Genomic DNA, 72,089 nt, shown 5'->3' on the forward strand with positions numbered 1-72,089 from the left:
TTTCAAGTATGAGAGCCTTCTTGAGGATTTCTTGTAATGGAGGGCTTTTAGTTACAAATTCCCTTAACTTTTGTTTGTCTGGAAAAGATTTAATTTCTCCCTCATATCTGAAGGAAATTCTTGCTGGATAGAGTATTCTTGGCTGAAGGTTTTTATCCTTTAAAGCTTTGAATATATCACTCCATTCTCTCCTAGCTTGTACGGTTTCTGTAGAGAAATCCGCTGACAGTCTGATAGGGGCTCCTTTATAGGTTATTCTCTTTTTTTTCCTTACTTCCTTGAGTATTCTTCCCTTATCATTCCTATTTACCAACTTTACTATTATGTGCCTTGCAGTGAGTCTTATTACATTGACAAATCTAAGAGATCTAAAACCCTCCTCTACACACATTTCTCCGTTGACCCCTAGATTTGGGAAGTTCTCTTCACTAATTTCGTTAAGCACACTTTCTGCTCCATTTTCCTTTTCCATATTCTCGGGAATTCCTATGATCCTTATGTTCTTACTCATCACTGAATCCATTATCTCTCGGAGATTTTCCTCATTTTTTTAAATTCTTAGTTCTCTTTCTTCCTCTGTCTGGCGCCATTCAGCCTGTCTGTCCTCGATTATGCTGATTTGCTCCTCTAGGTTGTCTACACGGGCATTCAGGGAATCTGTATTCTGTTTTATCTGGTCCATTGTGTTTTTCATCTCAAGTAATTCTGTTTGATTCTTCTTTATGATTTCAATCTCTTTTGTGAAGTAACTCCAGAACTCGGCTTGTTTCTCTATCTTTCTCTCTACCTCATTGAGTTTTTTGATTATAACTGCTCTGAATTCGTTATCACTTACTTTACCTAATTCCAAGTCCTCAGGACTTAATTCTGTGTTTTTATTGTTTTCCTTCTGGTCTGGGGCTTTTATAAATTGCTGGATGGTAGAGGAGCGGTTTTTTCTCATGGTGGTAGAATTCAGTTGCAGTTACAGCCTGTCGCCACTAGATGGGGGTCGAGAGCGGCGTGTTAGCTCTCCGCCTTCGGGGCAAGATGGCTGCGCCCACTGGCTTTGTTAGGGGGGAGGGGCTGTTACTCACAGGCGCTGGTCTGGGTTCAGATCAGTTCTGTTCTCTGGTCTCCCGAGGCCCTTGATTTATGGGGTCCCCGCAGACGGAAGCTTTCCCCCCGTCAGCGGGTCTCCACTGACTCAGCGGCAGGAGTCCTGGATGATCCCCCGGTCGCGCGGCCCCTCCCCCGCTCCTTCCCGACCCACGCCGGAGCGATCGCAGACTCTAGGAGAGGGAGCGATGTTCTCTCCCACCATTCCAGCGCCTCCGAGGGTGTAAGCAAGGTTATGATCTCCGCCTTCTTGGTATTGTAGGTCTCTAACGAGCTGGCATTATGTTTATTCTCTGAAATTCAGTTCTTCCAATCTTTTGTTGTATTTTGGAGGGGAGAGAATCCCACGTCAGCTCACCCCGCCATTTTGCTCTGCCCACTTCCTGGCAACTTAATTTTGATCAGCCATTTTGCACAAGGAAACAGAGATAAAAAGAAAACTCGATTGGGTTCAGGGCCTCCTTAGTCTCTGTGCTCACTTTGATCTTAAATGCAAAATGACACCCTGTGTATTTTAGTCCTGGTTGGTCTGGTTGAAATTCTGGACCTAGTTTGAGTGTCACTTACTTTTTTTTTTGACTTTAAATGCCTGGTAGTGAAATGGAATTTATGCTATTGCTATATGTTTTGTCCTGTGCAGGAGGTTTTCATCCACATCATTCATTTAATCAGCACAAAAAACCTAGAAGGCCATTGTAAAGGGACTTTAATATGGTCACTCAGAAATGGTCTTTTGGTTTGTTTATTGCTCTTTTCTATTTCCTGCAGGTAAAAAATTGGATAGTTTCTTTATATTAATGTGCTTTTCCATTGCATCACTTTTGGTTTGAAAGTGTTCTAGAAATCAGGGTAAAGTATCAGTAGACTGTCATTCCAAAATCCTGACTTTAAGCTCTTGGTCCTAGACTGCATATAAAATGCGTCCCGATATCTGCTTAGATCTTACAGCTCTTGAGAAAAGAAAAGCCTCTACCTTCTGTTTCAGTATCCAACAACCCATATTCCTAAGAAATTCTTATTTTATCAAATCCAGGGGTTCTCAACCAGGGGTCTGTATCGGAATCACCTGTGAAGTTTGTTTTTTTTTTTAATTGACAAGGGATTCTGATGCGGCATATCCAGGGCAAGGACCAGACTTTTATGCTTCTAAGCCATTCCATCAGTGCTTCTGGGGCTCACCATCCAGTAGAGACTGCTAATTAAATCAATTTCACTATGCTCAGAAGGTAGGTCACATAAAGACATTTCTGCAGAATTCTACCACATGGCACAGGAAAAGTCTAGCTGACAAGGATGATAATAGGAAAGACATTACTGTTTGTGGCAAAGGGAGCAGAGAACCAGAAGGAGCCTGTGAAACCCTGGAAGCAGTCTTTCTGAGTTTCAAACAGTGACATGTTGTTAAACATTCGATATATCTTAAATTGAGTAGGTTTCCCAATGTGAACTGATTCAGGCTTCTGGGAGCATTTTGCCCAAGCCATCTTACACTGTTACTTGAAATCTGCAGTGAAATTGGATGGAAGGCTTTGTTCCAATCTGTTCCAATATTCCCTGACATGCACGTGAATCCCCATGTAGGATAAATTAGCCGGAGAGAATAGGAGCCGAATGAGTAGGACTGGCAGGCAGTCTGTTTGAATCACATGGCAGATCCATATTTACACTTCCTATTTGTTGCTTCTCTCATATAAATGGACTCGTGTGTGCAACAGGAGAAAGGTGGGCCTACCACTAAACTGTACCTTAGAAAGGATGACAAGAGAAGGGATTGATGGATGGGTAGCACGGAAGCCTACACAGGCTCCATTGCCAAACCAATGAGCATTCTTTTATGCAATGAATCTCTCTAATAATTTGTGCTGATGATGATTTGGTAGCAAATTAGAATCAATTCATGAAAATTTCCTTTCTTATTGTGTTGATGAGGCTTCCGACTCTGTGCTCGGTTGATTTATCCTCTGAGAATCAGTTATGCTTTTGCTACCCACATTCAGAACATGGAGCCTTCCTTTCTTCTCATGGTGTTTCTATAGTACTTTGCTATTCAATAGGTGGTCCCTGGATCAGTGATATTAGTTTCAAGAGGGAACTCATCATAAAGGTAGAGTGTCAGACCCCATCCTAGACCTGTGGAATCACAATCTGGACTTTACGAAGATCTCCAGATGATTAGGATGCTCATTACCACAGTATGTGAAACACTGATCTAGTACCATAAGAGAGAGTGTTAGCTAAACAGCCCGGGAGTTTTAGATTGTTATACTTATTTGGCTTACCTTGGGACCACAATTCTTTTCCTTATTTGGAAACATGATACTTTGATGATCAGTTTTTGCAGAAATGGTTAGCACCTAGCTTATGCTTTTCAGATTCCAGGCCAGAATTTTCCTAGGTTCAGATGTATGTCCAGCTCTTCTCCTGCCTTGACTCATGCTATGTCTTCAATATCTCTATAATGTCTTCTTGCCCAGATATGGTACATGCCCCTTTTTTGTGCTCCTCCAGCATCCCTGGAGTAGTTTTATCTATCATAGCACTTGCCTCATTGTACTGAAGTCATCTGTTTATCAGTCTCTCCTACCAGACCGTAAATTCCTCCATGATGTGACATATGCCTATGTCATCTTTGTGTAGCACACTAACAGTGACACAGTGTGCTAGACACTGTGGATACAAAGAGTAATCTTGATAAATACTGGTTTAAGTGAACCAATAACTTCACTAGCAGAAAAGGATGAAGGAGAGAGAGACTAGATGACTGGGCAATACAATTAGCTGGGTAGCTGCCATGGGAAAAATGCTATATTGGGCAGCTTTTATGAAGAACTAGGGAAACCTCTAGGGAAAGGGAAATGGTCATGTTACCTACCTTACCCTCATCTTGTTTATTGTGTTCAAGTCTGGGTTTTAAGCTCTAAGAGCATTTGCACATTACTACCATGTATGAAGTTTTAAACACTCCTCAAGTCTGAGCCCTACCCAAGAGGAACTGAATCAAAAAATCTTGCAGGTGGGGGCCAAAGCCGTGGTATTATTTTTTAAACTCCTCAGGAAATGTTTGTCATCCACTGTCCTAAGAGGATTGTCTAAAATCAGTGTGTAGGCAGAAGAGAAACCGACATGCTAAAAGTTTTGGAAACGAAGAAATTGAATTATCAGCTGGATTATTCTGACCATGTTCATCCTGGAAAAGGAGGGACTTAACAAAGGCATCAGACTTAGCTTCCAATTTCTGCAGAGCTGTCAGGTGAAAAGAGAATATTTTTAATGACTCCAGAAGGTACGATAAAGAGAAATTTAAGAGACGTCAATTTCAGTTCAATATATAGCAGTTATAACATTTTTTAAGACATATACTCCAAAGTGCAAAAGAAAAAAAGTAACTATCTTCTTATCTTTCTGAAACTCAACTTAACCTCTCTATTGAACTCGTATATTACTTGATGTCAGAACCTACAATCTCAGTCATTTCTGAGTAAACTCAGGTGCTTCAGGATTTTCCCAGTGATTTCAGGTTAAAAGTTTAGTGAAGTCAATAGTTTTCCCATCTCCCTTCTTTCTCTTAGGTTCACAGCTAGATTTTGCATGTCTTATGGAAAATCCTGGTTTCAGGAAAGACTCTCTTCCATGGCCTTTCCTCTGTTCAAAGCAGCCATCTGCTGCGATTTAACTTGTCTTCACTGGGATTTGCAGTGAATGAGTGTGTCCAACAAAACGTCCACATCCCATGTGGGGCTTTTTGCATATTCAAAAATTTGAGGAAAGGTATTTATTTTTCTATATAGCCTCACTCACTACAATTACTGTAATAGCATCGTGCAAACAGTTTTCACCCATTAAATATTCTCTCCCTGGTGAATGTTCTGTGGCAGATCTGTCGACTCTGTTCTAAGGAAAAAACAAAGAGGACAAAGTGATCATTACAGAGTCCCCATGAGCCACACACTTGACCAGCTCCTGGAGTCACCCTCTTGGGTTTCCATGGCTTTATATTGCTCCACTGGCCACATGTAAGAAGGTTCCTGAGCGAGGCAGAAGGAGGTTACAACGCTAAAGGAGTAGCGAGTGCACAACCAGTGGGGCTTTGCTGAAGGACTCTTGCCGCGCTTGGCTTCTAGAGAATAACAATTCAGAAAACAGCCCTGCTTTCCTTCAGGTGAAAGACAATTCTCCTCTAGGGAGAAAAGGAAGAAGATGGGTCAAGATCAAAGTCGCCTCACTTCTCTGAGGGAGATTTTGGATGTTCGTATAAGGTTGTAGTTGAGTCATCTGCCTGTGGTTGATATTCTTAGATAAACCTGGTGTGTGTGTGTCCTGTGTGTACATATTCCCTGCCTCCCTCAAACCATGGGAGTAATTTTTTATTCCAGGGTTTTTTTTTGCAGTTTCTCAGGTTATTTGAGAAATATTAAAATAGATGCTTTTTAAATATCTTAAGTGGAGCAGTAGGCTAGACCATTCATACATAATCAGGTTTCTTTTCTTCTTTTTTTTTTTAAACAATGGACATTATTAAATACTTCACTCAGGCCAGCTCGGTGCACTGCCATAGATGTCTGACTCAGGCCCACTTACCCCTTTGCATCTGTTTTCACCACTAGCTAAATATGTCATATAGTTTTAGGGTGGGAGGTCTAGGTTCTATTTTTAATCCTGGGGCAGGGAACAAGCTACAGGGGACAGGTTGAAGATGTGAAGGGGGGAGGTCAGGATCCTGGTGGAGGATATCTAAGATACCAAATGGGATGTATGCTGTTTCCTAGATGTGCCATTGGCCAGGACAGAGAGCACTGCGTATTAAACGTGAGTGAATTAAAATGTTGGTCAAATGTGGCGAACTTCCCATAGTCTGACTTTAATTCCTGAATCGCAGAAGTCTGGAGTTCTCCACAACAGATTCTCTTCCCTGTAACCCTCCCCGCTACTGAGGACACTGTGTTCTCTAATGCCCTTTGAACAGAACTGAGCCCCACTCAGCCCAGATTGACAGCAGAGTGTGGCCTATGCTTGTACGGATGTAGATCTTTGTAAGTAGGAGGTTGAAAATTGTTCGGCGTACGTCTGGAAAATGAAAACGACCCTTCTTTGTTTTTAACTACAGACATCCCTATGGAGATCGATATGATAGAGGGAAGTTCTGCAATGACTTCTGCTAAATTACCACCTTTCAGGTAGAAAAATGTCCAAAACAAAAGGAGAAGCATGGATAGGAAGAGGCAGATAATAGAAAAATCATTATGAATCATCTTCCACTTGTAAGCATCTAACTCTGCTTTGGCCAGTATAAGCCCAAAGCGAGAATGAACTGTCTCTGACAAAGAAAGGACTCTCAAAAAAGAAAAGGAAAAGAAAATGGAAATAAAATGCAAAAATGGTTAAAAAAAATGAATCTGCTTAAACTTTATGAACAATAATGAAACTAAATATAAATTTCTAAATAGTTTTGTTTCCTTATTTTATTTGACCTTCTCATGTTTCAGCCATGGCATAACGCTGGATTCTGGAGCCATCCTTTAGAGGCCCAGAGAAGGAAATACTTTGTAATAGGACAGGAAATTTAAGTAATTTGGACCAAACCACACAAATAATTGGTTAGGGGGGTGTGTCAAGATGCAAATTCAAGTCTCAGTCTCAATTTTCTCATGTGTAAAATGGGGTAATGGTACTCACTTCATGGGATCATTATGAGAATTAAATCTAATTATATAAGGAAACTGCATCACAAAGAACATTATATAATGTCTTCAAAAGCTAATCCCATTATCATTATTATTATTAAGTGGCAGTTTAATAGACATTACCTCACCAAACAAGTATCAACTCTTTTTGGAAGGCACTCAGAAGCAAAGGTGAGGTTCCTCTCAATAATTATAATAATGTCAGAAAAGGTAAACTAGTTTAGGCTCCATTAATGAACAAAGCTCAAACCTCAGTGGGTTAAGATAGCAAAAGTCCATGTCTTGAGAGTCAGATGGGAGTGCCTCTCCACGGCATTCTCTTGGCTGATTCTAGGCTAATGGAACAGGCCCATCGATGGTCATTGTGGCAGAGGAAGAAAGAGAACAGAGCTCAGTTCACTCTGGTTCTTAAAGCTTCCACTTAGAAGTAACAGAGCACTTCTGTTTACATTCATTTACCAAAATGAGTACCTGAGTAGGGAATTGCAATGCTATGTGGTCCAGATTGAGAGAGAACCGGAGTATCTGTGATCGCTCTAAAGCAACAGTCATCATACTGACAACATGTTAAAGACCCAACTGAAAGGAACTTCTATATGTGACTTTATACATTACCTCATCATCATGATGGTTGTGAATGAGGCTTGCTTCCACCTCCAGTCTATAGATGAGGAAACTGAAGCTCAGGACAGTTGGAAGACTAACCCAAGTACATGGAGCTAGTAAGTGACAGAGCCAAGATCCAACTTCAGCTCTACTGCTACGCTGCCTCCCTTATCTACTTGTGGACTGGGAAACTATTTGATCCTGATGCTTTCCTTCTTTGGCTGGTACCGTAGGGGAGTGAACACATTTTGAACGTGGTGTCATAGCTTTAGAACCAAACCATAAACAAAAGTGCTCGACAATAACAAAAGAAGAATTTCCTGAATTTTGACTCTGCATCATCCTCATCAACATCATAATCATTCTTATATTTAAAAGAATGTCATGTTCTGGACAGAACAGGCCCACCATGCCTAACTTAGAAACAATAGACATTCAACTAATGGGAGCTACCAGGCTAAGCTAGAAAAGGTATTTGTATTTCCATACTTCCACTCACTTAGTGTCCCTATCAACTCTGAGAAGGTCACGGTACTACCTCCACTTTCAGATATGAAAAGTGAGGCTGAGAGAAATTATGTGCCCACTGGTACCATAGCTGGGATTCAGACAGAGATAGGCTCAGTGCTGGCTCTGCATCTCCTGGTCCTGTAGCCTGTGCTTTTTACCCACCACATGTCATAGCTTCCTTGGAGACTGAATACTATGAACCTGTGTTTTTGAGATGTTTACCTTGGATACTCAACCCTAGTCTCTTGGGGTACATTTCTCTATCTCCAAAACATGCTGTCTTATTTCCTTGTCTCTTTGTGCTGCCAAAGTATACCAATTTTTTTTCTGAAAATTCTCCAGTTTTAGACACTCAAATCTCACTGAGCATTTAAAAATCTTGTCATCACCTCTTTTATGAGTACTCAGGGGATTCAACAATAAACATGTCTGATGTCAGTGCCCGGCGTACAGTAAGTGTTCAATACATCTTTAATAGATGACATTGTAGGAAGGTACACGGACGCTAAGCATGCTAAGTTTGTTTCAAAGAGTTGACCACCTACTCTGAGTCTTTGAACTGATAATATACAAACAAATCAATTTAGATCCTAACCCATGAAGAGTTCTCAATCTAGGGAAGGAAGTTAGAATATAATTCTATGCTTATGGTATCACACTCTACCTTTTATCTCCAAAAACCCCTAGAAGTTACTAGAACCATAATTTTTTTAGGAAAAGAATGTCCACTTGACTGTGCCCTGGCATATGTGGAACTTTCTATCTTTAGAAAGGTGGGGATGGTAGAAAAAGCAGTTTCTAGCTATGCCTCAGATCAGTCTTGAGGGCTTTCTCCCCATGCAAAGCCAAATAGGTTTGGGAATCGAACACACATGGGCAGACTTTCAGTATATTAAAGAATGCTTTTGGGGCCGGCTCTGTGGCTGAGTGGTTAAGCTCATGTGCTCTGGCTCGACGGCCCAGGGTTCAGATCCTGGGCACAGACATGGCACCGCTCATTAGGCCATGTTGAGGTGGCATCCCACATACCACAACTAAAAGGACCCACAACTAAAATATACAACTATGCACTGGGGGGATTTGGGGGAGAAAAAAAAGCAGGAAAAAAAAAGAAGATTGGCAACAGTTGTTAGCTCAGGTGCCAATCTTTTTTTAAAAAAAAGAATGCTTTTAATTTGATAATTGCATCCAATAAAATAGAAACTGAAGGACTCCCCTATAGTATTTTGGAATCACAATTTGTTCTAGTGCTTTTTTTGATTTGAATGCTTTTGCCTTTAAATGGTTTAGGTTAAAATAAGTTAAAGCAACAGTGGTTAGCTATTTGGTGGAATTGGGAAAATAAATGCAGGCAGATCAGAGCATTAATAATGAATGGACATTTTGAGGGTGTACAAAGAGCAGGGATGTTCTACGGAGTAGCATCAAATTTTCTCTACTATCTATTTGGGATTCATATATGAAGTTGATAGAGATTGATTATATACCCCTTATGTCCTTACCTGTTTTAATCTGCTTCACTTTAGAGTAGCCTGAAAACTACTTATAGACAGCACTTGGCAGAGAACAGCCCTGTTGGAGATAGCTCAATATATTTAAACATTTGATGCTAGCTGTCTGGTAAAGTGAGTTGAAATACAGCCTAATGTTTGGGGTGGATGAGACGTATAGAAGAGCAGTTAAGAAGATTGGTTCTAGCAACACAATTCCTGGTTTTAATCATGACTTTGATGTTTACTAACCCTGGACCTATTTCCCTATCTGTGCAATGGAAATACAAGTTGTATTAACCTTATAGGGTTGTAATGAGACTTAAATAACATAGTACAAGCAAATGCTTGTAAGAAACAGTGCCTGGCAAAGAGAGAGAAAATAGCATTTATTACTATAGTTCAGGGACCTCAAAAATACTTTCCTTAACAAGTAGGTGACACCAGGTTTTTTCTGCTTTGTAACAGGCATTTATGGGAGGGAAGAACTCTTTCTACATAGAGTATATGAAAAACAGAAAAATCACAAGGACCCACTAGCAAGAGGTGGCACTAGAACTCAGATCATAAGACCAAGTCTAATGCCCGGCTCCGTCCTTTTTTGTTGTTTGTGTCTAATAATACAAAGGCCTGTCTATTTCTCCCATGAGCAGGGGAATAGGTTTGGCTAAGCCAAGTCCAAACTTTTGGGGAAGAAGGACTAGGGGCAGAGGCCCATGAGTATTTCTCTTGGGTAATGTCAGAAAGCTTATGCAAGTATAGATTGTTGAGGCCTCAAACCCATAGGTAATGCTGCCATCTAGGCTTCCATAAGAGGCACTTGCAGAACAGGGCTCTTATTACATTCACTGTCAGTGTCACTCCCCTAGCCTTGAAACTGGGCCATGCTAGGGCAATTGCAGGCCCTTCACTCTCTTACAGGGAGCTGTTTATGCACACCCAGACGATCACCATCCTCTCTGTGAAAGCATGATGCCATACCCTGTTTTGATGGACGGCTGAAACATGATTTGAGTTTTATCACATCCACATGGCAAGAACAGATATTTTTATGGGCGAGAACTAAATATTTGAAAATATGGAAGTGTGAAAAGCACATTGGTTTTCTGTAATTACACATCAGTGGGATCGGCTAGCAAGTCATCTGAAAGGAAATGAAAGCAAAAGAACCTTACTTGCATGGCTTTGCTTACTGCTCCTGCTGGCTGCAACTGCAACACAAGGGACATGTTAGGTATGTCTCCAACTGAAGAGTGTGGGATATATAGCTGGTGCAATGATCTCAGCCTGGGTTTGTGCTGGATTCTATAAGCTTGAGTCTTGACTGAACCATTTGCTAATTTTATCTGCTTGGACAATTTGTTGGTCTCTGTAAGCTTCAGTGGCGGAATCTACTGGTCTGAAACAGGGACATTGATTATACCTGTTTATTGGGTTCTTGTAAGGATTCCATGTGGTGATCCACGCAAAGTGTTCAGCCTAGTATGTAGTTATACAGAAATGCTCAGTAAGCTTTGGCTATTAATTTTCAGGCTGTGAAAGCAAATTAAATAGCATTTGTATAGCTCCTTTGACAATGAAAAATAAAACACACAGACATAAATTCCTATAAGATGTTTTACTTGTAGTTAGAATGCTGGTCCATAGAGCTATAGAAGAAAATTCAAATATCTACTAACCTCTCTCAGCATGAAATTCTTAGAAACAATTTTTTAACTGGGAATTCAAACTAATTTTTTTCCATTAAATTCTTTCCTGATAAATACATTTTAGTAATGATTAAACTATGGCAAATTCTTTAGTCATTGTTAATTTGCTTCCCAAATTTAGATTATCCTTCAAAAGGACTTTTATATAAAGATTCATAGAATCTGTTTTAAGAAATTTTAAGAAATCTGAACCAGTCAGTCCCAGAAATCTGTTCTGAAAAACTTCTAGAATTGATTCCAATGACTTGTCAGATTTGGAACCACTGAATTGGATCATATATTTCAGGTGTGAGGTCTACGTATTTTGTTTGTTTTATACTCATGTAAACAAATATAGCTAATTGCTTGTGTAAAATATCTCTGACCTATAACATTTTCTTTCTCTTCAATTTGCATCCTAATCTAAGTCATAATTCATAGAGTCTAAGTTGTCACTGCCGTAGCTTCCTAGCTGTCACTCTGCCTTTAGTACCTCTGTACCCAAAGCCATCATTCCCTTAAGTACTCAGCAATCTCAACATCATTTCCTTTACAATTAGTTAAAATGTTTCTTGCAGTCAAGATGATTAAGCAAGAAGTGGGCATGGGTTAACTCTTAGAAAGGTGACAAGCAGTGAAAGGACTATTTGGGTACATAGCTAGTGGATGCCCTAAGAACAAATAATATAGTATATGGCAGCCAGATACAAATAAATAAAAATATACCAGTAGCATTCCTATATAACATAAATAATCCCATAAAATATATGAGAACAATGTATTATTCATCATAACCACTTATCCTCAGTGTTAGAGCAGATCTGGGTTCCAAACGGAGGTGGGAAGAATGGCACTCCATTCTACTCTCTAGACACAGATCAGCTGATGCCCAGGGCTAGCAAAGTCTCACTTAAAAGCATACAGTTAAGTCCCATCCTTCACTGACAAACTCAGTTTAAGAGACCATGTGGAAAAGAGGATTCACACTCCTCTTCCATCCTTGTCTTCTCTGTTAGCAAAGACACATTTTGGTAAGAGTCACCTAGCATGCAGATACTCTGTGACTTCAATTTGCACAAAAATTCTTTTTTTTTTGACATGGAGATGTGGATCCAAGGAAATGAAAAGACCTTTTGGGCCGGATTTGGCATTTTATCCATTAGAATAAAAAAATTTATTTACATATTTTTGTTTTCTTGATGTTGTTTTTCAAATACAAATAATCTTTCTTAAAGGAACATTGATATCTTTATTTCTTGAGAGCTAGAAATGTGTATCACGTTTAAATGCAAAGTGTATATGCACATGTTTTCTCTCATTGAAGTTTCAAAAATCCAAAGATTAGTCATTCGGTCCAGGCATCTGAGCAGAACACAGCTGTGTGGGGCTATTTACATTTGCTAAGTTTGCTGCAAGTTTTTGTTCCTTTAGTTCACCACTGGACACAGGTTGGAATTATTGATCCTCTGTTCTGTTGAATAACATAATAATTCAGTTAGACAGGTGTTTCATTACTGCCTTGTAAACTAGTGTGTAGTAAAGTTGAGGTAGATGAATGTCACTGTAAGTATTAAAGATATTTAAGGCGGAGAACAGGAATGCAAAGTCTGAGGACTCAAGGAAGGTTACAAAGAGAAGTGGGAGCTTGAATTGGGCCTTGAGAGTTGGATATGGTTTGAATTTACATGGATTTCCATCCAGAAACATCAGTGTGTACGTGGCATTGGAAGCACACCTTGAATGTGGTTCAAATTAAGTGGTTCATATAATTAGTTTTGCATTTGTTTATTTGCTTGCTGATTATTTTTTCTGTGTGGATTTTAGTTGATGTGTACATAAAATGCATGAATCTTCAGTGTAGAGCTTGGTTATATATATACACATACACACACAAACACCTGTGTAACCACCACGTAGATGAAGGATACAGACATCTCCAGCACCCCATTTTCCTCCCTTGTATCCTTTTCCAGGCAATATGCAGTCACCCACAAAATCTTGCGACTTCTGTTATATAGAATAATTTTACCTATTCTTCATCTTCATAGACAAGAAATCAAGTAATATATCCTCTTTTGTGTCTAGTTTCTTTCACGCATCCTATGCCTATGAGATACATTCATATCATTGCATGTAGCTCTAGAATTTTCACTTTAATTAATTTTTATTATTCCATTGTGTAAATAAACCAAAATTTATTTATCCATTCTCTGGCTGATAGATATTTAGATTTTTTCTTTTTTTCAGTTTGGATCTATTGTGAACCTTCCTTTCGTTGTTCTTCAGCAGACATCTGCTTTTATTTCTTCTGGGAATATACCTAGCAGTGGATTTGCTGGGTCATAAGGTAAACGTATGTTATACTTTAACTGAAATTGCCAAAAAGTTTTTCAAGAGTTATAACAGTTCACTTTCCCAATAGCAATATATGAAGTGAGATTTCCAGTACTCGACACGCTCATCAATAGTATTGTCAGTCTTTTGAATTTTAACAAATTTAGAATTATCATATCTTCCTGGTATATTGACTCTGTCATTATGAAATATCCTTCCATAATTCCAGTAATACTTACTGTGTTAATGTTTATAGTGTTTCATATTAATGCAACTGCCTAAGTTTTCTTTTGATTAGTATTTACAGAGCAATATCTTTTTGCATCCTCTGCTCTCTGCACCTTAAGATGTTTCACTTAGAAACATCATAATTTTTATGCTGCCTCAAAGTCTGTGTCCTTTAATGGAATTATTAGTTTTTTTATATTTATTGTAATTGTTAGTATGTTTGGGTTTAAAGATACCATAATAATATTTATGTCTACTTTTCCCATTTGTTCTTTGTTTTCTCTTTGGTTTTCTGTTGTCTCCTTTTTTCTTGACTTCATTTGCATTAGTAAAGTATTATCATTATAATTATCACCATCATCATTATCATATTTTCCCCTCTATTAACTAGAGTGATGTACTTTTCTAATGTTAATTGAGGCCTATCCTCACCTCAGCATTACAATGTGCATCATATAACAATTAAGATTTTAATTGTAGGTAAATTTTAGAATCCCCTAGAAAAATTAAATAATCTCATCAGTTTTTATCTCCATTTACCTCCCTTACTTGTGTGCTATTGTTGTACTGTATTTTAATTTTAAATTTATATCACACAGACATTTTAGTTATTTTGTATATAACAAATATAATTTAAATTTACTCACACATTTATGCAAGCATTGCTTTTTATTACCTCCTGCATTATCGTGGTTATAATTAATACCATTTCTTCACCAATTAATACCATTTATGCAAAAAAAATTTGTTTATTATTTTGGATAGATCTGGGACTATTAGCATAAAATTCCTGTTTTTATTTGCCTCAAATCATTTATTTTGAGTTAATTTTGAAGGATGTTTCTGCTTGGTATAGAATTTTAGGCTAGCAGCTATTCTCTTTTAGATTGTACAAGATAACTTCTTATTCCTTCTTGTATACATTGTCTCATTCAGAAGTCAGTTGTCTATCTTTTTGTTACTTTTTTTAAAGTAACCCTTTTCCCTGTGACTTAAAGAGTTTGTCTTTCCATTTGTTTTTTAACAGTTTTCTTTTTAATTTATTTATTTATATCATGTAGCTCGATATGTTTTTCTTTTATTACCCTGCTTGGGTCCGTAGTCTGTATCAATTATGAAAATGTCTTGGCCAACATCTTTTCAAATACTACTTCTACCCCATTCTTCCTTTCTTCTCCACGAAGATTCCAAAATGCGTTTGTTCAATCCTTTCACCATGGCTCATGGGTCCTTGCTCTCTTTTCTATATTTTTCTTTCTTTTTGTCTCTCTGAGCTTCAGTCTGGATATTTTGTCCTGGATTCTTTTCCAACTCATTTATCTTCTCTTCTGCTGTGTCGAATATGCAATTAAACAAATTACTTGATTTTTTATTTAACATATCATATTTTTAGTTAAATAATTTCCATTTGATAGTTTTTATAGAACCTAATTCTTTGGTAAAATTCCTTATCTTATTATCTCTTTCCTTTACAAAATCAAAATCTCAATTATTTTAAAAACTGTATGTGAAAACTCCAGATCTGGATCTGTTTTTATTGTGGGGTTGGTTTGTTTTTCTGTTTCGTGTTTTCTCTCCTCTGTCTTTATTGGATTTTGATCTTGGCCTTGTCTCCAGGCTTATCTGATGTTCTTGTTTTAAACTGATTTCTGTCTATACGGACCAGACTTTTCAGAGTCTCTGAGGCCTTATGTTTATCCAGAGAGGATTTGGTGTTCTCCTGGCAGGGAGCTGATGTAAGAGAACGTTGCCTTAATCCAGTTAGCTTTTCAAATGACTCAAGATGGGGCTCAGTCTTGGTGAAAGATGCTCTAAATGGAATTCTGTGACCATTTCAAGGTAGCCTTTTCATCCTCTCAGCTGAAAACCTAGGTTTTATCAGGGCTCCAACTCCTTGTTTCTCTCTGCTCCAGTTTTTGTCTTCACAGCACTATGAGACTATCAGAAGCTCAGCTTAACTTTCCAGTTTCTGAACTTCCACTTTCTGCTGGCTTATAGCCCTCTGGCCCCATGAAAGTTAGGAATGAGAAAATGCCCTGAGTAAAAAAGTGAGGCTGAATATCAGGCTTCCTCCTCTAGGTTTCCTTTCCTCCAAAATTTTGGCCTTGATAATACTAGTTTCTAATTTTTATATCCCTACCCTGTGAGACTGCTGAAAGCTCAGATCCCCCAATTTTGATTATCCTCTCAGACCAATGATGCTTAAAAATGACAAATTCCTTCAGGGGAAAAGGATGGAGAATGTCTGGTTACCTCATTGTGCTGCCAGTCTCTTGGGGCTCATGACCCATCTAATCCTGACCCTCTCAGTTGCTTTCTGACACCTTCAAGCAGCTATTTTTGTTTTTCTTCCAACTTTAATAGTTCTCTGAATGGCTTGACAAAAGCTACTCTGCCTTAGCTGGAAGTAGAAGTCACTTGCAGGCTTTTTAATTTTGTCAATCAATCAATTGTCAAGGTGGTCAGTTAGGACAACGGGCCAAACAGAATGCAACAATCAAACCTTTATTCACTTACTACGACAGTGCAAGCAAGAGGCAAAATGAAGCACTGGCTCCTCAGTGTTCCATTTATCCCCACAGAACAGTTCCAGGAAAGGGTCAGTGGATGCAGCACAGACAGAATGGAATTGTCTCACTATAGAGCAGCCTTGAAGAAAAGGATCCTGTCTCTTTATGGACACATAGGCAGAGAGGGGGGATATGAGGAAGGGCTATAAATGGAAAGGTACTGAGTCAAAGTGGAGAAAAATGTCTCAGCCAAGGCTCCTGATATGGTGATCTTAGTGGAGGTACCTGGGGAGTCCCTCACCTGAGGACTAATAAGGAGGGCTGAGTCCCTGAATAAAACTCCCCCCAGAAAACTTCCACGCACTTCCTGCACACCAAGCCTGGTGTGGGGAGGGAAACTTCTCCCAGGAGTCTTGCCAGATATATCCTTGTAATTGCCTATGGTCTGGTCTGAAGCGTCACCTGTATGCCTAGAGTCAAAATCCTCCTTAAGGATGCTGTTGAATCTATACATACTCCTCAACTCCCTCTGTTCTTACTGTTTATTATTTTTGTTGTTGTTATTACGTAGCTCAGTATATTGGCTAAGTACATACCATTTCCTCCTGATTCATTAGTCCTATCTCTCTATACAGATAATTCCACGCATTGATGATCCAAGCCCTATTTGTAGAATCTGTTAGCTTCATCATCAAACATCAGTTTCTTTATGGACATAAGTTAAATATTAGTTTATCTTATGTATGTTTTATTTGTAATATATATCTACACTTGTATACATACATATGTATATATAAACAAAAAAATACATGTGTATATGTTAACAAGTTTGATAGATGATTTTCTGAGAGAAATTCTGTAGACAGACTACTTTAAAATAATTTAGTGGAAGGTTAGAGAAATAAAGTATACAAACTTCTAAGTCTATGGGAGTTTTTCCTCCTGTCTAAATTTTCCTTAATATCTTTTATTCCTTCTTTTACTTCTTTCTTCCTGGTAAAGGAGAAAATCCTGGATGACACTGTTGATGTCTTCCTGTTCATAAGGATGAGTGCTCTCTTTGAACTTGTGCTTACCCCTGAGGGGATTTAGTTGGCCAGGAATTCTCTACACTGTGATGTAGTTCCCAGTGGTGGCATGTCATGGCTCATTTACTGGTCATCAAACAAGAAAGGATAATTTAAATTTTACAGAAGAAACATTATGCAGCCAAAATTTAGTATATTTTTGCATGCAGTGAAGGCAACTATATCTGCTACTCTATGCAAGATAAAGACTTCTCCAAGCCTGCTTCCATTTCTGTTAGTGCTGCATCAGCATCGCTGCTCCTGTATTAGATTTCTAGTGTGTATATAATATGAGGAATTGATGAGATTTGGAGCTTCTATTGATCACGTAACCTACAGCTAACATTCCTTGACCTGGTAACTCTCAATTTCTTCCTATATTTTAACATTTCAACAAAATAAAAATGGCTCTCTTTTGTCCCCCAACCTCTAGCACAGCATACAGACCCATTGCCTAATTTAATCAGGTATTAGGGTTGTTCTCCAACATTTATCAAAGGAGCAGGAAGCATAAGCTTCACTCAGCTATGGTGAAGTCTTCAGGCTGCATGTGAGAGTTGGCTGCTGACATTGCAGCCTTGATTGTAGCTACAAACATACCTGGACAATATTTTGAGTTGGAAGATAAGGTTGGATGTATCAGGTCTGTGGCTTTATCTTAGACCCAACCCTCCCTACGAATTTGTTTGTTGGTTCTGAGAACCAAGCTTCTATTCAATGATCTTAGAACCCCCACAAACTTAAGAAGAAGGCAGAGGAAATATACTACAATGAACACCTTACATAAAATTCAAGGTGTGAGTTCATGTGGGTGTCAGGAGATTGCTGTGAAGGGCATCTTGAAATTCTCTGGAAAATCTAAAATCAGGTGATTTCTGTGTGGCATATTTCTTAAGTTCAATACCTAAAGTTCAACTTAGTAGAAGGCAAGATGCTTGTTGGTCTTTCACAACTGCTAGGATTGTCTTGTGAGTCTCCTGAGGCCAGAAGGTATTTCTACCATATCAGTCAAGTCTTCGCTTATATATTCCACAGTGCCTTGCCAGGACTGATCACATAAAAGGAATTTAATATTTCTTTTTGAGGGGAGTATTTGCTTACAGGAATACAAAGGTCATAGAAGTGGAAGTTGAGACCACCTCTCCTGCAGGCCCAACCACAAGGACTCTTGAATCATTCTCCTCTGTTTTTCTTGAACATTGAATGAGTTTAACATATTTTGGCTCTTTCATCACCATGTGATAGTTGGTTAGACCCATATTTTCCATCTTTTTCTTGCGCATGTACAGCTCAGCTATAAATCCCAGGCCTTACTGTATGCAGCCTGTTTAGCAGGCTCATTGATTGCAGCACAAGAGGGCATGCATTTGCAAATAAAGCATCTGTCCTCTCAAACTCAATCCATGTGCCGAGAGCTTACAAATCTTAGAGTATGTAAATACAAGCAGTGCTCTGTGAAGCATACATGGGCTCTAACCATAGCAGAGGGTTATTTTTGTGGAAATTTTCTGCAAGAGTTACTAAAATGAGAATAATTTCAGAGTTTTTCTTTGGTTGTTGTTTTTACTAAGCATGTATTCCCTTGAAATATAATCCATATTATTACCAAAAAGTACACATATTAAGTTTATAGCCAGATAAATTTTCAAAAAGGAAACACACTCGTGCAACACACATAGATCAAGAAACAAAAATTACCTGCCCCCTAAGATTCCCCTCATTTCTCTCTCCGGTTATTTGTTACCATTCTCCCTGGACAACAAGAATCATTAACTTCTAAAACCACAGATTAATTTTGCCTATTTTTGAACTTTTATATAAATAGAATCATGTAGTATGTCTCTTTGGTGTCTGACTTATTTTGTTCAACATTGTGAGAGTCATGGTTTTTTTTTAATAGCAGTTTATTTGTTCCCAATTCAGTCTAGTTTATTACATGAATAAACCACAATTTATCCATTCTATTTTTGGACACTTGAGTTGTCTTCAATTTGAGGGTATTAAGAGTAGTGTTGGTGTGAACAGTCTTGCATGTTTTGTTGGTAAACATATGTATTCAGATTTGTTGGGTACATATTCAGGAGTAGAACTTCTGGGTGAAAGTTTATGCATATGACCAACTGGAGTAGAGTTTGACAAATAATTTTCAAAGGTACTTGTACAGATCCTTCTCTCTCAGAGGAGTATGTGACTCCCAAGTGCTCCATGTCTTCACTAATGTTGGATATTGCCTGCTTACCTTTGACCAATTCTGGCAGGTGCGGAGTTCTGGTGCACTGTGGTTTTAATATGCATTTCCCTGACCACTAGTGACCTTGAGAAACTTTTCAGTATTTGGTCATTTGACTATCATTTTTTGTACACTATCTATTTGAGTTGTTTGCCCATTTTTAACCAGTCTCTCTTCCTCTAACTGATCAATTTGTGCAGTTCTTTTTATACTTTTGTTGGATGTTTTGCTGTATCAGTCTAATGCTGTGACTAACCATGGTATATTTTGATTAAGAAAAATTCCTATTTAAAGTAAGGCAACTTTTCATTTTATTATTTCATGATTAGCACATTTTGCATCTTGTTTATGAAATCTCTGCTTATTGCCAATGTCATGAAAATAATCTTATTTCTAAAACTTTTGTTTTACCTTTATATTTAAATCTACATTTAAAATCTATCTATCTAGAATTGAGTTTTATAAAGGGTGGAAAGCAGGGAGTCAAGATTCATTTTTGCCCTATTATGTATAAATATCTAATTACCCAGCACTATTTATTGAAAAGACCATCCTTTTTCCAACAACACAGCAGTGTCACTTTGTCATAAACTAAGTAGGTCTGTCTGAGAATTCTCTATCCTGTCACACTGTTTTATTTCTTTATCCTTGGGCCAATAATAAACTGTCTTAATTATCACTTTATAACAAACCTTGATATTTGGTGGTATAATATTCCAGCTTTATTATTCTTCTGCAGATTGTCTTGGCTATGCTAGGGCTTGAGGTTTCCATATATTAGAATCAATTTGTCAATTTCCAACAAAAAACCCTAGTGATATTCAATTGGAATTCTTTTAAATCTATAGATAAATTTAGTAAGAATTGATGTTTTTATAATATTAAGGTTTCGGTCCATAAAATGATATATCCCTCCATTTACTTAGGTCTTGTCTAATTTCTCACAGTAATACTTGTAACTTGTGGTACAGAGGTCTTGCACATCTTTTGTTAGATTTATCTCTAGGTATTCGATAGCTTTTGAAACTATTATGGGGCCAACCCTGGTGGCCTGGTGGTTAAGTTCATTGCACTCCCCTTCGATGGCCTGGTTCAGTTCCTGGGCATGGACCTACACCTCTCTGTAGTGCCCATGCTGTGCTGGTGGGCCACATACTAAAAAGTAGAGGAAGATTGGCATGGGTGTTGGCTCAGGGAGAATCTTCCTCAGCAGAAAAAAGAAAAAGAAACTATTGTGATGGGTTCTGTCTTAATTTAAGAAATGATGAACTAGAACTCACATCTTCTGAAGAAGACATTGACAAACCATAGTCAAACAGTGAAAGACCCACCTACTCACTACCAGGTCATTCTGAATATTCAGTATGGAAAGATGAATGTGGAAGTGGTATTGAGATTCCGGACTTAGACAGAATTTGAATCTTAACTCCAATGTTAATAAAAGTGTACCATTTGGTATTTCATTAATATGTCTGCACATCTGTTTCCTCAACTATCAAAGAGGGGTAATAATAATATATACCTCATTGTGTCTTGAGAGGCTTAGAGGTGGTGCACGTAAAGCACCTAACACAGATTCTGGCATACAATAAGTGATGAATAGAAGATGATGATGTTGATGCTCATGACAACAGTGTTGATAGTGGCGATATGATGGTGACAATGATTATGTATTTTTAGTATTGACAGAATTTTTTTCACCTCCAGCTGTCACTGGTCTTGTTCAGAACTCATGACACATGTTCAAAGAGCCCTTATATTATCTCTACCTGCTATATTTGTACATCTGTAGTTCCTCAAGATATGCATATGACTCTTCTCTGGCAAACCACGTTTAGGGGGGCTGGTAATTCAGCAAATGCCTCCTTGACAGTTATTTTCTTTATAACACCATATTGATGCATTTCAACCAAATAGCATACTTTAGGAAGAATATCCCTACACAGTTACTCCACAAAGTGCCAGGTTTGATTCAGATTAGAAAGACCACCGCTTGGAGTGTATTGAAATCATCTTGGAAAGTTGGAGTGCACTGGAATTATCTTGGAAGGGGTAAGTATGTATTTCCATGTTGTTCTCTTGTTACTTTGTGAATGTTTTTTCCTGTTTGCACAAAGGCATTTCCCTGGATAGATAATCTCTTGAGGATTATCAGTTTATGTTTTTAAAAAAAGCAGTTTGACAGAGATTGAAAGTCTGACTCTCCTAGCATCCTAAATACCCTCTTACATATTTCTTCTCTTCCAACCAAGCTTTTATTAGTTGATTTTGTACCCTGAGGCTTTGCTGTAGTTGTTGATCATTTCTAATAGTTTTCCAATGGATTATTTAGTGTTTTCTATGTATAAAATCATGTCATCAGCAAACAGCGAGAGTTTCACTTTTTCGTTGCCTATTGGGCTTAATTTTATTTCTTTTTCTTGCCTAATTTCTCTGGCCCAAACCTCCAGTACTATGTTGAATAAGAGTGGTGAGAGTGGGAACTCTTGTCTTCTTCCTGTTCTCAGAGGGATGGCATTCAGTTTTTCCCCATTGAGTATGATGTTGGCTGTGGTTCTGTCATATATACCCTTTATTATGTTGTGGCATTTTCCTTCTATACCTATTTTATTGAGAGTTTTTATCATAATGGGATGTTGGCTTTTGTCAAATACTTTCTCTGGAACTATTGAGATGATCATGTGGTTTTTATCCCTCATTTAGTTAATGTGGTATATCACATTGTTTAATTTGCAGATGTTGAACCATCCTCGTGTCCCTGGTATAAATCCAACTTGATCAAGGTGTATGATCTTTTTAATGTATTGCTGTATTTAGTTTGCCAATATTTTGTTGAGGATTTTTGCACCTATGTTCATCAGTGATATTGGCCTGTAATTTTCCTTCTTAGTGTTGTCCTTGTCTGGCTTTGGGATCAGGGTGACATTGGCTTCATAGAATTTATTAGGAAGTGTTCCATCTACCTCAATTTTTGGGAATAGTTTGAGAAGGCTAGGCATTAAATCTTCTTTGAATGTTTGGTAGAATTCTCCCGAGAATCCATCTGGTCCTGGACTTTTATTTTTTGGTAGGTTTTTGATGACTGTTTCATTCTCTTTACTTGTGATTGGTCTATTCAGATTGTTTATTTCTTCTTGATTCAGTTTTGGGAGGTTGTATGAGTCTACAAATTTGCCTATTCTTCTAGATTGTCCAATTTGCTGGCATATACTTTTCATAGTATTCTCTTATAATCCTTTGTATTTCTGTGGTAGTTGCTGTAATTCCTCCTCTTTCATTTCTAATTGTGTTTACTTGAGGCTTCTCTCTTTTTTTCTTAGTGAGTCTGGCTAAGGATTTGCCAATTTTGTTTCTTTTTTCAAAGAAATAACTCTTTGTTTCATTGATCCTTTCTAGTGCTTTTTATTTCTTTCAATTTCACTTATTTCTCCTCTAATTTTTATTATCTCCCTCCGTCTGCTGAGTTTCAGCTTTGTTTGTTCTTTTTTTTCTAATTCTTTTAGGTGTAGTTTAAGATTGCTTATTTGAGATTTTTCTTATTTGTTAAGGTAGGCCTGTATTGCTATGAATTCACCTCTTAGGACCAGTTTTGCTGCATTGCATATTAGTTGGTATGGTGTGTTTTCATTTTCATTTGTCTCTAGATATTTTTTTTTATTTTTTCTTCAATTTCTTCAATGATCTATTGGTTGTTGCATAGCATGTTGTTTAGTTTCCACATCTTTGTCCCTTTCCCAGCTTTGTTTTTGTAGTTGATTTCTAGTTTCATATCATTTTTGTCAGAAAAGATGCTTGATATGATTTCAATCTTCTTAAATTTACTGAGGCTTGCCTTGTTTCCCAATATAGGCTCTATCCTTGAGAATGTTTCATGTGAACTTGAGAAGAATGTATATTCTGCTGGTTTTAGATGGAGTGTTTTGTGTATATCTGTAAAGCCCATCTGTTCTCGTTTTTTGTTTAAATCCACTATTTCCTCATTGACTTTCTGTCTGGATAATCTATCCATTGATGTAAGTGAGGTGTTAAGGTCACCTACTGTTATTGTGTTATTGTTACTATCTCCTTTTAGGTTTGTTAATAGCTGCTTTTTGTACTTTTGTGCTCCTGTGTTGGGTGCATATATATTTATAAGTGTTATGTCTTCTTGGTTGAGTGTCCCTTTTATCATTATATACAGCTCCTCTTTGCCTCTCATTACCTGTTGTATCTTGAAGCCTAATTTGTCTGAGATAAATATGGCAACACCTGCATTCTTTTGTTTGTCATTAGCTTGGAGTATTATCCTCCATCCTTTCACTCTGAGCCTGTATTTGTCTTTGGAGTTAAAGATTTTATTTTTCCTTTTTCTCCCTAAAACCTCCCAGTACATAGTTGTGTGTTTTAAGTTGTGGGTCCTTCTAGATGTGGCATGTGGGATGCCACCTCAGCATGGCCTGATGAGTGGTGCCATGTCTGCACCCAGGATCCAAAGCAATGAAATCCTGGGCTGCCAAAGCAGAGTGTGTGAACTTAACGACTAGGTCACGGGGCTGGCCCCTGGGTCTTGTTTTTTAATGCATCTGGCCACACTGTGTCTTTTGATTAGAGAATTCAATTTCTTTACATTTAGGGTGATTATTGATGTCTGAGGGCTTAATGCTGCCTTTTATCACTAGTTTTCCAGTTCTTCTGCATTTCCTTTTTTCCTTATCCTGTGTATTTCAGACTACCAATTCAATTAGATAGTTTTCTATGATGGTTTTCTTAATTTTCTCTTTATTTATCACTTGTGTCTCTGTCCTGATACTTTGTTTACTGATTACCATAATGTTTGTATAAAAAATCTCATAGATGAGATGGTCCATTTTCTGGTAGTCTCCTGTTTACTTAGACTAAGCTGATTCCATCCCCCACCTCTTCCCCTTCTAAGTTATTATTGTCGCAACTTATGCCATCTTGTGTTGTGAGTTGGTGGTTAAAATGATGAGATTGTATTTATTCTTGGTGTTTTCCTTCCCTTTATCTATGACGTTATAATTAAGTGTTTGCTAACATGTTCTGATAGGGAGCTGCAATTTTCTAATTTTGTCTACCTATTTATCTCCTTTATCAAGGATTTGTAAGCTCTTTCTTTTTCTTTCCAGGTATAAGGGCCTTCTTGAGCATTTCTTGCGTGTAGGGGGTGGTCTTGTGGTGATGAACTCCCTTAGCTTTTATCTGGGAAAGTTTTTATTTCTCCGTCATATCTGAAGGATATTTTCACTGGATAGAGTATTCTTGGCTGAAAGATTTTGTCTTAAGAATTTTAAATATATCATTCTACTCTCTCCTAGGCTGTAAAATTTCTGCTGAGAAATCCACTGAAAGCTTGATAGGGGTGCCTTTGTAAGTTATTTTCTTCTGCCTCGCTGCCCTTAGTATTTTTTCTTTGTCATTGACTTTTGCCAGCTTTACTACTACATGCCTTGAAGAAGGTCTTTTTACAATTGATATAGTTAGGAGAGCTATTGGCTTCTTTCACTTGTATTTCCAGCTTCTTGTCCCATGTTTGGGACATTTTCAGCTATTATTTCTTTGAAGTAGCTTTCTGCTTCGTTCTCCTTCTCTTCTCCCTCTTGAATACCTATAATCCTTGTGTTGCATTTCCTAATTGAGTCAGATATTTCTCAGAGAATTTCTTGATTCTTTCTTAGTCTTAGTTCTCTCTCATCCTCCATCTGAAGCATGTCTGTATTTTTGTCCTCCAGGCTGCTGATTCGCTGCACCATAATATCAGCTCTGTTATTCAGGGGGTCCATATTTTTATTTATCTCATCCATTGTGTTTTACATCTCCAACATTCTGGATTGGCTTTTCTTTATAGTTTAGATCTCTTTTGTGAAGAAGTTCCTGATGTCCTTGAACTGTCTATCTGTATTTTCTTGTAACTTGTTGAGTTTTTTTATGATAGCTGTTTTGAATTCTCTGTCATTTAGATGATAATTTTCTATGCCTTCAGGATTGATTTCTGGGTGTTTATTGCTTTCTTTCTGGTCTGGAGATTTAATATATTTTTTCATACTGTTTGACAATGTGGATTTGTGCCTCCACATAGTGATAGTATCTGGTCACAGCTTCACCTACTGCTACTGGGTGGAGGTCAAGAGCTGTGTGTTCTGAGCCCACCATGATCTGTGGCTTGCTTACTCACAGTGCAGCTTTTTTATCTGTGTGGGTGCTCTGGCCACCTGGCTGAGCTGGAGTGCCAGGCAGAGGGGGGGATCTTTCTTTAACCTGCACAGTATCCCAGAGGCATTCTCACTCTGCCCTCACTATCTGCTCTCCTGGGGTACTAGCTTGATGAAGAAACTCCTACAATAGCTTAGTCAACTCTGTGTAGGACTTTCCCATGGGCTGTGAGGGAACTTGGGGAGCAAAGGCATTCCCATGGAGGGCCGCCCCTCCCCTCTCCTCTCAGAGCCATGCAGTCTGGAGTCCAGGGTTGCTGCCATTGGGGGAGGAAGAGGAGATCACCTTACCTCCTCCCACTTACTCTGGGGGGTCTAGCACCTCCACCTTCAGATGTATGGCTGTGTGTATCTCTCCAACATGTTTTGTGTTGTGGGAATGTCCTCTGTTAGAATATGAATGTCCTTTCCATTGTATCTTAGGGGGGAGAGTCTAAGGGGAGAGGTCACTCCACCATGATGCTGACATCACTCTCCCAACAAAGTTTTGATAAACAATACAATATATAATAAAGTGGAAGCCTTTGAACCTCTATGCTTCTGCAACTGCTGCCTCTCCATTCCTAACTTTCTATTTGTGGGTTCAATTCCTCATGACAACATTTAGTGATTTGCCTCTGGATTATCTGAGCTATTCCTTAGATCTTTCCAATATATTCCTACCCCTCCCCTCCCCCCTTCTTTCTATTGATGACTTTGATGCTTTTCTATTACTTGCAGCCAAAAAGTCTTAACAAATACCTCACAAGACTATCACTGAGAGATCTGACCATTGACCCTCCCTCACCTTGGATATCTCCCTGGACTGCCCCTTGGCAAAGCCATGGAAGACAGGAGGTGGGATTCCACTCACAACTGTAGCATCCCCATCTTTCTTTTCTTCTCATTTCTTTCACTTTCAGTCTGTTTCCTCCCAAACCTACCCAATGTACTTATGCCTCAAATTTAAATATTAATACTCTTGGGAAATCTGCATTTTAAAACAAGAATCTGCAGAAGATGCTGGTTAATATGAAGAAATAAATCACTACTAATATAATTCATATAATAATGCTTTCTCATAGTTATAGAGGATGATATAAGCATATACATCATCTCATGTAGTTCACAGAGCAATCTTGACATGGATACTTTTCTTATATATTTTTTTGGTTTCCAGTGTTGATTTTCTGGTACAAAGCACAGAGTCATAAATGCTCTCCTCCAACCCACAGGGAGACCAGACTGTGATCAGTGTAGGAGTTTCTACAGTCTCATCTATTATCCCTATTTAACATAGGGACATTATACACAGAGAAATCAAATGACTTTCCCCCAGACATATACTTAGAAAACTGGCTAGGATGGAATTGCTAACTCAAAGGCAGGTGCCATGTTGTTGCTCTTCTGATACAAGAGAATGCCATCTTGGCACTTTTGATACATTGCCTATTGCATGTACACAGATTTATGTACAAGGAGTGTATACATCCTCAGTTTACAAGTTTTAGACCTTGAACAAGTATTTAGTAGCACATGACCTAGGACACACACTACTCAAAAGTGGGCATATTGTCTTTGACAGGTTCTGTGCAAACATACAAACTTGATTGCCATAAGGTGCAATTGGAGGGGAACTAGAAGTCTCAGCCTTTCAAAATCTCTGCAGCTGCTTTCCTGCCACATATGCTCAGTATCACTGATGGATATTGGGATTTGTCACATTGTTAAACTGCTTCCCTATGATACAGGTATTTGTGTGTAAGGGGAGGGAGCATAGGACAGGCATTAGTACAAAGAATACTGGTCTTGAATCTTGTGCTAATCCCTCGATGTGTGGTTTTGGCAAGCTGCTTTTGAAGGGAAGTTTCAGGCCTCATCACCCACAGATGTGGTGGATCCTGGTGGGGCAGTATACCTGACATAGGGATCCAATTCTACCCACTTTTCAAGATCAGGGCATTTCCATGGCACTCTTGCTTTCTCCAACTATTGCAGTGATCTCTCCCTGTTTTGGATTCCTGAAATTTAAAAGGCTTGAACTAAATTGTTCAGGACTGAATTCCAGATCAGCTTCCCCAAAATGGGTTCTTCTGAAATAGAACTCAGGAGAATGCTAGTTAATATTGACAAAAAGAAATTTATGTATTGTAAATACTTTCCACTCAGAGTTAAACAAAATTGCATTTATTTACTGCAGGACTTCTCAGAGGTTTTGATGAGTTAATATGCAGTGTGTATTTCTAAAAAGAGGCTACACTATCAGGTGTTTACTTTCTTTTTTTAAAGGTTGGCGCCTGAGCGAACATCTGTTGCCAATCTTCTTTTTTTTTTCCTTCTTCTTCTATCTAAAGCACCTCAGTACATAGCTGTATATTCTAGGTATAAGTCCCTCTGGCTCTGCTATGTGGGATCCTGCCACAGCACGGCTTGATGAGCAGTTCTGGGTCCACTCCCAGAATCCAAACCAGTGAAACCCTGGACCGCCAAAGCGGAGCAGGCTAACTTAACCATTTGCCCACAGGGCCAGCCCCTTAGGTGTTTACTAAACACTGGAATCGGAAGCGGGCAAAGAAGGTATATTATGATTTCCTAGAACATTGTTCCTTAAAACACTGTGGAAACTGCTAGTCAAGCCACTTTCACTGTTTTCCCTCAAAATACCTTTTTTGTATTTAGTCATAATATCTGAAAAATTAAGGAAAATAATCAAAGTTACCCAAGCCCTTAATAATCTTTCATGTGTGAGATTTCTAGGAAAGGTATCAAAGGATCACAGAATTGAGGGATTTATGGGGATCTTAGAGAATCATGTCCCTAATGTTTTTCATATGATGGATTGTAGAATGACATACCACATCAAGAAATGGTATCAGCTTAGCCAAAATTATTCAGGTAGCTAGTGATTGAACCAGCATGAGGATCCAGCTCACCACACAAACAGCTCATTCATCTTTCTGGCACTCCCCAGGACAGTTCACACTGTATTGGCTGGAAAGGAATTGCTTCTGGGGCAAGGATCCTTTAAAAACCTTCAGAACATATGCCACATGGTCAGAGGCACTGAGCCGTGAATGAATCAGGTCATCCTCTTTCCTCTGTTTTCCAGGAATAAGAGAAGGTCTTACTGCTCTTCCTCATGGATGTCAACAAGGGAAAACATGACTGACAAATGAAGAAATTTAATTTGTACTTGAGGACCATAGAATGCATGGATAAAACTGCTCTTCCTATGTGGGTATGAGCATCAATCAAAAACAATAGGGAAAGGTAGATCTCTGGACTGACAAATATCATGGAAGTTAGTTCTGATCCTCAATAAGGTAAATGTCAATGTGTGTAAAAAAGTTTAAAAAGGAGGAGGAGGCAGAGAACTACTCAGATTCGTGATTCTCAGAATAAAAATAATAAGATCCACAGAGAGTTTCATGAGAAGAGATTGAAAGAACAGTTTGGGGAGGTAAAAAAAGAGTAACCACTAAATTTCTCAATGAAAACAGGAAAACAGATGGGGCGTATTTACACAGATGTATAGTGTATTGATTGATGACTAAATGGCAGCACTTGCAATATAAACATTTTTAATACATTACCTTACTAATCCTCACAGTATTACTGTGCTCTAGATCACAGTGTGATCCCCCCACAGTGCAATCAGCATCTCATGGCAGCATTTTAGAAATGCAAATTCTTGGTCCCCACCCCAGTATTTCGGAATCACAAAGACAGCAATTGCCTGGTGCACTGACCCAAGCTCTCCAGATGAATCTCAGGCACACTACAGTTTGAGTATCACTGTGTTGTGTCCATCCTAAGGACAGGAAAACTATGAATGAGGAAAGTTACATAATTTGCCTCAAAGTCACCCAGGTTGCATGTGGCGGATAGGACATCTGGACTCAGATCTTTCCAACACTAAAACTGATGCTCTGCATCAATACAATTTCCAATCAATATGATCAATACAATCTATTACCCTTCTCTGATACAGTGTTTTTTCATATTTCTGGTTTTTGTGGAGATTTGGCTCATAAGCCAATAAGATATTAGGATGGAAACTAAATTCTCCCAGGGAAGGAAACAACTGACGGAAGGTAATAAAGCCTTCCTACCAGGCCACAGAAAGAGACAGCTGCAGAATCTATTCACCTCCGTGTAAACAGCTCACCAGGAGGGAGGCGTTTAGCAAGGCAATTGGGGTGAAAGCCCTGAAAAATGCCCCAGTCTTTCCCTGCAGGGTTTATGAACCGCTTTGGCAGGCTAACAGCAGCACATTATATGTAATTGCCGGTTTGCTCTACCTTGCTGCCTTTTATTTTCACAAGGAATCCTTGTTATTCGGTGGAATTAGCAAAGGAATCCATTAAGTGCTGGCTACAAAGACTGCACAGTATTTATTCCAGTAATAAAAAAGTCTAATTTTGCAATAACATGGCAACTGTTGGAAAGCGCTGGCTGATGGAATCCAAGTCTGGCAAAATTAGCCTCTTTTGGTGGTGCTTATGATGATGATGCCTGTGAGAAAGGAGAGGAGGAGGAGCTTGTCTGCCAAGTAAGCACTTTTACAAAACAAAACAAATTCTCTTTCACAGAATCCTGAAGTGGGAAAAATGGGGAAACTGCCATCAGGTTGAGAAAGCAGAAACAGCAAGGGAGTGGGCTTGTGATTAACGTGGGCTGAGGCTCACTACATTTGGAGGCAGCCATGTGTCCTTGGCAAATGCACTAGTAGTTTGCCACCTGGTCCTATTCCTCCCTTCCTGAGCCATCGGCAGGTGCCTGGTGCCATCAACATGCCTGTGGTCTCTCACTACCCTTTGTGATTCGGTGAAAACCAACCCTCACATAGACTATCGGAGCTTAAAGGGAACCCTAGAATTTATCTTCTACAACCCCCTCATTTTACAGGTAACCAACAGGTTGTCAAAGACATAGCGCTGGGACTTTAAATCCAGTCTCTTGGGTGTCTTTTCCCCTTTCTTTTCCCATAGTTTTATCAATTAATGTTTTACACATCACCATTTCTTCACAGCACAGTGTTAACATCCAATCCCTAGACCACATTAAAGTTGTACCATAGATTCAGAATTCCTTATTTCATCAGCAGAACTCCCATTGGTATTTATTGATTGGGATAGCAGTTGCTTCTTTCTTGATCTGAAAGATGTTTTAAAATTCAAATTCCTAGTCTGACAAAAAACAGCTGCATATTTTTCCCAGAGTCTGCTAACTCTAGACTGAGGACAACTTATTTTCCTCATCCTACCCATGCCTCCAGAGGCATTAACTTCAAACTCGCTTGCCTTTGTTTCTTAAACAATGGCTTTGGTGCTGGAAGAATTTAATGAATGTGCTGCAAAGCCTTAGTTCTGATTGCAAGAACATGAGACTGATCTGTTGTGACTGCATATAAAACGAACACCCCAATTAACCCTGAGACTCTAGGAGCTCTGAAAGGCAGCTTCATTTTATAGATATTCCCACTAAACCACACACTAGGTTGCTACAAATGCAAGTGGGCATTTGAAAAATTAACCAGACATGATGAATGGCTGTCCAAACTGGAAAGAATAAACATTTTAAAGGACCTAAAATGGTAATTAAAACAAATAGAAATAAAAATTCAGTTATATCTTCTATCCTTTCACACATATTCTTATTTAGCATCTACTCTTAAAGAGTAACAGTCATTATTTCATATACCCTTATGTGCTCAAAATGCATAGTAGATCCTTATGATTTTAGCATGAATAAGTATTAGCCCACCTTATAAAATCTATGTTGAAATTAGCAAGCCCAAATTATCTTAGATTTTAACCAGTAAACATCAAGGTGAAAGATTGACTCAATTTATGTTTATAATAAGAAATTAATGGTGTTCTTCTTTTCCTGCCCACTGAGAGTGGTAATATATGAGTTTTCTTGTGAAAGCTTCTGTCCAGGTTATAGCCATTAGTAGTCATCAGCAACCATTAGTAAATGAACTTGTGTTTGAAATTCATAAGTAATTATTTATAGCATCTAAGTTCAGTCAATAGTGAAATTCATGAATCCCTCTGATGAAGCACAGTTCAGTAAAAGGACGGTTTAGTTAATTTGATTTGTGGATTTGCTTGTTCTTATTCATATGCTGTTGCCTTCATCTTCCAAGTTGAGGCTCTTAATCCTCTCCCCCCCTTTTGACCTTCCCTGCTACCTTCTTTGGAACACCATGGCCTTCAATAAAAGTTCTGAAATAAAAGGAATGTATTGATTTCCTGAGTTCTAGTAAGATTCCTTGCATACTTATTGTCAGGTCTGTGGGCTCTTTAAGTGTTTGTAACAGGGTTGTCTTATGAAGAAAGGAACCCAAGTGTTTTATTTCAGAACAAGATTTGAGTCATCTCTTGGAAGCAACTGTTCAGAATCTAAGTGATACTTAGTGGAGAAGACTTACAAAGGAATATGAGGCATTAATTTCTTGATATCTAGTGTCCTTGTAACCCCATCCAACCCTATGCCACTGCGTACATGCATTAACACACATACATACCCTGATACGCACACAGTAAAACACCTTAGAATGATAAAGAATTTGTTAACTTTTGTTATTAACACTGTTAAAATTATAGCTATTTATATTTCATGTAGATTCCAGGTGCTCTATAAGAGCTCATGACCCAAGAAGGATTTAGCACCTCTATTTAGAGAGATAATATAAACACTAAGGCGTAGCTTCTTTATTTCTTTCAATCTGGACAGGACAAAAGTGCCTGTTGGTCAGAAAGATGAATGCAAGCTTTGATGCAAACAACTGACTCTGAAAAAAGGGGATCCTTCCATTACATGAACCTCCTTGGATAAGATTAAGAAATCTGCAATTTCTTTAAGGATGGAAGAAATGCAATTGTGAATAAACAAGCATGCTGATAATCCTTTCTGAGACTCTGCTCTAACGTAACCACAACAGAAAGCTGTTTAAGAGAGTGCAAAGTTTTTAAGTCATTGTGCTGTTCTATTTCCCACATCCTCGTTCTGCAACAGCAGTGTTCTTTAACTGTTCATCCTGCCGCCCACACAGCAACTTATTCATGTGTAAAGGTTAAAGCTGCATAATTATGGTAGAAACACATAAAAGCTACACAGCCTGATGTGTTCAGCACATAATATTGGAGGGAGTAAGGAATGATTTATAGAGAGAGATCAAGAGGAAGAGAGAGAGATACAGACAGAGATACAGAAATAGAGATAGAGACAGACAGACAAGATAGACAGAGAGAGTCTGTGCACTGGATAGAATCCATTCCTGCAAAAAACACAAGTTTGTCGCTCTGCATCTGATAGCCACCATGTGTTACCAACTAGGCAATGTGTACCTAGGACAGGAAGGAAGTTTTGCTTCCCAGACATCCAACCACCATCCTTCTAAGAAAAACTCATGAAAGTATCTGTGATACTTTTAACTCACAAACATGGCTGTGCTGATCCTGGGAAATAAAGATTGATCCAAGTGACTTAGTTTAGAATTAATTTCTAGGAAAAGCACTCATTTAGGCACACGGTAGGCACAAACTAAGCGCAGGACGAATGAAATGAATTTTATACGGAGAGTAATTATGTTAGAGGTGTATAGTTGCATTGGTTTAAACTAAAAAAATATATTTTGGGAGAGTTCCTGAAAATGCATTAAGTCTTGGAAAGGAGGTCAGTGTAACGAATTGAGAATTGGTCCTGGAAGATGTAACTTCCCATAAAGGAAACATAGATCAGTCAGTGGTTAAAAACCAATTGTAGAGCAGAAATTTTAATGGCTAGGATCACCTTCCTTACAAATATTCAGGAAATCAGTACCTTGAGTATAACGTATGCATTGTGGCTGAAAGAAGACCCTGATGAAATCCTAGGCATTTATATTATGCATTCTTACATTAAATTCTGTTTGCTTTTTAATTTAAAGAGACTTTATGGCACAATCTCAGATAATTTCTATAAGCATGATCCCAGCAGCACCACTGTATTTCATAGTATAGCAAACAATTTTCTTCATAGAAACTGGATGAAAACTCTCAATACTTTAGCATGACATTTACTGATGTCTTATAACTAGTCCAAGTTGAGAGAGACAGGAAGGGTGAGAACCTATAACCCAAAGGTGCATAACGTTAGGACTGCAAGAGATCTTATGATTTCTTTACTATGAAACATCCATATTACATCTACACCAAATAAGCCCTCAATTAATGGCTGATTTTGTAAGTGGGGAAAATGATGTTCACAAAAGAATCAAGTCTAGGCATAAACCTTACTTTCTCTGGCTCATCTTTCAGAGCTTATTTGCCACGTTAATTTTTGAACTGAGAAACTGAAATCAGAGTTAATAGTATCCACAAGGCCTGAAGGCAAAATTCTCATGACTCCTAGTCACTGGGCATATTTGGCAGTGTCTCTGCTCACTTTTCCCTAAATTCTATTCACTTTTTTACCCAACTTAAGCCATAGAAATTTATATCAATGGAGTCCATTTCCTTGTAGAAGTTCTGTGCCACCTCTAAAAGCTAGAAGTATAGGGCTACTTCTAGACAGAGACATGCTGGGCTTACGAATGCTTTTGGAGTACTTGTTCGTTTATAAAGCATTCACACAGGCTTGAATGTATGGACTCAAAGGAGGAAAGGATAACGTTGATGAAGATGATGATGATGGCTGTGATAACTCACGTATGTTCCAGTCACTGTGCTAAGCATGAAGTCATCACAACAGCTCTGTTATTACTCTCCATTTACAATGGAAACCAAGATGTAGAGAGGTTAAATAAGTGCCCATCAGAATCCAGATCTAAATCCAGATATGACTCAGTCAAAGCATGTGCCCTTAACCACTATAAAATATTGTCAGACAAATGGAGAAATCAGAGAAATAATCCTTATCCCCAAATCCTGCTGGATCAATGGAAATTTCCTCAGAAATCTTCTTCCTGATGCTCTTTTTCCAAAAGAGTTAGAGGTGTTCTTATCGTTCATCAATCAGTTTTCTTGAAAACCACACAGTGGTGGTGTGGTATTGGTCTTATTTGTTAGGTGAGGAAATAGAAAGAGAAAAGCACAATTAGAGCCACTGTTGAGGTCTGCTACTGAATTCCCCAAATCTTCATCCAGTTTCCTAATTTAGGTATCTCCTCACAAAGAATTATTTATACCACATTTAAAATGTGAAATATGCATATACAAATACTCTTTACTGTTTGACGTTTATTTTAGCTCTGAATTCTTTCATTCTCAAAGTTATCGATAACTTACTGTGCACTTCTCTTTCTTAAGGATGCTTAGAAGTAACATGTGGCTGCAGAGAAAATGAAAGTTTAAACAAACCTCAGACAATGTTAGCATGAAACCATGAGAGTGGAAACATAACGCTCAACTTCTATTTGTGATATTCTACTTATTTCAAGACTCTCTGGATTGCCCAACCTGATCCAGTTTTATTGAAAATCCAATAAATTCCTGAAGACTTGGAATCCTTCATCTTATTTCAGGAATCTTCCCAGATTCTACTTTGCAAGTCAAATTATTTCTTTGGCATTATTGTTTAAACGTAAGACCATTCATTGATGTACCTTCTAGCTCTACTGAAGGCTTAGACTCAGGTGGAGGAAAGGAACACTGGGTCACCATCCTTCATCAATCACACCTATATGGACTTCCAGCAGAGCAAAATTTTCTCAGCAAAAAACTCTGATATTTAATGGAACTAAAAATGGCATTTCTTTTTTTAGTATTGACTTTTTTAAATACTAACTTTGAATGGGGTATTTACTTTTGACTATTATTTTAACGTTATACTTAGCATTGTCACAGAAGTATTGTATACTCATAGTAATGCATTCAAACAATGCAGAAGCACTGGAAATAACTAAAATCAAAAATAATATCAAAAACATACTTATCAGACACTTATTTTGTATAATTCACTCTTCTAAGCACTTTACATAGATTATCTCATTTAATCTCCACAACCACCCCAGGAGACAGTATTTTTAGTGTCCTCATTTTATAGATTAGAAAACCAAGTGTTAGCAAGATTTAAATGACTCCTCCAAGATCACGCAACCAGTAAATTGTGATTAAGCTATAACTTTATGTTTGTGTAGCTATTTATTCCATGGGAAGAGAGCAAGCCTTTGTTTTAAAGAGATCCATCAGATTTCCACGGAAGAAAGAAATACAGACCAATCTAGTCTCCAAAGAAACTAATTCCAGTGAAACAAATCAAACATAAAGAAACTCCAATCCCAGTGTAATAGTTAGGAGACTGTTATGCGCAGAAATAGAGGCTTTGTCTGTAATAGCCACCTCAGTCTTGACTATCCTGCCACAACAGCCTGACCCTAGCTTTGTCTTAGATTCACGGTTCGCACACACCGAATACACTAGATATTCTCAGAAACTTGTAATGGATGGATCGAGGAAGCGATGATTTCTTCTCCCTTTGAAGTATATGATCCTTTGGACAGAGTTACCATTACTTTCCTTCCTGCTCTTTTTTTTGCTGAATTCCAAGATTGTGTGAGATTTTGTAACTTGCTTCTGGACTAAGTGGAAATGGAAATTAAGAAAAAAAATCATAAGTTTTCAACTTGGTCTTTTTTTTTCTTTACTTCCTTTTCTGTGTCAAATGTAGTTTTATCTCCAATTCTTTCCAGATATCAAGGAGTTTCATATCTAAAAGCAGGAAGTGAGAAAGGTGTGGGGTTGAGAGAGGGGGAAATGTTTCATTTTTCCAGTCTACACTACTAAGAACAGAGACAAAGTACAGTACTTTTGCTTTCATCATAGCCACTGCCTCTTTAAGGCAAAAATAATGAATTTGACAGATCTTGTTCACTCCACTACATCTATGAGAAGTTGCTTAGCAACGACAGGACATTGGAGAGAAGAAGATGTTAGAGCAGGTTACAGAAAGGAGAAAGTATCATTAACTCTGCAGATTTTAAATATGACCTGTCCCTTATTTCCCTTTCTTTTGTGTCACCTATTGGTCATTTCAGACCCAGAACTCACTATTCTGTCTTTTACCCTTCAAGCCAATGATCTGACTCAGTTATAAAAAGGTAATCTTTCACAGAGCTGAGGGAGTGTTATGGTTAAAAATAACAATGACTTGTTTGGATATTATGCCTCCAATCTTTCTCACATTTTTCAGGTGAGAAAAAAATAACAAACTGAAAAACAAAATATTTTCAACAGTTTCATTGGCTAATTTTCACTTTGCAGTTGGATTTTGGACCTACTCTCTTGCTCATAAGATGGGCTTGACCTCATTAGAAATTCTATTATTGCTTTATATATTTAATGCTATATATACATAAATAATTCTCATTAACCTTTATTTGATATTTCGTAACCATTTCAAAAAGCTCTATTTCTAGTTCTAGAAACAAATATTCAACTTTTTAAAACAATTCAGAGATCACAAAGTCTGGGAAGTCAAATTTACTTCATAAAGTAGATAGTCACCAAGAGAGCAAAAATTTTATTGTGCATTTACTATGTACGTGCCAGGCTCAAAGCTAATTGCGTTCATAACGTATTCCTTCTAATACTCATACCAACCCTATAAAGTAAGTAATATTATTATTAGCTACTTTAAGAAAAAAAGAAACAAAGATTTACTGTGTTGTTCAGGATGATAGTATTTGCAGTGTTGGAAGCAGTGATGGGGCCTAACCTGCCCACCGCAAGAGGCCAAGCAGGAAACCCCAGTGCCACTCTCTCTCTAAATGTTGAAGGCTCCACAACTCATGCTTCAAAGATAATGACAAAAAAGGAAGGGAAGAAGGAAGGAAGGGAGGAAGTAAAAAATACTATCATGTGGAAAGGATGCATCTGTCCCCTCTCAGAAAAGAAAAATGAAATAAATGTAAATGATTAAGGATGTATGAAAATCTTACATAAAAACAATAAATAACCTCTGTTGATAGTATGAGAAATCTCTTAAAACTGTTCATTACTTACTTCCATGGTTCCCCAATCATTTATACTTATTTCTTTTTCCTAAAAATGATATAACCTATTCTTCAAATTCAAAAAATCTGTGTATAAACACAGTAATCACTCCTTCTTGATGACACATTCTTGTATGTAACATGCTGTGCTATACTCTGCTCAATTCAGGTGCAAGTAAACCACAGTGTCTTTCTTCAAGGATTCCAAAAGGAGAGAGAAGGCACGTGCACAAGTAACTATGACAAGACAAACAAACACAGCTCCTTAGAGTTTGGAGAGGAAGGTTTCACTTCTGGCTGGTATGTCAGGAAAAAATTTCTGAAGGGAATAAACTATGAACAAAGTCTTCTCAGTGGGTATGTATAAGATTTTTTTGGTTATGGTGGTAATTTTTTTTTTTTGCTCTAGAGCCACCATCTTTCCTTAGGCTATAACAGAATCTTATGATCTTATTTTTACTGGGGGACTCCCTCTGCCCTAGTCTCAGCCCTTGTAGTCTGATGATGTTAACTCCAACTGGTGATGTGTGAACACCTGGCGGGAGATGGACCAGTCAATAGAGTCCATGCTCCTGGCCATAGTGTTGGGTTCAGGGGTAGACACATAATCCATGGCAAACCAATCAAGCCAATGAGACCAGTTTTGGCTTTGACTCAACAGGAAAACTCCCTCACACTTCTATAAAACTGGTATCTCTCAGTTGCTTGGCCATGTTTCCACATCTAGGTTCTATTCTTACATCACTATCATTGATGACATTGTTTAAGCACTGAGCCTAGCCATGCTTGAAGCTAAGCCTCCACCCCTGGACTTTCCTGTGTATTTTAATTACATAAGTCCATATGTATTTTTCTCTACCTATTTTTGTTACCTTTGTTTTACTTTTTGTGGTAAGTGATAGAGAACCTAGTTTATGTTCCTAACTGGTGTATCTTTGAAGAAGAAGAAAAATTTCAGCACATGGAGAGAGGGAGTGAGACACACTCATAGCAGGGAAAACTTTAGGCAAGGGCGTAGGTGGGAAAAGTGTTCAGGGAGCAACAAGTGCAGCATCAGTCACCATCCTGCTGTCCTCCTATGAGCAGCTGAAACATTTACTTCCCTTCTAAACAAAAGCTTTGTGTTGGCTTCTTCACCCATAGACAACTCTCACTGCCTGAGCTACTCAGACGTACTGAACCATGTCTCCTTCCACTGGTGAGGAAGAATGTGTTCACTGGCCTCACTGAGCTAAATGACTTCCATCACCTGTGGCTTAGTGTCAGGGACTTTCCCTACCATCTCTGGCACTTTGGTACCAAGGTTTTCATATGGTTTCTGGCCTTTCTTCTGTAACCATGTGGGTTCTAATAAAGAAGAGAATACATTTAGTGCGACTGCGTAAAAGTACAGCTGTAGTCTTGTCAGATGACCCTGTAATATTAACTAAATATGATTAATGCTTTGTATTCATTCACATCTATCTGCTAAACCTGAAAAGAATGATGGAGAGGCTTTCTTGGCAGGGTGCATCACCCACCAAAGAACTCTCACGGAGAGGGGTGGAATGACAAATACTGCTGGAAAATGCACTAGAATTCTCTCTTCTTGTCAAGATACTTCCCCTGTGTACTTGTTCTAGAGAGTTTAGTGAGGGGATAAAGCAATGTGCATAGTATTTAATTAGAGAGAGAAGCAACTTGGACTTCATTCTGTCAAGTGTTAGCTACTGCCTTTCATTCCATTCCACAGCATCAATCTGAGGCTCTGGAGAGACTGCCATATTCAATCTGGCCAGTAATGGAATGCCTTCATCCTCTCTTTTCTAAGTCAAAATCTAACCCACTCTCTAAAGACCCATTCAGGTCTCACCTCCCCCATACAAATTTCCAAGAACACTTCAGCACCCCCAGGTGAAGGTGGGAGGGATGATATGTCACAAATAATCTGTTACTAATAGCACAGTTATTTGTGAATTGTTGGTATTTTCCACAATTTAGACAAAATTCAAGATTTACCCTACAGAAACATTTTCTCACTCTCTTTGCTATGGAATTTCATTACTGGGAGAAATAGGGAGAGGGCTATAGTTAACATAGTCAGAAATTGCAGGTAAATTCTTTCAGAAAATGCTCTGATTTCTGTCTTATACGTTCCAAATCTCACAATTCTCACCTCCTTCACTCCTACTCGTAAGTCCCAGCTTTCACTTGGACTTCAAGAGCTTCCTAACTCATTTTTCTTCTACTATTATCTGACCTGCACTCTCGATTATAATACATCCATTAACCTCTCCAATATTTCAGAAATGTAAATGAGATCATGTCACATCCAGGCTTATAACCCTCCAATGACTTGTCAACATATTGAGGACAAAACCCTTATCCATCAGCTGCTATATGACTTGACCCTTGCTTTCTCACTTGTACTCATTTCCCACCACTCTGCCCTTTGCTTGTTCCACAGTAAACAAACTGACCTCTTCATTGTTCCTTGAACCTAGGAAGCACCTTCCAGTCTAAGAGTCTTTGCACTCACCCTTCCTGTCAGGAGTATTTATCCCCCAGATAGTCACATACCTTTCTCCCTCACTAAACCCATATCTCTGCTCACAGATAAATTCCTCAAAGATATCTTTCTTGACAATGCTATTTAAAAAGGCACGTTCACCATCAGAGCAGTCAGTATTACTTTACCTTATCACACTAAATATGTGTTCATCTGCCTCCCCCATTAAAATAAAAGCTCCATGATGGCAAGGACTTTGTAATGACTACCACTGTGTAACAGCACCTTGAGCAGTGTTTGGACAAAGTAACTACTCAATATTTTTGGTGAACCAGTTGAAGAGCCCACAGCATAACTTATTTATTTGAAAGCCAATAATGCATTTAGCATGTAACAGCCAATTGTTATGTGTTCCCTGGAGTAAAATAAACAATGGTGCCCAATTATGACACCATCTATTTATAGTAACAACACTAATGCTTAGAATAATACTTGGAGCATAGCAAGCACTATGTAAGCTTGCATAAATAGCATATGTAGTTTAAGGGACTTGCCTACGGTCATGCAGATGTTACATAGCAGAACTGAGAAGTGAACCCAAGTAGGCTGGCCCCAGATTCTGTAATTCTCACTAGAAGGCTATAGACTCTTTCAAATCACTAAATTGTTTGGAATGGATAGTGGTATATGACAGTGATTCTATCAATAGCACTTAATCATGTATCATTTTTCTTGTTCTCTGTACCATCATTTACCAACCTAGCTAAGATACACATTTTGAGCAATATCTGGTCTTCTGTAACCCACAGTGCATCACACGTAAGATATACACAATGATGATTTGTTTATTCATTGTTTAAAATTCAGATACCCTGGATGGACTAAATCTTTACAGCTACTTAATTAGCCTACATCTTTATTGACTCCTGGTTGAGATTAGAACCCTTAAAAATCAAAATCCAGAATACACCACTAATTGTGGTAGAGGAAGAAGGCACATGTGAATACAGAAGGGAAAGAGAGTGCCTATGTCAAAGTTGGTCTCCTTTATATAATTTTGCTCTTGGAGTTTCTCTCTCTTTTGTTGTGTGCTGAGTAAACACAAAATGGGACAACTTCTCTCTTTTAAGACAATTATATCCAGAGTCAGAGTTTCTGGAATGGTAGAAAACACTGTGGCAAATTCATATTTGTGCATTGGTGCCTTCTCACACTTCTATGAATGAGGAGTATGCCTCCATTCATGGATATTCTTCACTAACTGCATTTTCTTGTGAAAACACCATGCCAAACACTAACATTATATTTATTTTTCAAAATCTATTTTGAGAAAGTGATTTTTCATAGAAAATGTCTGTAATAACAAATTTTCAGTAATCATTATGGTTCTTCCTTGCACAAGTAATCTAAAATAGTGAATGAAATTGAATTAGTTATTTATAATAATGGTATTCATGTTATGTTCTTTGGCCTTTTCTATTTGGCATGAGCTTATTTTATTTGAAAGCAGTCACAATGGCATTTACCGGACAATTCAGAGGGCTGTTGGAGCTAAATTTTGCTTTTTCTCCTATTTAAGTAGAACAGATAAAAATGTTTCTTCTTGGGAGCTACTTAAAACATTCCACTAGATTAACCTGCCTTCCTTCTTCTGAGAGCAAATTTTATATTCTGTTTAGGAGGTCATGGGTCAGAGATCTGGAGATCTAAACTAATCCTGATGTGAAAAATTCAGCCATGACCCCAGAAATCTTCCTCGAAATGTCTTGCCTTGATAGTTGGAAAAGATATTTAGGATAAGAACTGAATTCATCAGCAAGGACTTCTTCAGTTGCCTTTAGTTTCCTTGTGATTTGCAGAAGCAATATGGTTTTCTTTTTTTCCCTTCAGCTTTCTTGTCTCTCTCTATTTTTCTTACCCTATTCACAACCTGAGTTTTTAGCACTCTTCCTCCTTCCTTCCCCTCACTTTTCACTGTCTCAAATAAAATGGACTTTATAAATAGTAACTTGACTCAGTCTCCTCTGACGTAAATAAAGCTAGGAAATAGCATAGAACCACAGACTCATCACCCTGAGAATGCTTAAATGTCTCAAAAAGTTTTCATTAGCTTTTCAAAAGTCAACCAGACAGCTAAATGCTAAATATTGTAGAAAGATTCTATGTGTGGATGTGCATTTTACATATATGTGAAGGTACATAATACAGTACAGTCACATGTTGCTTAACTACAGAAATACTTTCTGAGAAATGTGTCATTAGACAATGTTGTCATTGTGCGAAAATCATAGAGTGTACTTGCACAAATTCAGATGGTATAGCCTACTACACACCTAGGATGTATGGTACTAATTTTATGGAACCACCGTCATATGTGGTCCATCATTGACCAAAACATGATGTCGTTATGTGGCCCATGACTGTATATGCATACATGTATACATATATGCAATGTCTGTACACACACACACACACACACACACACATATATGTTTTGCTTTATCTTTCTGGATGAATAAGGACTAGGCATGTAAGACAATTTAGATAAGCAATGCCCTCTTTAAACTCTCGGGGCCTTCTCTAAATGACACTGCCATAAATTTTCAATTGAGTCAATTTGGTGAGAAAATCAGTTAAAGCAGCTATTTGGCACCATGCAGATAAACCATAGGCTGATTAACTCCGTTTTCCCACATAAATTGTGTTTTTTTGGTATCATTTGACTTGATTTCATAACAACAAGCCAAGAGTATAGCCTTTCTGGTATTTACTAAGTAGCTATTTTAGTGTTAATCCTTTGAAATTTTGTATACTATCACAATAGCTTAAAGCTATTTTCCGGTGAAACTATTATTACATATCATTGTTTTAAAGACTTCCCCCAAGATGAAACACACAAAATACTAAAAATATATGACTCTCTTTGTGTGTACCTATGAGGATTATCGACTTCCTGTTCTCTATCAGGCTATGAGCGCCATTTACCTGACAGCATGTTGAAATAGTAATCTACATTCCCTGCCTCACATTTTTCACCTCCCATTTATTCCCTAGCCAATTAAAAACTAGTTTCTTCCTTCATCATCCCTTCAAGACGGCTCTCAAAGTTAGCAATTATCTTTGAATTGTCAGATGCAATGACTTTTTCTCAGCCTCTACCTGGTTTCAAGTCTATATCACTGACTGCTTCGGCTACTTCTTGCTTGAAACTTTGTACTTTGGCTCTTATGGGTCACTCTCTTTTCTCCTTCTAGGTATTTGGTCAATCTCTCAGCATCTTCCACTGGTTCCCTTACCTTAACCTGCTCCTGAAGGGTAGGTGTCAAAAGAAAGTCCTGTTCTTTTACCTTCTTCTCTCCTCACACAAAACAATTTTTATTTATGGTTAATGTTAGCCATTTCTAGGTGTGAAATCTCTGCCTATGTGAGTGCTTGATAAATATAAACCTCCATCCTAGATCTCTCCCTGAACTACAGTTGAAATTTTGAACTGCCTGCTGGGCATGGCTACCTGGATCCCATGGCTCTCAACCTGCTGCCATATCAAATTCTTTATCTGTTTCTCCAGAAAAGATCCCCCACCTGTAATGGATAAATAGATATTAATATACCCCATGTTACTTATACTCTCAAGAGTTAACACATACTAAGTTCTTCCAGTGTTCTAAGAGCTTTTTATGTAATGCTATTTAACCTTTGTAGCTACCCTTCAAGGTAAGCACCATCATTATAATTATTTTTAGTGAGACACAGAAAAGTTAAATAATTTTCTAAGGTCATACAGCTAGATAGTCCCAGACCTTGACTTTGAACTCCATTTGGCTGGCTGAATGGGTTCTTCTATACTATTCTGTAGAAAGGTGGCAAGGGCAGAGGGAGAAAGAGGGAGAAAAAAAGAGCTCCTCTTAAGCAGAAAGTTGACAGAAATATACTATTCATTTCACTCTGTTTTTCTCTAGCCAACTTGAAACTTTATTGAAACCTGTATTGATATATACACTATGAGTGATTCAGTATTTAATATTTAGTATCGAGTAATATGTGTTACAAACTTTTTTTGCTTTATTTTTTTTTTACCATTCTTTTGATAAGGGGGCTAGTTTGACATTTTATATATACACACACACACACACACGCACACACACACACATATGTTTATTCTCTTGATAAAGAGGCAAATTCGATGTATATACTTGTGTGTACATGTCTGTGTGTATATATTATATTTCCTCATTGTTTTTAATGTTGTTCATATATAGTTATAGAATTTCAGAGCTAAAAGAGATCTTAGGAAATATCTAGGAAAATTCCTTCATTTTATAAAGGGACCCAGAACATTCAAGTAACTGTCTATATTCGCAGATCAAGTTAGTGGCTGAACCAAGAATAGAAGCCAGATCTTAAAACATACAGTCCCTTGTTTATTTTAGTACATTATATATCTGTTTTTCATAACACACATGGTACTTGAGACTAATGGTGTTTTTAGCATTTAAAGTACTAATTCTTAATTTGAGCCTTTTGTTACTTTGTGCGCTGTTCCATCCTTTGTTAGTTAGCTCTTACTGGACATCCCCCAAGGGCAGAGGCTGTTTATTCACATCCGCATACATCTCTTCGCAGGCTTCTTGCTTGTCAAGGGTCTGTAGAGAACTGGGGGAGCTCAGCAAGGAGTCTTCTAAAAGCCTGGGCTGAACTCCCCCCGGCTGGGCCCTGGAGAGGGAATCTTGTTGGAGAGAACAGACTTAAGTGTTAAGGGAGATGGTGTGTGCAGTGTGGCTGAAAAATGAGGATGAGAGGAGATAGAGCTCAATTTGGCAGCTCTCGGTCTTCCCTGTCTGAATCACTCCCAGGTGGTTTAGGTACAAAGAATGGGCCTGTCACACCTAGGAAAAAGAACCATGCATCAGTAGCTTCTAGCTGATCTGCCACACTTCTGGCTAAGGCACCCATTCCTCAGAACGTATCATGGGATCAGCTAACATCCTGCCTCTCCCATACCAGGTAATGACGCTCTCTCCAACAGTTTATATCCTTGACTTCTACAGATTGTTAGTCAGGCAAGCACCATTATCAATTGACTTTTCTTCTAAACTCTACATTGCTTCATTGTGAACTGGGCTTGCAATATACAGAGCCCCTTTATGAATTACCTTTCATTTGATTCCTACAAAAGCAGAGACCTTAAGTAAGGCAGAAGCTATTACTCCATTTACAGATAAGGAAATTGACTGCACTGATGGCCTGAAGACCAGAACTGATTCTGGCTCCACCACTAATTAACTTTAGCAAATCACTTCATCTCACTTGGATCATTTTCTCATTTTCTCTATGCCTTTTGATCAGAATATTCTGAGTCTGGCATTCCCAAGGTGATGGTATAATTGTGACACTCCTACCCATCTCCTCCATTCTTCTTGAGAGGGGAGGAACTAAAGGCAAATGTCTCACAATGTTTACAATTATTTGACACTATCTTAATCTTTGAGTTCTTGTCCAAAGACAACAATTCAAAACAGGTGAGTATTCCACTCCTTTCCCAAGAAGAAAGTCAGGCAGAGAGACTCAGCATTTGTTTCCAAGCTCTACTTGATCATAAGGACAGATCTGTGAGCAAGTCTACAGGCATTTAAAAACAAAATGTATCTATAGCCCTAACAACATTCTTTGCTTCTCATACCTGGTTTTGGTGTTAGATGAAAAGAAAACAGCCATTTTAATAGATTATAGGTAACCTTACGCAGTCTCGCTCTAGCTCTTCTCCATATGCAAACATTATACCACTTACTAGGTAATTGTAACACAAATATATCTCTCATAGCTTCTTTTCGTTTACCATCACACCAAAACTATAACTGTTAGAGTCATCTCTTCTGACTACATAATTTTACAACTGGTTAATGCATTATATTCTAATTGGCCATTCCTCATTGTGGGACATTTAATTTATTTTCAAGCTTTCTTCAGTTGTTATAGCAAGCAATCCTGAAATTCATATTTTATGTCTATAGCATATATGTCTTTTGTGATACGAATTTCCTTTAAGTAAATTCTCAAAAGTGGAATTAATGGGTCAAGGACTATAAGCATTGTGACTACTTTTCAAATATATATTATCAGGTTACTTCCTGAAAGCAATAAAATAATTCAAATGTTTGGATTTTCGCTAAAGAATCATGCTTGACCATCAGTAAAATTAAAAATCACCTATAGTTTTTGAGAATCTTCTGAAACGGGGAGCACTATTTTCTCTTTGAGCCCCGGGGAAGCACTAGAAGCTCTGCTCTATGCCACGTAGGGGTTCTAAATAGACACTGCTTCTCCATGGCTAACAGCAGAGTGTGGTTAACTGACTCAACACAGTGAGTTCACCTTGACCAAAAATCAGAAGTGAGGGCCTTTGCTTTTCCACAGTTCCCACAAAAGCAGACCCTAAGACAAAGACTTAAGTACAATTTATCTGAGAGACAATCCCAGGACGTACAAGTGAGGGAGTGCAGAAAGTGACGCAGCGAATGCAGGGAGCCAATAAAGCTGTTAATGAGTGAGTGATGTTTTGGGAACAAGGGCTCAATCCTCTCTGGGAGCCTTCAGATGTCTTGTAAAATGTACTACCCCATTGTCTCACAGAAGTTGGGGAAGCCAGGGTATTTGTTTACCACCTCCAGTCAGGTTGCCCTCGGTGTGTCAAATTCCAGCATTTTCAGGGTGCCCTGCTCTCCTGGAACTGAAGAAATCTGTCAGGCAGAGAAAGAAAGATACAGGCTTTTGTGATGCGATGCTATCATGGCATTCAGGAAGTGTCCGCTGAAGCTACAAGTGAGCTTAGAAGTGGACAAGTGGATGTGGGACAGGTCACCAACAGCGATGCTACACCTGGGAATATAGGTCTCTTGCTAACAGTGTTTAATCCAAAGGAAGAATGGCTCTAAGAACCAAGCTCCTTCCTCTAGGAGTTTACCAAGCCTAAAGCAAGCTCTGGGCATTATACCGTGGTCAAAATATAAGAGCTTATAGCATCCAGTTGACATAAATGTGAATGTATCAATTGAGCCAAAGACTTGAGAATAAGGGATTCTGGGTAATCAGATTTCAAGTTCAACAAAAAATAAATTAAAAGTTCTGTTTTTAACATGAGGAAAATAGTTTTTCACAGTCAGAGGTGCTTTCCTTGTTTTAATAAGAACAGTCCAGTAAACGTGAATAAATAGTTGTTGTTTAGGAACCTGTAAGGCATTGAAATACTCTTTCTGAGATTCAATTTTCTTGATCCATGGATTAAGGATAGGAAAAATATATGGGAGTCTGAGCTGAATGCAAACTTAGTCTAGGATATAGCCTCAGCTTTTAAAGTCTCGTTAACAAATCTTCATTTATTGACTTGTTAACTTTTTTAATAAGCAAAATGCACAGAAAAAGCTGAGAAAGATTGAGAAATCATACTTTTCATATTTTACTTCTTTGAGGTTTTTTTCTGCTGAGTTTATAATATATGGAAATGCTTGGAAACTGAACTCTTTTCTGAGCAGGAATCCAAAGATGGACTAGAACAGTTAGTAGAAATGATTTGAAAGAAAGAGGATAGTTTTTTGCCTTGAGAAAATTAAACTAAAAATACTCAACCCATTTAAAAAAAAACAGATAACTCTGTCCAACATAAGAGATATTGGTCAGAAAATAATTATACAAAAATCATAATGACAAGAGAAAAGTTGGCTGTGCCTCTCTGAGCTCCACCAAGGCAGCAGAAATTTACGTCAGTGAAATTTGAGTATGATGTTGCTATTTGAAAGGCTATCCCTGCTGTGGAGATGGACGTATCAGCCTGTTATCATCTCACACCATTAAGCCTAAAATCATCTAACTCACTCCCCTTTCTCTAATTTCGTACTAATCAGGCAACCTTCTGATTATAATTTTGTTTCCCGCATTGGTCTGTCTGCAGGGTGGGAATGTGCTGGCCATGCTGATACAAGGATTCCAGTCCACAGGGTGACTGTGTTTCCCATGGCAGATTTATGAATTAGCATCCTGATCTACATAATTTTCATGACATGTGGAGCTCTTCTTGGGACGATGTAATCTGGTTTGTATGGCCAGAAGACTGAGGTCCGCAGATATCTTATCATTGTGGGATGACATCTTATCATTGTGGGATGACGTCTCTGTAGGGCTTCTCAGGGCATAAGCCATCTAGCCCCATCCCCTAAACTCCAGAAGCACCATTTGCTAAAGCTTCCCTTTTAAAACATTGATTTGCTATTATTCCGGACCTTCAGCTGAAAACTCTCACAGGTAAAACTTTCTATCGAGCCCTCAAAAACTTCTGCTGTAGAAATCCAAAAGACATATATCCCTCATTATCACCTATTTCAATACTTCGCTGACAAAATGGAAAGGATGATTTTTTTCCCCTTTCTGGACCCATTTCTGATATCACTCAGCAACCTCACACAAAAGCCAGTTCCATATCTGCTAAAAAGAGGGAAGGTCAGATAGGGAGGGGATATGAGACAGACCATGTGGTAGCTTAGGGGAAGGTTTGAGATCAGAGATGCTGGAATATCACTTCCTAGATTTAAATTCTGCTTTTGCTCTACGTGATCTTTGCCAAGATACATGAGCTTTTCTATGCTTTAGCTGCCACATCTGTAAAATGGGGGCATTGATAGCACATGCCTCATAAGGTTATGAGAATTAAATTAAACATTTAAATTAAATGACCACATAGTAAGTGTATGCACATTTTTTAAAAAAAACTTATTGTGCTTACCAAATGTGTTAGACTAGTTGCCTAAAAATCCAGACACTAGTATTTGACCTATAAGTTTTATAGACTTTGGATACAAAGTGTAAATCTACTATTCTGGACGGCTGCTGTAATGCACTAGTAACTTTGAGGTTCTCTTAAACCCACATTAGAAGCCTCCTTGACTCATTCTCTGGGAGTTCAGGTGAAGCAAGGGTAGTGTGTATGGACAGATAATTTGTTGCTATGCAGTGTTGTTGGAATATACTCCCAGACCTGCCATGGGGAGCTTTCCAACTTTGTCTTGATCCAGAAATTCTAGTCTACCCTCCCAGGTGCAGCAGAAGAACCAGAACAGTAAGTAATGGTTGAACTTATTGAGCTCCAAGATTCCTTCCAATTCTCATTTCTGGACTCTGAATCGTGTCTATTCATGAACATCCATGCAGTGGAACTCACTCCTTCTTGGTCACTGATCAGAACATTCTAAAGCCTTGTGCCAACCAGCTAAGATTCTTCCAGAGACTGAGAAACCTGATGGCCTGCTGTTGCTCTGGGTTATGATATTGGTTCTTACAACTTTGTAACACAAAGGCTTAAGCATTAGACTAGTGCTGTTTAAGCATTTTGTTACCTTGTGGCAAGAAAAGCTTGAGGTAACAGTTTTCTTAATCAATAGATTTTTATTGCCACTGTACAAATAGAATATATTAGAAGGAGGTGTGTTAAAAAATAATAATTTCCTTAGCATTCTCTGGACTTGTTTGCATCAAAACTTGCCAGCAACCATTGTTCTATAGGTCTTAAATCTAATAGATAGCCTACTTGGGCATTTTCCAGGTGGTAGAGTATGAAATGACTAAAAATAGAAATTTTCTTTCTTTCCAAATTAATTGTCTTGCATATAGTCTGTCAGAGCTTCTCCAAGTATAGCCTTAAGTATTACAATTAGAAGAATGCCAGTTGCTCTGGATGTTTGCCAGATTCAACGTGATATAAAGTATTTTAAATTTGCAGTGATGACTCAGTGCAACGCGCTATTCTGTCTCGACTGAGGGAAACAATTACATTTCAGTCTTATGTAGATAATTGTCTCTTCACGTTAACATAATTCAGACTTGTGCATTGAATTTACGACTTGTAATATTACTTGTGTGTAGTTAAAGTGGATCTCTTCAAGACGTCTTAATAGGCAGGCAGGCTTGGAAGCGTAACTTAAAAAATATATGCAGCAAATGCCAAAAATATTTTAATAGAGGTGTTTATTCTTACTACTCAGGTTACAGAAAAGCAATATGCTTACTTTCTAATGTGTCTAGCTTTCACACTTGATGAACCTAAGTCATTCTGTAAAATTCTCATAAAATGAAAATTCATTTGTGGAAGACTAGTAGATTGGGAGTAAGAAGAAGATTAGCCAGAAGGTGTTGGCTCTTCATCCTAAGCATCTGTGATTCCAACATCTTCCAAACTTCTGCCTAGCTCTTCTCAAATTTTTGGCCCTCCAGGATGTCTTTCTTGCATAAATGGAAATGATCTTGCAGATAAAATCTATCAGTAGTTTGGCTACTATATAGGAAGCATAGTTTTTGTTTTTGTTTTTAATCAGCGGCTTCTTCAAATGGCACTGGAATGCATCTGCAGTGCCCAAGTTCCTCTCTAAATAGCAGCTGAAAATTCTACCATTAAGATGGGTTCATTTGGGTAAACATTGCTGTTCCCATCGAAAGCACATTTATTTCTTGAGGGATCAAGCACTGCTACTAACACCACAGTGAGTTTATTGGTTTACTCGACTAGCATTTATTGAGTGTTTATCACTATGTGCCAAACACTAAACTGGTGGAAAGATGGCAATCTTAGTTGGTATGTGCATGCCTTTACCTGAAAACATCTTGCTCTTTTTGCTCTTGCAAGAGCAGAATCCATATTCTCCAAAGCTTTTATGCAGAAACCTACTCTGCTGTAGTGACAGAGCAGGCCTTATTTAAACCAAATTCATGAGCTGTTTTAAAAACAGGCACTTCTGTGAACTTACCTCCTTGTCCCCCTTGGTTCATTTATAAATAATTTGCGTGCTGCTTCCGTTCTGTGTTTGGGGAATAAACTGCAATCTATTTACCAAAAATGATTAATATCCACTCCTACTCAGTGATATATATAAAAAATTTATTTTTTGCAAATAACTTGTTTGCTTGAAAAATCAGGTACATTAAAAAGCATGAGAAGATCTTCTTTTTGTTATCTGTGTTCAGTGAATATTTAAAGTAGAAGGGCCCTTAAAGGCCGTCAAGTTCATTTCTTCATTCTGTGTAGGAAGGCTGGAAGGACTGGAAGATGACACTCCAGGGACCCCTTCTATATCCTCAAGCAGAAGTTCCTCTGAGATTTGAAAATGTTATTTTCCCCTAAGATTGTCCAATTCCTAGCTTTAACCAAGGGGGAAAAAATAGATGTCAAAAATAATGGAATGGCTTTCTTTCTTGAGTCTAGTTCATTAGAAAAAAGGCGTGGTTGAAAGTTCCATAAATTCAGAGTGTTAAAAACTGCCAACGCATATATACTGCTGATTCCTGGTTTGTTTCGTCTGTCTGTCTTCTACTTTGAGGACTCTGGGATAGCTCCTTTCTTTCCCAATGGCCATGGAATCCAACAACTAAAATTTTTATATCCTTTGAGTTTTTTTCTGCCTTAATGGATAGAGTGTTTAGCCCTTGAACTAAGGAAAAATCAGTGTCCTTGAGATCTGGGTCCTGCCTGTGTCACCAATGACTTGCTGTGTGATCCTAGGTATGTCCCTTCCCCTCTTTGCCTCAGTTTCCTCTTTGGTATAAAATAATGACAGATGACAATCTCTAAGATCCCTACCACCTCAGACAATGGAGAGTTGTGACATTCAGACACCAAGACACTTCCCTGGTGGTTTGGCACAGTGCTCGGCATAATCTCAGGGACATGTATTTACATCTCTTAGTGTCCAAACATCAGTAAGTCTTTTTGAGTTGCTTGATAGGGTCCATTCTCTGGAAATTCTTGTTTCCCTGCCACCAGTATACTGTTGCCAATCCATTTTTAAAATAAAATTTGTATCTTATTTTTCTCTTGCTTTAAAAATATTTTTTTTATTTTTTTGGAAAAAGTCCAAACTCCCTAACAAGGCCTCTGAGACTGACTGAATGTGGGTCCTGAGTACATTTCCAGACTCATTTCTTGCAATTTCCCCCTTTCTTTTCACATTCCAGGCATATTTATATACTTTCAGTTCTCATTTCAGTTCTAACATCTGCCTTCTCATTGTCCCAAGAACTCTCTTGTCCCCTGTGCTTGGCCTGGCTGACTCCTATGGATCCTCTATATTTCAACTTAGATGTTCCTTCTGGAACACATTTCCTGAATGCCTCAGTCCCCAGAGATAGCCAGGTGCGTGTCTTACATGCTCCTGTAGCTCCGGATATTTCTTTCTCACAGGTCTTACCCTTTGATGCAAAGGTCACCTGCATTTATTGCTTTACATTTTACTTTCTGATGCATTGTTTAGTTCTTAGTATCATGCAGGATGTAGAACAGGTGCTCAGTAAACATTTGTGGCATGAACGAAGGAAAGAATGAATGAATGGAAGTAGAAAGACACTTGTAAGGCTTAATAGCCCAAAAGATCTCTCTCTTCATATCCCAACTAGCCAAGGAGTTCCAGAGTTTCTGTAAGCAGAACTTCCTCCACAGTATCTACAGTGGGTGGTCAACAAAGACAAGGGCACCATCTCCAGAATGGCCAAGATCACCATCCTGGGCACCCCTTTCTAAACACTATAGAGTGCTTAAATGCTTCTTGTATCGTGCCATTCTCCTGCTCCAATACTCTCATTGTGTCTCTGTTTCCAACCATTTCTATTGTATTTTTATCTCTGGATGGCATAGAATATCCTCCTTGATCACAACCCATGCAGCCCATTCAACAATTCCCTTTTCCTCTTCAGTTGGTACTACATATTCCAAACATTGGTACACTCTACTGTCACATCCACATGTTAAAGTTTATTCCCATTTCTGTATCTTCAGACCTTTATTTGTTCCAGGTGGGATGTTCCCATTCCCTTCCACCAAAGCCCATTCACCCTTCAAGGAGCATTGTGAATCTTTATTAGATCATTTTAATTGAGCAACTTATGAGATTCCCCAGTTGGCACGAAAAGAACCTAAACATCTGGGGTCTCAAACAGGTATTGCCTTTGTCCAAATTCAACCCACAGAACTTTTTTGTTTGACCCATGTTACGCTTTTTAAAAGTTAATTAACTATCAACAGTAAAAAAGTAAGAGAGTTTGCACAAAGGCAAGGATTTGGGGTTATCTCTTGAAAAACATCAGAACATCTGGCACCAGTGGGTGGGACAAAATTCCCACAGAGCAATAATCATTTGATGCTGAGATGCACCTTCTACCTTTAGATGGTCAATGACCTCATCAGTTACCATCATCCTCCCTTGGCTCTCATTACTCATGCATGTTAGTTGCCTGACCCCTATAGGAGTTTGAGACCCCTAGATAGGGTGGTTTGGGCGTGGTGTAAGAGAATTACCTGCTGAATGAGGGACAGTGCTCACTATGAACTCCCCTACCTTAAGTATATCTTTCCACTGATTTTTTTCCTCTTAATATTATTCAGGGGACACTAGTACTAAAAGAATTCATTGTCTCCATCTTTCTTGCACAAAGTATTCACACATCCCTGGTGGCCACTGAGGTAACAGGGAGACAGAGTCAGAGAAAGATTTCAAAAGGCTTCAACCTAGCGCTTAACAACATATGCTCCCTTAAAAATACAGGAATTTATTAGAATGCCAACTATTGGAATTTCAATTTTCTGTTAGAAATCATCTTCTCTCCCTCTTTTTCTTTGTGTTTTTGAAAGCTGACGTGCATAATTATTTCTTGTTAAATATTGAATAAAAAAGCCCAGGAGATATTGTCAAGGCTGTTTAGGGTGTTGGGAGGAGGCGGGGCAGCAGGAGACCAGTAAATAATGAAGGCTTTCCTGTGTAACAACAATATTGTTGTTCATGCTGTCTGACAAAATTAGTTATTAGTTACTTGCATTTTTTCAAAACACAATATGGTTCTGATCTATCTGCACAATTTAGAAAGTACCTAGAATTTCTTCCATAATATTATTGCTGCAAATTTTTTGTGTGGATATCCACCAGAGTATTCAGTGGGCAGTGAACAGAGGCTTGGTCAAGAAACAGAGGGGGAACAAAAAGCCGCAAAAACCTCACAACTGGAAAATTTAATTTATTCTTGGGGCACTCAGGATCAGGGAAATACATGGGAACTGAGAGGTGGAAGATTTAGATATAATATATTGAAGCATTTTCAAACTATACTAAGTCTCTGAAAATAGTCTAGTTTTCCCCAGAAGTTAGCGAGTTCCTTGTCACAGAGATATTTGAGAAGACATTGGATGGCCATTTGTGGGTGAGTAGGTGCTCAAACATCTAACATAGTTTGGACTATAACCTCTCATGTCACTTCTAGACCATTCATATTTGTGTAAGGCAATTTTATGCCTCTCAAACACTGATAAGAAATCCATTCATATTTATCAAAATTTTAACAGTAGTATACACAAGGTGTTGGGGTTATGGACCATCTTTAATTTCTTCTTTAAATTTTCTGAATTTTTAAAATAAGCCCATATACTTTCTTAAACAGAGAAAAAAAATATAAATTTTAAAGAGAAACCCTGACTATTCCTTTTGGGTTGCCTAAGGAAGCCAGCCCTGCTACTTGAACTTGGAGCATCACAAATAAACTTTGAATTTTTGGAACAGCCAAATGTTCCACAAGAATAGATGAGGTACCTAATGCAGCTTCAAAATTAATTTAAATATCACCTTTAAACAGTGTGTCCTGGTTATCTCTAAAGAACAGCATGTCTCCCTCCAGAATTCCTCATCGCATATACTTTAGCTGACACCCGTTTAACTACTTATGACCTGGAATTAATTGTCATCATCTCCTGTGTGTTTATTCTGCCTACTCAACTACATTGCAAACTTTGAAAAAGTAAGGTGTCCCTTGGCAGCAATTAGCAGAGCACTGAATGAACTTGTAGGTATATAATTTAAATGCCTCTAGTGTGTGCTTCGCCATGTTCCAAACCAAGATAACCATGTCTCTCTGTCAGGTCCATTTTTGTTCATCTTTATATTATTACATGTCTCGTTCAATTGTAAATGATGCCTAAAGGATAGAGACATTAAAAGGTATTTGCATGAAGATTTATGCAGATATATTTTCACAGTTTTTTCAAACAGGGGATATTTAATGATAAGTCATCTTCCCATGGTGTGTGTGTGCATTATTCCTCGATATACAGGGAAATAATGGCACAACTCCTGCATACAATAACCAGGAAATTATATGCATTGGCTTTTAGAGTGAAGTATATTTCTTTCTAGTCTGCTCTCACCTCTCTCCTTCTACTACTCACATTCGTTTGAGGTAATGTTCTTCCTGTCCTTGCTATTCTTATTATCATTTTCACTTTCCCTGAGACCAAAGAAACTAATGGGAAGAAGACAGAAGACGTAATTCAAGTGCATATTGGAGATGTGGGTTGTTGCTGTTCTGAATATACCTATAGTCCCACTGTAAGTAAAATACAAATTTAAGAGATGTTTTGCAAATTTATGATTGGGGGCATAGTTTTAATCAAAAGGCACTTAGAAATGTCACTAATTTAGTTTCTATTAAAACAAGTTTTTCAAAAAATGCTATTTTAAATGAAGGGGTTTTGTGTTAGACCAGGGTTAGTGCCAATATTGGTCATTCTTGGTATGCTTCCACTTTCATAATCATATTCATCTCTGGATAAAATATTTTTAGCTAATCAAGCTTATTCAAAATTTTTCTGAAAAAAATACTATAGGAGGTGTTATAGGTACAGGTCAGTGTAAGCAATTTTCAACCTTCACCTCAGTGGTACTTAGATAATGATTGACCAGTTTCGGGTGCAAAGGCCCACTTCTCTTGACTCAAAGCTGGACACATTTTGTGGTGCAATTTACACTTCAGAGCCTGAGGCTAGACCTCATCGGAACCCCTATATTGGCTGCTCCTTCCAGTTCCCTAATTTGCCTCTTTCCCATGCAGATTTCGCTGTGGAGCACTCCTTTGACAACTGCTTGCACACAAATCCCTGTTTCAGGCTCTTCTTCTAAAAAATCAAACCCAAGACAGATTACCTTAAAATTAGATTGAAAGAACTAAATCGTGTGCCTTGACAATAAATCTGTGATAATAATATCCATAGTGCATAAGAATCTTTAGCATAGTCATAATGGAGAAGTAATTGGGGTTTTTACTTTAGACCAGTGCTTCTCAACCAGAAGTAATTATGCCCAACAAGAGACATTTGGCAACCTGTGGAGCCAATTTTGGTTGTCGTAAGTAGAGTCGAGGGAAGGATGCTACTAGCATCTATTGAATAGAAGTGATAGATGCTGCTAAATATTCTGCAATACATGAGACATCCCCTCACAAGGAAGAATTATTGAGTCCAAAATGTCAATAGTGCTACTCCTCAGAAGCCCAGCTGTAGATGCAACATGCTTGTTGATTCTGTGTGTGTGCGTGTGTGTGTGCGTGTGTGTGTGTGTGAATGTGCCTGTATGGTCTTTAAGTCACACTACATTGCCCCTACTTCAAACTAAAGGGACTGCATCCACTTTTGTTTCCCTGAATTCATGGATTTTGATTAAAGCCCTGTAATTAGAAGTAAAAACACTACCCAGACATAGGTTGGGATGCATTCAGACAACAGTTATAGAGACACTTGATGCACCAAGACAAACTACTCCTCTTTATGAGTAGATATTTAACTTCTTCAGTGAGGTAATTGTACCCTTCACCTTGCTCTGCACCTCCCATCCCTAGCAACATTCTTATATAAGAAAAGGACTAACTCTTTTTTTTTTTTTCTTGCTGAGGAAGGTTTGCCCTGAGCTAACATCCATGCCAATCTTCCTCTGTTTTTTAGTATGTAGGCAGCCAGCACAGCATGGCTGCTAACAGAGCAGTGTAGGTAAGTGCCCAGGAACTGCTCCTGAAGCAGAGTGCACTGAACTTAACCATGAGGCTACCGGGCCTGGCCCAGGACCAGCTCTTAGATAGTTTGTTTTGAAGTATGTACCTACTAGACGATTATTTGAGGTGGATTATGTTTTGTCTTGTGTTTTGTTTTTATTTGCCTGGCTCAATGAAGTTAGAATCTTCTGTTATAAATGCATTTATGCATCTTGTGAATATATGTGTATATTCAAGAATATACCCACAAGTACATATGTATTTGTCATTTTCTATACGAATTATGGTTATTAATATTCTCAAAGAATTTGAGTTCTTCTTCTCTCTTTTGACAAGAAGAAGTTAAACTAAGTTAGCAGTTCCATTTTGTGACTCGAGTATTGGCACACCCTTTGTGTACATCCTTAGTAAATCAGGGCATACTGACTTCATTCCCAGAAAGCAACAGTGGTGTGATTTCTGCCACCTGAATTTTTGTCTGTGACAATGTTCAGTCTCATTGTGTTTGAAATACATATCACTCAGCTCATCCCATCTGCAGGGACAGTTTGAAAGGGCTGACTCCCTTTTGTGTTGGTTCTGAACCCACCTGGCGCTCAGTGGAATGGATTTCCTTAGATGATCTGAATGTCAACTGACGGAGGGGCTGCTGGTAGATCAGCCGCTGACAGCTTTCTCACGGCCCTTTGTGGGGCCACAAAGAGCCCAGGAAAGGCTTGGCTTGTGGGAAGGGGGGCACTGCAGGGGTATCTTAGCAAAAGTTGATGTCTGAAAATCCAACTTTACACAAATGATGAATAATGGGCAGACTACGGAAAATAATTCTGCATTTTGTGGATTTCATGAGAGAGTTCCTTTAAATTGCATTACCCAAGAACATTTACGATATAATTTAATTTTCAAAAGAAAAAATCATACAGAACATTCCAGGAAATGGTTCTTTTCAGCACTAAAATTGTAAATCATAGACAATTAGTGTTGGGAGAGACCTTATTGACCACACAGCTTAAATTCTAATACTTTAGCTCTCAGAAGAAGTACTTAAAGAGGCGTCGTACCTAACAGTCCAGATTCCCTCGACCTCATGGTAACCCTGACTTGATAGCTTATATTTTATAAAGGAGTGGTCACATACCTAGAAAAGCTTGGGTTGGGCTAATGCTGACTTTCCTGTGCAGAACTTCCCTTCCTTTGGAGAATTTACACAGCCGTTGTTGACTCTGGAAGTTACACTCCCTAAAGACTCTTTCACAACTCCTGAGTCTGTTATTATCCTCAATGCCGAAATTATCAGCCTTTCAGGGGAGATAATCAATCAACTTGATGGTTCAATAAGTTCTTGTTAAATTGCATTGAACCAGGTTTGTTCACCCATCCATCCATCTGTCCTAGACTCTGGGGATACCATGGTGAAAACATACAGAGGTTTAAGTAGACCAGATACTCTCTTGATGGGTTTTTGTGGCACAATTCTAATGCAAAGGCTAGGAATGGCCTTAGCCCTCCAAAACACTTCCCTCATCTGCTCTCTGAAGCTTGAAACTCTTTAAACAGTAATGGGCATCCTTGGGAGGCAATGAGTTCTCTGGAAAACCAAGTTTTTAAGCATTTAACTGGGATAGAGAGTGAGGATTGATTCAAGTATCAGGCTGAAGTGCTGGTTACAAATCCATTATCCTGGGCCTCAGTAGTGCTTGTCTGCCTTGCAGCCCTTCCCCTCTCTTTCCAATAACAGACTCAGTCTTCTTGATTTTAGGGATTGGCCAGGATCTAGTCTAAGCCAAAAGGAATATCTATACCCCTTGACCATATTTATTTATTTATTTATTTATTTTTTAAAGATTGGAACCAGAGCTAACAACCGTTGCCAATCTTTTTTTTTCTGCTTTTTCTCCCTGAATCCCCCCAGTATACAGTTGTATATTTTAGTTGTAGGTCCTTCTAGTTGTGGCATGTGGGACGCCACCTCAATGTGGCCCGATGAGCGGTGCCATGTCCGCACCCAGGATCCGAACCGGTGAAACCCGGGGCTTCCAAAGTGGAGCACACGAACTTAACCACTCAGCCATGGGGCCTGCCCCGGACCATATTTATTGAGTCAAGGATAGGCTCCTCACCCATATTATGCCAGCCAAGGCGTTCCCTAGGACTTTAAAATTGGGATCCAGAATTTTCTCTGAGCCTGGAGCTGCCAGTGACCCTACCCTTTGCCAAAAGAAGGGAGCAGAACTGCAAGTTAGCCTCTGAAAAGTAGAAGGAGCCTCCATGCATGTGAATGTCTATATCCAGAAGTGATTAAGAACAACCAAGTAGTTGAAAATACAGGTTTTATAGCCAAACTGCCTGGGTTCAAATCTGTAGTTCTCTGCTAATCATGAGACCTTGAGAAAGTTATGTATCTTCCCTTTAGCTCAGTGTGAGCTTAAGTAAAATGAAGATAACAATACCTTTAACATCTATCTCTTAGGGATATGATAGATTAAAGATGGCCTCAAAGTCTTTGATATTCCTTTCATCCAGAGGTAGGGTTGATGCTCCCTACTCTTGAATCTGGGAAGAGTCTGTGACTGCTTTAGAATACAGTAAAAGTAATGCTGTGCCAGTGGCCTGGCCCAGGCCTTAAGAATCTAGCAGCTTCTACTTTCTCTCTCTCGGAACAGTACCTTTCATAGCCCTGAGCCACCTTGTAAGAAATCCAGCACCCTACTGAAGAGATCATGTGGAGAAGTTATAAAACTACATGGAGAATGAAAGCCCAGCCTGCCAGCCATTCTCACCAAGGTGCTGTGGATGCACATGGAATGATCTTGGAGGCTCTAGATCTGCCCAGCCTCAGTGGAAAACCACCAAGTGATTTCAACCAATGCTATATGGGGTAGGTTGCAAAGCCACGCCCTCCCTGAATTCCTGACCCATACAAACTTGAGATATGGTTGTTGCTTTCAGCCACCAAGATAACCAAAACAGAGATGTTTTAAGATTAAATGAGTTAAAATAAAGTGCTAGCAATAATGACTGCCAATAGTAATGTTTGAAAAACTAATTATTATCATTGCCCTGGTTCTGGTCTCTCCTCCAAATTTGATTGCTCCACTCCTTACTCAATACTGAGCTAGCATTCTAATAAATCCCCACATTTCTCTGTAATCTATTTAGAGTTAGGGTCTTGTACCTTGTCTTCAAGTGGGCTCATGCAAATATAATGTTTAAGATCCCTGAGATTCTAAGTCTATATGGATGGTCCATCAGACAAGTCTCACAGAGATAAATAATTTTCTTTTTCATCTTTATTCTCTTTTTTTAAATCTCTGATTTTACTGTTATCTGCCACAATCTTTGACTTCATTAAAAAAACCAAACATAAAAACAAACTCTTTATCTCCAAAATTTACAAAGTAACAAGTTCTGCCTTTTGGTTTTTTTTTTTTTTCATTATTATACAATTTGTGGGGAGTGGAACCATCCACGTTAGCAAGCTTTTCAATGAAGAATCCACCTTTCCCATTCTTCTGTACCACAGCAATGAAAGAGAAGACAGAAAGAAAAGAGAAATTCGCTCTGGGAGAACCCATAGTAGTGACAGTGGTAAGCTGAGGGAACCAGAGTTGTCCTCCAGGCTATGAGGAAACTGAGTGGAATGGGTGTGTACAATTTGTATTGTTAGCAAATCCCAGATGCTGTCTCCAAACCTCAGCCTTATTTGGAAAGGGTAGCAAGGAGGGAGGAAATTTTATCATATATTTTTGGAGGATTTAGATGCCATCTGTTTCTGGAATGGTTTTTGAAAAACATTTTCCTAAATAATGCATCAACGTGTTTGATTTCATTTGTTGCCTTTTCTAAATGACTCTGAGAGATTGGGGTGGGGGACTAGATTGATTGATAAGGGACAAAATTGAGGGTGATTTGGACTGAAGGACCAGCAGAAGATACATACATGTACACTGTCTTCCTGTGTTCACAGCCATTCAGACCCACAGGAAATGGGTGTTCTTGATGACAGGCACAAAAGCCCCTGGTTCTCTGCTGGGTAGGACTTTAGTACATGTTCGCACACCTTACAGAGGTGGTAACTCTGTCATCCTCTCAATTAACCTTGATATCTGTTCAATGGATCAGGAAGGCTCTTTTATGAGAACAAGCCATTTTTTTTGAGGAAGAAGGAGATATATGTTAGACATGCATATTTGTCTAGATAGCACCATTTTCCCATTCCTCCTTCCTAACAAAGTCTCTCAGGTATTCTTTGTGCCTAGAGGAAGATCATCTCATTCAGAGTTCCAAGGGTAGGGCTGATGGGCAAGTGGAAGCTAACACTCTTAAAACATTGCTTGATCTAGAACTGGGCATTTAACTTGGTCCAGTAAGGCTGAAGGGAAGATCGTTTGCTCCATAATTACAAACAAAAATTTTTCATTTCAAATTTTGGGCTGCTTGATGTGAATGAAGGAACGTTAGCCCAAGTTATTACAAGCAGCCATCATTCCATAAGTGCAATCAGCCTAAGGATTAAGCCAATGCTGTAATTGGCAGAACAGAGAAACAGTTTCCTAAGAATGCTACTGAGCTGTGGAATTGATATACCTGAATCCAGCCCTGATACAGGACTTATTATATTTAAAAATTCATTTCCATAATCTTTAAGGCAGTTAGAGAAGGTGTTTCTGATACTTGTAGCCAAAATCTTCCTAAATTGGGAAAGAAATGACATTTAAATACTAAGAAATCATTTCTTATTTCCTGCAATTAAATTTTAATATAGGAAAGAGAAAGTCAAAGAACATAGCAGGACCCAGGATGACAAAAGGGAGGACAGGGACAGGAGAATTGAAAGGTCACAGAAAGTGGAGACCAGCAGAGCTAAAGGAAACCTTACTGAATTCACAATTTCCCCATGAGCTATTTTAAACCTAGCTAACTCTAGACTAGAGGGCTACTTCCTGTATACAATAATTAAAAAAAAAAACCCTATCATCTACTTAGGTAGTGAAAATCATAGAGACAGACAGTAGAATGGTGGTTGCCAGGGGCTGAAGGGAAAGGGGGGAAATGAGGAGTTATTCTTTAGTGGGTACAGAATTGCAGTTTCACAAGATGAAAAGCGTTCCGGAGATGGGTGGTGGTCAGGGTAGTGCAACATAATGAACATATTTACTACCACTGAACTGTACACTTAAAAATGGTGAACATGGTAAATGTTATGTTATGTATATTTTAGCACAATAAAAAAATTAGAAGAATAAAGAATTCCTACTATGTACTAAGCCGATAGAAAGGCAAAAATTAAGAAGATACATACTTAGCCATCTAGAAATTTTCGATATTAAAAACTCCATAATAATGTTTAAAATTGTAATAGTTCCTTCTACTTACATTATGTCATTTAATCCTGTATGCATGTATATATCTCCCCATTTTATACAAAGGAATCAGAGACTCAGTTTCCCATAGTCATATAATAAACAAGTTGTGAAGCTAGCCTTTCTGTCCCAGTCTGTCTGAGTCTTATTAATCCAGCTTTGTTTGTTACACCGTACTATCCTCCTTGGAGAATACGAGGTTAAGATTCACTGTCCCCCAACCACCTTGGGTATTTTAATCTCATTTTTTAGAGGAAATTTTTGGATAATACAGTGATAATAGGACTCTTCTAAGGCCCAAAACTCTGAATGACACCAGAAGAGGGACCGACACTTGACAAGACAAAGTTGTTCATTTGTTAGATGATGGGAAATGATTTAACGTATGATCTGCAGTCACAGAACGGAAAGAGAGAAAATGGCTTAAATTGAGATTGAATCCATTAGGGCCATATTCTAATGATTTAGCAGTAGATCAGAACTAGCACATCCTACTGTCTGGAAAAGGACAAGAACAAATCCTGTACTTCATGATGGGGCTCCATCTTTTCTCAGAGGAGAGGTGGAAGACACAATTTTGAATCACAATGCCTGAGAGTTATTATTAGTGCACTAAGTATCAATGAATGCGCTCTGCTGGTTGCAAATAAGACTGTCAGGAAGCTGTGCTAATTGCAACATGATTAACTAAATAATTGTGGAAGGGCAAGGAAATGAGTTGGATAGAGAAGAACAGAGTGGACAAAGGTACTGTGGATTGTCATTAGTGAATCACCTGTGATTTTTTTTCTTACATGGCTCCATTTACCTTTCATGCCCCAGCTAAGACTTTTCTAAGGCTGAACATTGTCCATAGCTAATGTCTAAGCAACTTAACATGCCGTGTATTGCCCCTTATGATCTGACTCATGTCAAACTTTCTGTCTATTCTTTTCATCTCCTTGTAGCATTATATTTAGTTCCCCCAAATTTATCAGATCTCTTATAGCTCTAAGTTTTCATTCTTGCTATTTTATCTGGCTGAAATATTCTCTTTCCATCTCTTGGAAATATTAACTCCTAAGATGCCTTCAATTCTTATCCATTCAGATCATAGTAGATACTACACTTCTAGATTTCCCTGTTGTCAACATTATTAAAGCCCTTCTAATATTCTCTTCATTTTTGATTTTTTAAATTCCTTACCACAATGGACAATTCTTGAAGCTAAGACTATGTGTTGCTTACTATTGTATTCCCAATACCTAAAACATCATGGCCGCTAAATACTTCTTTGTTGGATGAATGCTGAATGACTTACGCAGTCCTCTCAATATTTATGCACTCACCTTCTCATGAACAGCTTGGCTGTCAGGAAGGAGAGAATTTTCTGCACTGGGTGATAGGTTACAGCTCATATAATTCAAGAAATATTCTTGCATTAGAAGTCTATGATTCAATGTGTTATTAATGAAAAATTAAATTGCATGCACCTTATTGTTAGAGATGGCAGACTGAATACATATATTTCTATTTGATCCATTCCCCACAAAGATGACAGAAATGTTCTAAGGCATGAAACGACATGAAATAAAAGAATGAAGATGAGACAATAACAATAAGATTTTGGAAGCTGGAAGCAAATGGACAAGTGAAAACTGACTTAGCAGATCCAAGAAATCTGAATTTTGTGCTTGAAGTGGGAAAGCCAAAAAGAAGCCTTATGTGAGAATCCTTAAAAGGCTTAGGACTTGGAGAAAACAGATATATTGGAAGTAGGGATTAACATGGGTCTACGTGGGTTGTTTGACGATCTCTTTAGGAAGGAGTAAGATCCACTGATCACCTACCCCACTCTGTATGGGCACATGGCTGACTCACCTCAACCTGAGTTGATGACTAGGAGTTTATTCTCTAGAAAGAGTGAAATAGAAAGTGTCTACTTTTGGACTTCCACACACATTTGACAGTGAAGAATCCATTTCTGAAAAAAAAAAAAAAAAGAGAGAGAGAGTTAAGTAAAAGTTTTGTAGTGAATGTTGAATGCCCCCATTCCAGTTTTCTCCAGTATGGCTCCCAGAAAGCCAGCAGCCAGTTTATACTCAGGAAAAGTAGTAATATTGAAGCAGTTCTCCTCTGGGCTATCTGACCACTGGAGCTAAAAGACCTAAAGATACTGACATTTCGGGTTCCCGAAAGAAACAGACCATTCAAGAAATGTTAGAGTTATGACCATAGTGAACAGTTCCAATCCAATAGATGGGGTTTCTGATCAACTCTCCGTTCCTCACTCTTTAATATGAGCAAAAACAAGGATCTACTAGACATTTGAAGCAAGCATTGAATATGCAGAACAGAGACCAAAACCAAATAAATAAACAAGTTTTCCTAACTTTAGTTTCTTTGGTTTTATGTACTGTGAATATTTTCAGTCACTAATACTCTCAAAAAGATACGTAGATATATTGCATCTGTGAAACAAGAACAGAAAGCTACATAAAGGAACATACATAGAATATACATGACCTCGTGATGATAGAAAAAAATTTAAAATAATATAACATTGAGAATATAAAGTTAAAGAAATCACCTAGAAAGCAAAGCAGAAGAAAAGTGATGAAGAATAGAAGGTAAATTATTCAGGAAGCATAATGTCTGAATAATAAGTGGTTCAGAAAGAAAAAGACAAGAGAAAATGGAGGAAGGATATCATCAAAACTATAATCCAAAATTTTTTCCAGAACTGAGAGACATAATTGTCCAGAAAATAGAAACCAAAGCGCATTACTGAAAATTTCAAGGCACAAGTGATAAAATGAAAGTTCTAAAAGCTTCCAGATAAGGAGGAAAAAAGTTCATATAAAGAATTACAAATAATAACAGCTTAGGATTTCTTTTATAAGAGCAACTCCAGAAGCAAGAACACAGTAGAGAATACCTTCAAAATCCTGAAGAATTTTTTTCAAAATAGAATTGCATACGCAGATGGATTGTCAACATGTTTTTGGTCATGCCAAAAAAAAAGCAAAAAGAGTTACCTGCCATGCACCCTATGTCAGGATGCTATTAGAAAATGTGTTATATCAATATGAGGTAGAAAACCAAGAAAGACAACAAAAAGTAATATGGGAAATACAAGAGTCAGCAAAAGAGACAAGGAAAGAAATTTCCTTATGGTGATGTTAGAAGGAGTTGGCACAATGACATTTATTCAGAAGTCTTGGAAAGCTACTTTCCAGATGGGAGGTGGCTGGGTAGGAGACATTTCTTTAAGAAAATGAAATTTATAAAAATTTGATTTCTTTGAAGGTATTAAGAGACTATTTACCAAGCTGTGAAGAATTTGGGATTGGATTAATGATTAGTACTTAGAAGACTAAGCAAGTGAAAAGAAGGAGAGAAGGATAAAGAGGATGAGGAGGAAGAGGGAGCAAATTATTAATTTCAGATAAAACAAACTCCTACAGGAAAGGAAAACTAATCACGTTAAATACTACATTTCTCAGCTGTGAACTGTGCTAACGTGGTAAGAATAATTTAAATAACATACATTGACCTATTTTTATGTTAAGCTATGTCAGAATAATGTGGGGCAGGGAAAGGCAGGATAGTGGTGAAAGAGATACATTCTTATCTTCTATAGTGAGAAGTCAATAGATAATTTTCTTCAAAAAGAACTAGCAAGGGGCCGGCTCTGTGGCTGAGTGGTTAAGTTCTCAGGATCTGCTGCGGCGGCCCAGGGTTTGGATCCTGGGCACAGACATGGTGCTGCTCATCAGGCCATGTAGAGGTGGCACCCCACATCCCACAACTACAAGGACCTGCAACTAAGATATACAACTATGTACAGGGAGGGTTGAGGAGATAAAGCAGAAAAAAAAAAAAAAGATTGGCAACAGTTGTTAGCTCAGGTGCCAATCTTTAAAAAAAAAAAAGAACTAGCAATATAAGATTGCTATTTAGATATTCTGATGTAAATACCAAAATGAGCAATTTAGAGAGTTAAAAATCTTTGCCTCTGGGGAGCAGATAGTGGAGGCGGCAGGAAAGTACTACAACAGTACGACTGTATTACTGTTAGGTCGACACCAACTGCTGTAACACACGAACTCCAGAATTTGTAATGGCCTCAAACATAATACAAGTTTATTTCTTCCTCATTTAACAGCACAAGGTGAGTGTTTCTGTATGGTGGATATGACTCTCAACCATGTGCTGAATCAGAAGGAAGCTCTGCCTTCTTTAATCTGATGTCTAAGTCAAGTTTGTCACTATCCAAATCTGTCAAGGAGTGTGGAGGAGCACTCTGGGAAGTTCTGAAGGAAATGGCAAGACTGAGAGAGTCACACCCCATCTGTCCCAACTGAATTGATAGAATTCAGTCATGTAGCCACTCCTGACGTCCACACAGGTTGGGAAATGGAGCCTAGCTGGGTATCAAGGAAAACCAGGAGGACACAGATTTGGGTAAGCAGTTAGCATTTCTGCCACAATTTGTAAAACTATTTGATTCTTTAAATTAAGTGCGTGTGTAGCCTGTTGTTTCAATTGCAGTTTTGTTCTAAAATGATAATGTAAACAGACCAGAAGGAGTCATTAAAATTTAACAGTGTTTAGGTTATGCTATATTTACTTGGAATTTTTTTTAATTATAAAATTTCCTTGAAGATACGAAATGCTTCTTGTCTGGAGTCACAAGAAGTCACAAAACCCTTCTTGGCTTGGCTTGCTCCATGCTTCCCATGGGGGCAAGTCCAATGGCCCTTCCTATGAAGACTAACTGGAAGTTAAACAGCATAATCCTAAAATAATGGCAGAGAAGGTGACATTGTCCCTATTTTACAGATGAAGCAACTGGATTCTCAAGTAACAAAGTCACAGACACAAAGTTGGTTATTCACTCATTCATTTCTCTATTTATTAAAGCATCCATCATGGGTCAGTCATCATCTATCTGCAGCATATACAGCAGCAAACAATCCAGACAAGCTTCCAGCTCAGATAGAACTTTAATCCTAGGGAGGCTGTCCAGTGGCACAGAGAAGACTCTTACTCAGGTTTTCAGCCTAGGAGTTCAGGAGACCCCAGCAGTTCACGCTGGATCTCTCCATCCATTATACTTTTCACATATCATATCTCATCAGTCACCCTGAAATAAATCCTGCAGCTATACAACCAGAGGGCTTCTCCTATTTATGGAGTCAACAAAAGATGCAGATTCTCTTTGGGAAAATCTCTGTTAGTCAAAATCACACCCCCTTTTTCTCTTAACAGCTTTTGACAGATGCTTCAGACCAGTGTGGAAAGAAAGGCATGCACACTGCCTTTCTGGCTCTCCACTGTTTTGTCTCAGCTATTAGAGAGGCACTTGTGGCGGGCACCTTTTCTAGCTGCCTCTAAGACTTATTAGGCATGCTCTCCCATTCAGACACACTTGGATTAGTCTGGCCTCCTGAATTGTGATGTCTATAAGATATTCATCCAGCTGCCTGAAAATCAGCAATGGTTTCAGCTTCCTTCATTTGGGAAAACACCACCTTTGACATGTCCTACTAGTACTTAAAGGATGTATGCTTGGTTGGTGCTAAGTTCAGTGAATAAGAATGTTTGTAGAAGAGCTCTACACTTGTGCTGAACATGAGAACCATTACAGGGAATATGGAGATTCTAGTGTCCTGAAGGGATAACCATATTATCTATTGTACAAATTGGGATAATCTGAGAGTGAGAGGTGATGCTCTTAACATCAGTGATGCTCAGAGCACAGGCATAAGTAGCACTCTGAACAAAAAGCAATGTGATCATTCAAAGTTAACTTCATTTTCTTTATCCATTAACAGATGACGGATAAACAAAATGGGGTATATACATCAGTGGAATATTATCCTGGATAATTCTGACACATGCTATAACATGGATGAACCTTGAGAACATTGTGCTAAGTGACATAAACCAGTCACAAAAGGACAAATATCGTATGATTCTACTTACATGAGACACCTAGAGTAGTCAAACTCATAGAAACAGAAAATAGAATGGTGGTTGCCAGGGGCTGAGGGGAGGAAGGAACGTGGAGCTATTGTTTAATGAGTACAGAGCTTCAATTCAGAAAGACGAAAAAGTTCTGGAGATGGATAGTGGTGATGATTGCACAACAATGGGAATATACTTAATAACACTGAACTGTAAACTTAAAGATGGTTAAAATGGTACATTTTATGTCACATCTTTTACAACAATAAAAAATGATTGACTTTCACTTTCTTTTATGAAAAATGATAAAACTTGAACCAGAGTGTACCCAAGGACCTGTGTCCCAGGAATAACACATTATAATCCCAATTAAGAAGGATTGGAGTTGGGATGGAGTTGAATCATCCACTGCTCCTCTCTGTGTTATAATCACTTGGGAAAAGACACGAAGAGTCCAATGGGGATTTACTCCTGTCAAAGCTGGTCAGAGAACTCAGCAAGACTTCCCACTTCCCTCCTCAATCTAGACTTTAACGCACCCCACACTGCAGTGAAGGGGCAGGCAGGGAATCCAGAACTAAGAGAACAGTGATCTGCTGGCTCCCCAAGAGCAAATTCTTGATTTACTTATCATATGAATCAAGGCAAACCCTCTCTTCCTGAGAGTGCGAGGCCCAAGAAGCCAAGAAGGAAAAATGTTAAGCAGACCACAAGAGAGATGACCCGCATTGTCTGGGTTTTAGATAGTAGCCCTGTTAATGCTTCACAGATGGCAGATTCTCCCCAGGCACAAAAATCACACCAGAGGCCCCCACACTCCACACACAATGAGGAGAAAAACATAATGGGATGAAAAAGAGAGAACTCAAAATAAAGATTCCCCTCCAACGAAAACCACTTCTAACCTTCACTTTTGCTGTGGCCTCCTAGATGCAAACAAACATTTTCCTTCCTGTTAACATACGACGGTAAGAAATACTGGATGTTCTTCTTTACCTGGTGGCCCGCCATTTTCTATGTGTGCCAAGCTGCTCCCCAATTACTCCCAAGGCTGCCCACATAAGTAAGAACCATTCGGTGTGCACGTTATAAGGGGGTGGGAGGTGTTATAGCCTTTGGGTCCGAGTAATTCAGGCACAATCTCAATCCTACAGGCCACTTTCCCTTATTTCACCTTGCATTGTTGATTAACTGATGCATATGTCTATGACCTACCCCACTCCTGAGCCTCAACTTTAGAGCAAGCTCCTAAAGGGCACACATAATGTTGGTTGACTGCCGAATCCTTCTTTCCTTAAGAATCCATGCCAGCTACCCCAGGGATTCCGTAAATGCCTATACTCCTGGAGCATTTCTTAAGTCCGTGGCCAGATTCCTGCCCCAAGGGAATCTATTATTTAACAACAATCTATAGACTTAGGAGATGCTGGCGGCAGGGATATTTCTTCACAGGCCCCGTGGGCCCCAGAGAGGGAATATTTTCAAATTTTGGAGATGAATGTGTTCTGGAAGACAGTACACAGTTAGCCTTGACCGCAAATTGGGCATTTTATTGCATTTGTCTGATGGATAATCACAGATAAAGACTTTGATCTTTATCCCCATGGCAGCAATAAGATAAAAGCAGAAACTCTGTGTACTGTCTTTTATTTCTTTTCTCTGCAGTTCCTGGAAAACTGAGCCCATTCAAATGCTCAGAAGAATCTCTCTGTGTTGTGTTCTTAATCATCAAATCAAGTGTCACAGTGCATTACTGTTATGCTGTTGTCCCCCACCAATTCCATGATAAGAAGGAGATAGGGGAAGGAGTATGAAATTCTCCACCCTCAGCAGAAAGACTAACAGACAGGGAAGAGGAAGAATATGGAAGGGGAGAGAAAAGGAAGAATAGAGGATTAAATGCTGAGTCTCAGGGAGAAGATGAAGACTAACCGCAGCCGTGCAGCAGAGCGGCCCAAGGAAGACGAGTCATCAATAGGGGCTTTATTCTTCAGATTCAGGACTCTGAGGGCCTGTGACCTGGAGCGGCAACATCAGGAAGGTTCTTTCTTTCTTTGTGATAGAACCGAGTGAAACATCTCCCAATCAAATTTGAGAACTGAATCCGAATAGGCAAAGAAAATCAGCCTGCAGGGAAGCAGTGGCAGAGTTCAGGGAGTTTGATAGTAGATAGGGATACGGATGAAGCTCCTTCCATCCTATTATACATTTAATTGAGTCCACTTGTTATCTAATTATTCTTATTATTGAAAATGTTCATTAAGGGCAATAAGGTAACTTTCATTACAAAATGAAGACTATATGTTAACTTTTATTTATCCTCACAAAGGAATTGGCCAAAGACCAAGTCCTTCAAGCCTTGAGATAAAGTTTGGTATGCTAGAGTAGATGTGTGTGGTGCATACTGGTGTGCCAGCACGCAGGGCCCATCCTGGGTCAGGGAATGGGTGCAGAGGCACGCGGGTCTCGTCTTGTATTGACAGAGACTTAAATTTAATAATGTACCATTATATCCAAAGACGATTACATACAGACTCATTTTGTTTTGATGTGAATTTATGGATTATTTTATGTGTTTAACACTTTTAAAGTCTTAATTCTGTATATTTATTTCTTCATGTTTTAATATAACCTTACTATTGTAACTAGTTCAAACCTTACTTGACTTTTGAAATGCCCTGTGTGTGTGTTGATGCTGGACAGAGAGGAAAGTCTTAAAGTGAAAGCAATCCTAAGTTGAAAGTTAAATTGCACAAAGTGTTAAGAATTGCCAGGTTCATTCACCAGCCCTTTATGTATTTATTTATTCTTGAATGGCAGCACAAGCCCCATAGCAACTAATTCTGTACCTAGCCACTGGAACCACAGATTTACTGAATACAATTTGTAGCGGTAGTTAAAACTTCTGGAATGAAAACAAATCTCTAAGGTTGTCTCAGAATCAGATACGTCCTCTAAGATGATTTTGAATGACGCATGTAAAAGACTGACCCCTAGTGGTCATAAGCCCAATCTACAGAGTTTAATTAAGACCCAGCTCTGAAAGGATGGGGGTGGGAACGTATTTAGACAGTTATAAAGCATCATGAGGCTTCCCGGTAGAGAGCACACAGCTACCCACCCAGCTTTATCTCACAACTTAGCAATCACAGTAGAGCAACTCTGAAGTTCCCGTAGCTCTCAGAAGCCTGGAATTAGAACAGGGGCTCTTAGAGAACTATCTTCTGACTTCTCTCTTAATTCAGCAACACTGTGCACAATATTTCCTCTAGTTACCCACCCAACCTCCCAGTTCAAAAATTCCCAGTTACCAGATAAATTGTAGTGGGCGTTTATCTTTGTTTTTTTCTCCCTGTGTAATAATAAACCTCTTTCTCTTTGGGGAGGAATTTTCCCATGTACCTAATTTGGGGAAAAGCAGTGGGAGGCAGAGCATATTACTTCTCGATATAGAAATGGATTGTGGAAGATCCTTCCTCTCTTGGCTCCCTTACAGCTAGGATCTAAGCACAGGGACGAAGAGCAGATAGTTGTGTTTTCCTACTCAGGAATTTGAATCTGGAATGAGGGAGGCAGTGACATAGTGGCAGTGGGAGCATGCCCAAAGATTATGTCCAGAAGCGGTGGTGATGTCTAGCAGATATGATTGTGACCAATGCATCTAGAACACTGTGTGTTGTGTCCTGGCCAGATTATTTCATCCCAAACTTAATTCAAGCCTTTTCTAAGCCTGTTCCTCCAAACTCTCAACATTCTATAAGATCCTTGTAATCCTTTTCCTTAGGCAAAGTTGGTTTCTCTTACTGGTAAGAAAGAACCCTAATAGACCCCTATCTACTTCAT

At 38.5% G+C, this 72,089-nt stretch overlaps 1 long non-coding RNA gene across 1 annotated transcript; it reads left to right on the plus strand.

Moving 5' to 3' along the window:
* Window positions 1-10,301: 10,301 nt before the first annotated feature.
* On the plus strand, window positions 10,302-59,809 carry LOC139081077 (uncharacterized). The gene is made up of 3 exons (XR_011536044.1): window positions 10,302-10,619; window positions 13,321-13,420; window positions 59,595-59,809. It is a non-coding gene; the product is annotated as an uncharacterized lncRNA (long non-coding RNA).
* Window positions 59,810-72,089: the final 12,280 nt, after the last annotated feature.

The sequence above is a fragment of the Equus przewalskii genome, chromosome 1 (genome assembly GCF_037783145.1).
Source record: "Equus przewalskii isolate Varuska chromosome 1, EquPr2, whole genome shotgun sequence".
Classification (NCBI taxonomy): domain Eukaryota; kingdom Metazoa; phylum Chordata; class Mammalia; order Perissodactyla; family Equidae; genus Equus; species Equus przewalskii.